This window comes from Apteryx mantelli, chromosome 16 (genome assembly GCF_036417845.1).
Source record: "Apteryx mantelli isolate bAptMan1 chromosome 16, bAptMan1.hap1, whole genome shotgun sequence".
In the NCBI taxonomy this organism is placed as follows: domain Eukaryota; kingdom Metazoa; phylum Chordata; class Aves; order Apterygiformes; family Apterygidae; genus Apteryx; species Apteryx mantelli.
In genome coordinates this window covers 21,167,549-21,239,637 of record NC_089993.1, presented here as the reverse complement: position 1 = coordinate 21,239,637, position 72,089 = coordinate 21,167,549, and the positions used below count along the sequence as shown (strand labels likewise).

The 72,089-nt window shown below is 43.7% G+C and overlaps 1 protein-coding gene across 6 annotated transcripts; it reads right to left on the bottom strand.

The window, feature by feature from the left end:
* Positions 1-26,080: 26,080 nt before the first annotated feature.
* RBBP6 (RB binding protein 6, ubiquitin ligase) lies at positions 26,081-60,438 on the bottom strand. 6 transcript variants are annotated; one of them, XM_067306381.1, is made up of 18 exons: positions 59,799-60,438; positions 50,340-50,439; positions 48,361-48,399; positions 47,660-47,696; positions 42,736-42,780; positions 40,264-40,352; positions 40,045-40,141; positions 38,682-38,821; positions 37,603-37,775; positions 36,758-36,861; positions 35,967-36,328; positions 34,738-34,834; positions 34,579-34,657; positions 34,424-34,481; positions 32,902-33,267; positions 32,437-32,538; positions 29,258-31,006; positions 26,081-28,070 (listed from the first exon to the last, which is right to left on the bottom strand). In XM_067306381.1, the coding sequence occupies exons 1-18, from the start codon at positions 59,962-59,964 to the stop codon at positions 26,504-26,506; spliced, it is 5,370 nt and encodes a 1,789-aa protein (XP_067162482.1). In that variant the 5' UTR covers positions 59,965-60,438; the 3' UTR covers positions 26,081-26,503. The 6 variants fall into 6 exon arrangements, with proteins under 6 accessions (XP_067162482.1, XP_067162484.1, XP_067162483.1 ...); XM_067306383.1 differs by lacking the exon at positions 42,736-42,780; XM_067306382.1 differs by lacking the exon at positions 48,361-48,399.
* Between the last annotated feature and the right edge of the window lie 11,651 nt (positions 60,439-72,089).

Sequence of the window (72,089 nt, the reverse complement as noted above, 5' to 3'; positions counted from 1 at the left end):
TTTCTTTCCTCTTAACAGAGACGAAGGAGTGCCCCAGCTTCATCTGTCACTACAGCGCCTACTGCAACGATTCGTAGGCGTTGTGTTATGTCCTTGAGACACAGACCGATGCCATCTGGGCAAAATGCCACGAGATCCCTGGAGACCGGGAAGTATCACACTGCATCCAAGAGCTGCACAGAGAGCAAAGCACGGTGCCGCGATCAACAAATATTAACCACTTTGTCGCTGAGGCGAAGAGCAGAACCAGGGGGCGCGCAGCGAGCACAGCTTCAGCAGGAGCAGTGCGCTGGCAGGAGCTCCGGGCTGGCACGCTGTTAACCCCTCTCAGTGCTGGTGCTCAGCGGCAGCACCACGCCGGGCTCGCTCCAGCAAAGCGAGCTCATACGCTCATTTGCTAGCGGCTGCAGGTCACGGGCAAGCCCTGGTGTGGCCGACGGCGGGACACAGGTCAGGCTGGAGACCAGAGCGCTCGCAAGCCTCGAGGCTATAAGATACGGATGCTTGGAAGTGCTCCATCATCTCTTCCTGTCCTGCAATGCTCGTGGATTGCTCTGCCTTGTGGGATTTGACAGCTATTGTAGGAGGCCTTTAGGGCAAACGGGGCTTGCCAGGCATCCCATCCCCACTATCTTCTCCTGGCCAAGCCCAAAAGCAGTGATTGTCATGGTGGCAATGGGACCACCATGGAAGTGAGATTGTCCACCGGTCTTGTCACGGGGGAATAAAACACCCCAATCTGCCTGATGAGAGCAGACTGAGCAACCAGAGGGTTTGTCGCAGGCCATTCAGCATCTGGAGGTGCCAGAGCTTTGGGGGCAGCAACTGAAGCTGCAGGTTTTGCTCACCAAGCATCTCTCCCACCGCCTGTGAGTGGCAGATGTCCAACACGCCGCACCAGCAATAAACCCCTGCCACAAACAGCCAAGGCCGCAGGTAACGAGCAAGCTACTGACATAAGCAAACAGCTCAGCAACACGGGTCCCCATCAGTGTCCCCAGCAATACAGAGATTATAAAGGAGGCAAAATAAGCACCAAAACTGAGGGAGGAACAAAGCCATTTCAGAACAGATGGATTAACAATGGTTTTCTTTGGGGGGGCTGTCAATAGTTCTTTACATTTCTCTAGCCTTAACCGTGACATGCACTGATGTAAGACATAATGCAGCAGAGGCTAGGTAGCCGCATGCTGCAGCTTGCCCAGAAGGGACATCCCATGATGTATAGCAAATCTGCATGGATAGCTTATTCTGTTCCTTCCACAAAGACATCCAGGAAGAAAAATCTTCACTAATTTATTCAGTGTAACATCCCTACTTTTGTGCAGCCAGCCTTTGTCTGTGTTTCAAAGGTGCGTGTTGAACCGCACCTTTACAGAGACAGCGCAAGTCTTCAGACGATGGCTAGCTATGGACAGTTGCTTTGGTCTGAACTGGTGATTGCAGCAGGGAGCTGAAAGCCAGGACTCCTGGATTCAGTCTCCAGACCAGCCACCGATTATGTCAGCAGCTGCTCAGGCCTGCATTTTCAGAACTGCCTATTAATTACAGAGATCTCTATTTTTTGTTGCCTGGCACTGATACTTCAGTACTAGACTTTTACAACATCCTCCCCACTCTTTGGATTTCACATGCTCAGCACCTCTGAAAATCGGGCCCCCAAAGCCCTTGACTTGAGTCAGGAATGGAAACATATCTAAGTAGTTACCTCTTAAAAGTTCACAGCTTAACTCCTGTGTTTCAAAAAATGGAGATAATTCCACTGCAAAATACTCTAAGACCAAATTAATTAATGCTCACAAGGTGTTTTAAGATCTGTAGGTCTTTTCTTATAACTGCTTAGCGGTATACTCAGAGTTATTCACCTGAGTGGATTCACCATCAGTCTCTGCACAGCACATGAAAGAAAAAGGCCAAAGTTTCTTTTTTAAGCATATGTGTCTTGAGTCAACTAACTGGTATCAGTGTCAGCCCCCCAACAGCTCAGAAACTTCAGAGAGCAAATACCATGTGGACAGCCCCTTAGGGAAGCCCACTCAGGTGGTTTGCAATTCTGGTGTTCAAATACTGACTGAGCGGACAGACCCCAAATCCACATCACCAGACTGGAGGGTGTCTGGAAAAGGAGGTGGAATCAGCCCTGGTGAGAAAGAAGAATGACCAGGAACATCTGTGACTGCACCTCCTCGCGCGGCCAGCCTGGTGAGCCTGCAGCAGCAGCAGGTCGCCTCCGTCAGCACGACCCAGGGCAGAGCACACCAGGGCACAAAAATGCACAGGAACCGTGTGCAATGTTACCAAACCACCCCAAATAATGCTATTTCACAACACATTGCATATTCAGCCTCTTCGTGGCTGACCCTCATTCACCATTCGCATCTACCAGGCGAACACAGTCCACTAATTGGGAAGTCAGAAAAGAAAAAGACGTCAGTCAGTAGACCGTAAGGGCATACTCTGCCTGATCCACTTGGTAGCTGAAGGGCCTTATGCTACTCCAAGCACTCGTTCAGCATCACTGCAGGTGCCTTTTACCTCCCTACAACCTGAAGCAGTCTGCAACTGTCAATGGAGTATGATCCTAGAAATACCTGCTTGTACTTAACAGGTAACCCAGCAGAACACTGTTATTAAACACAGCTGCAAGGAAGACCGGTGCAGTATGAGGCAAATTACAGCCATATTTTAAAAAGGAGAAAATTCAATATTTGGGGGAAAAAAAGTAATATAAAATAAGTAATAGTCATGGCAACCCTAAAGCGACTTCAAGCTCCAGAGGTGTCATTATTCAGAGCAAGCTGTTTTAATGTCTGCAGTACTGAGTTATCGCTGAAATAGAGTCAGCTTGTCCTTTTAGCATATTCATTCATTTTTATGGGTTGATTCATATCAATTTCTCTTTTTTTGTTTACAAAATCAGGTTCTCACTCAGAGCAGGGAGCAGATGACTTCTTCCACATATAGCCTACCTGAGGCAGCAGGTCTGATTTGATTCACGAAAGCACCTCAAGGCAAAACACAAAATCAAGCCCACCCTCCCTACACTGCACAGCTCTTGGAAGTGCCGCCACTCACCCCTGCCTTTTCGGAGCAGTTTTGGGCCATTCTTCCCAGCGCTTCTATTTAAGCCAGAGATTTGGCACTATATGGCTTAGGCAGATCTCAGTCCTCAGGAAAAGGGGCGCAGTAGGAGTAACACTCTGCGCAGGCTGGAGAGTGGCAGGCAGACCCTTCCCAGAGTCCTCACCAGTGGTGACACAGATCAAAGCTCTACTCCATGGACTGCCTCCCTTCTCCCAAGCCAAAGGCTAGAAAAAGAACTTCCTCGCAAGAAGGACACGCCAGCCTGTTAGGGGCTGTTTCAGATTGTAGAGACCACCAGCGTGGTGGCAGCAGATGACCATCAGTCCAGCATGACCACACAGGCCCACCACGTAGAGAGGAGCGATTTCCTCCCAGGCACCACATGAGCTCGTTGCACTGAACCAACTGCCACCACGAGTCCCCTAATTTAGAGCTTCATGTTGTTCCTGTCACTGTCCCAAGGTGGCTCTGAGGCTGATGTCACCCCTGCTTTTATTCACACCCACCCGACTTTCCCCGGCTCCTTTGGGAGAGGGACCCCGGTGGGAGGAGGTGGCCAGGGCTTTGCTCCTGGTGTGTGCAGCCTTGCAGGTGCTTTGGAGTCCGAGTGCCTACGCAGTGTCGTTACCAAAGCCGATGCAGTGGCAGCACCTGCGGGAGGTACAGCATCATGGCTCTCCCCATCCTAGAGATGGGCCTGAAGCACAGACCTCGGCTCGCCCTGGCTTCGGTGACAGCCAGGACTCACACCCGAAGCTGTTGAGCCTCTCCCCAGTGCAACAACCATGGACTCAAACGCTCATGACCTGGGAAGAGCTTATTAAATAGGACACTCTGCACTGGCAGCGTGCACACACCTGTGCAAGAGAAACAGCTTTGGATAAAATGGTTTGCATGCACAAGCCTGTAGCAGTGCCAAGGCCTTAGATAATGTTCTTTCCATTCGCAGGGAGGCCCCCAGGGACAGTGCAGGGAGGCTGGCTCCAACAGCGTGGCTAGATATTGAAAGGACTAGACCTGGGCACCTGTCAAACCGGCACTTACATCTTGTGTGTGCGATGGAGTGGAGCAGAACCTGCACCTTCCCACGTATGCAACTTGACAGAAACAGAGGCCAGCTCTGGCCAAGCTCCAAACCTACTTTTTCCAGTATTTTCTCTGAAGCTTCAACAGCCACAAATGAGGTGACTGCCCAAAGAGACAAACGGATCAGCACAAACACGCTGCACACTGCTGGCACTTTCGGCCCCCAAACGTGAAGCTAATTTGCCACTCACATAACAACAAAAACTATTATGAGGAAAATAAAGCATGTGAAAGAAAAAAACAAAGCATGTGAAAGATGGGCTAAGTGTGTTGAGTGTTGGCTGACTCAAAATAACCTGCTCCTTTACAGGTAAATAGTGTTAAGCCTCACTGTAGGAGTGGTGGGAGCTGTACAGGGGTGGGATGATCTTTGCCTATTGCCAGGTCCACATAAAGCAGCTCCAGAGCCTCCTGCAAGTACAGCAGGGACCTTCTCAGGACAAGGGGAGTGTGAAAAGTTCCTTCTTCCTTGCCATGCACAAACTCAGTGCCACTAGGAAGTTGGGTCTTTATCTCTAATGTGAGAAATAATCACGGAAGAGTGAAGGACCATCTCCACCCTGCCCAGGTTTTATGAAAAAGGCCCTTTTATTCTTTGCAGTGAAAACGAGCTGGAATTGGAGAATTTCATAAAAAGCAAAGGTTAAATGAATAAAGGGAATCGTGTTCTTCTCATTTCTCTAATTCTTTCTGCTGCATTTTTCTTAACAGCCACAGTTATAATCGAAAGGTTCAGTAAATACAATGGTTTAGGTCACAGAGAACTGTTTCGTTCATCTCCCGTTTCCCTTAATGATAGTCTTTCCTCTGTCCTGGGCCTGGTTTTCTTCTTCAACCTGAGTCTTTTGGTGGAGGCAGAACTGTAGATCTGCATCTCTTACCTGTTTTTCTTCACTCCTGAGATCCCCGGTTACATTGTCCTGGCCATGATTTGACAATTCTTCCATTACCTACATTGAAACACAATACAATCTTATTTTACCGTGAGCGAGGTGGGTTCCTCGCCTCACCTGAGAGCTGCTTAGGGAAAGCTCAGACACTCTCGGCACCCGCCTGCGCCCAGCCGATGGAAGCAGCAGCGCGGCTGGAGGGTGCCGAGCGCTGCCAGGGAGGGCCATGCGGGAGAGGTAGCGGCGAACAGAAGTTCCCCCCTCCCACCGGTGCTGCCGGCGCAGGCAGAGCAGGAATCGGTTCCAGGGACAGCTGTGATATGGCTACAGGACAGGAGCAAATTCCCCTGCCAGCAGAGGATCGAGCTGCTCCCCTAGCAAAACCCTTGGTGTGTCATGGCCTGAGCAGGGCCTTCCTCTTGAATATGTGAATGACAAAGCGTGCAGGAGCAAGTTCTGGCCACAGCTTTGAGCCCCTCTGATTTTTGGAGCCCCAAGCACCAGGTGCCCGTAGAGAAGGTAGAAGGTGCCCATGCAATGCCTGTGGCTGTCCAGGGCCTTCCCCGCTCTGTCTGCTTTCGGGACAGCAAAGCAGGCAGCACAAGGGTTTCACACCAAGTCTGTCTCATAGATGTGAAGCAACCAAAACACTCCAGTGCTGCCACCCTCACACTCAGCCTTGCTTAGCTTTGCACACAGCAACACCCGCACAAACCTCTGGGCTGGGTCTTTTAACCTTTCTTGGCTTGTAGCCCCTTATAAATGTTCTGCAGTTGAAGGGAATAAGCCTGAGGACAGCAGGCTCGCTGTGCCTATTTATCTTTCGTAGAGCTTTAGGAATGGCCCACAGGCACCCCTTCCCCAGGGTCTGAGGACCACTGGCTGAAGCCACTATGCCTAATGCAAACCTCCTTTTCAGAGCTGAGAGATGGCGAAGAAGCAACAACAGTGAAACAAACATCCCAAGGCCTCAGCTCGGTATTTCACCGGCCAACGACTAGACAAGCTTTTACCTGCCCAAAATCTGGTAACGTTAGAAAAATATTTGCTCTAAAACTCTCAGCATTTACAGAGTTATGTAAGGTGCTTTGGGTTGCTGGCAGCCACATGTGCCCTGAGCAGCTCAAACTTAAGACAGATTTAGATCACTTCTCAGGCTGTGGCCAAAATATGACATTCAGCCAAACCTCTGTATTTTCTGCCTATCTAGGCCCTAAAAGAAATGATGAAGCTGATGACAGGAATTTCACTGAATCTACCTAAACAAGAAGCGTTTAGAAGCCAAATAGTTTCACACTTACTCTCAAGAACGGCACTTGGGGTGGGAGGTTTCCTTTCACTTGCTTGGCACTTTAAATCCCGACGTTATATGCTAAGACAGAAAAAGTAAAATGTTATGAGCACACATGGGGAAAAAAGGGGCAACATTCACTCGCTGCACAGACTCCAGGAGCTGCTGGAGGACAAGGACAGCGCCAGCACGGAGAGCTCGGGCGCAGGAGCAGGGGTGGGAGCAGTCGGTGCATCCTGGCACCTGTGCGCTCTCAAAGACCGCCTGCCCCAGGACTGCATCCTTGCGGAAACACCTGCCTGCCTGCACCGGAGGAGCAGTCAGGCCAGGGACCAACGCCCAGAACAAAGCAAGGGACCATTTTTGAAAAGGTTCCACCCAGACTGGCTGAAATGTCTCCCTTTTCCTCCGCACCACTCCCAACAAGGCTCGCCACGTTGCAGAGGAGGCCTCGGCTCGGCTCGGCTCAGCAAGGGGGACGTGGGGAGGCTGCTCGGCGGGCGCGGTCTCTGCAGTGCTCTGCGGATTCAGCAATTCCCTGCACGGCTCTGGATGCTGCAGGGAGGTTTCTCGGGCCCCGGTCACCCAGGCAGAGGGCAGCGCGGTGCAAAGGCCCTGCACGCCCAGCTCCTCCGCTCCTTGCATCACCCTGCATGGGCCTCTGCCTCGGCTCCCCTGGATTTCAACACTGAAATGGGGAACGACGCTGCATGGAAGAAAGGAGGGATGGAGAAGCGCCAGAGGCTGCACCACGCCTCTGTTCTTCTTTCCTGGGCATCAGAAAGGGAGGAGACCAGGAGAACGAAGTATTGCCCACTGTGGCCAGGTACTGCCCCAGGAACGTTACGTCTGGAGCTGAAGGATGCCTGCTGCTTTCAAACCTAGGCTCCTGCCACAGAGCCCTGCCTTGGGGCGTAACTCTATCCCCAACAGAAGCAAAACCAGAGGCAAGTCTGCAGGTGAGCAACCAAATCTGACGATGCAGACACACACGTGCGCAAGTGCAACGGTGAGCAAAGGTTTGCCAGCGACCCCGTGGCAGGGGAGGCCACCATGCGAACACCACAAATAGCAGCTTTGGAGAAAAAGAGTTTAAGGAGTTTTCCTACGGCTCAGCTTGAGACTGAATCCATATCAGAAGAACTTCCCAGGGAAATTCACTGGGAGAAGACTTTCAAACTGGTCTGAAAAACACGCTGTGTGGTGCACTTTAAAGCAAAACCTAGAGGTGATGGAGGATCTGAAGAGCTTTCCCAGCTCCACCATCTTCGCAACCCCAGAATTCACTCCTCCAAGTCCTGCCTGCATCTTTCACTTGGTTAGTTGCTACACCTGTGCATTTGGCACATGGAGGATTTGCTGACACCCAGGAAAGCACCGCTGCATATAACCAAAATGCACATCCAGTTAATTACTGATAATAATATGTTTCCCTCTCTGATATAGGCCTCTAGCAAAGCTTTTGCTGAGGAAAGCAAAGCAAAACGCTTTGTTTCTATTAGTTTTTTAAAAGGAAAAAGCCTAATTTATCTTAACATGACACCAAAAGCCAGCAAAACATTCTTTGGATCCAGCATGCATTCACTAACAATATCTTTGCAGTCGCATACCAAGGAGATTCAATTATCTGGCAGAACATGTCCCAAAGGCATTTAGATAATTGCAAACATAAGTACAAAATCTGCCACTAATTATTAAAGAAATACCAAATAAGGAGACCAAATGATAGAAAAGTAGCGTTACTGAGCATAAAAATCATTCACACATGCTGGAAGCGACAGTATTTTCACAGGGGTGCTTTTCATTATGATTCTGGGGAAAAAGCATACATTGCAGAACTAAGGGAAAAGTGTTGCTGCTGTAGGACTCCATGATCCTGCTCAAAACGCAGACCTAACCGACTGAGGCACTCTGCAGGAGGAAAGGGAGCTGCACAGGAGGCTGGGCAAGGAGAGACGAGAAAGAGGAACAGCAGCTCTTACTGTCGGAAAACAAGTCAGGCCACCATCTTTCTGAGCAAAACCATCCGATCTGAGCAAAGAGGGGAAAAAAATGGCCCAAAAGGCAAAGTGAGGGGTGAGGGATAGGCTCCTCTGCACCCACAGCACAGCTTGAAAAGCACCTTCAGGTGAACTCCGACCATCGGTCCCTGGTTTAGCCCTTGGCTTCACCGGGTAGCCGCAGGCAAGTCTCTTCCTGGCCCTGAGAAGGAGGAACCAAGGGAGGTCTCAGCCGAGCCAGTCCATAAAGCACCCAGTGGTCCCCGGATAAAAGGTACCCTACGCAGCGAGCGTCAGGGTGGGATTTAGCACCTCTTATCGTCATGTTTGCATTGTATTTTCTTTGGAATCGCGAACTCTTTAAATTAAGGTTTTGGGAAGCACTAGTTCCCTCAGGGGGGATTCTGAAGGCGGCAGAGACTTGCAGAGCAACTGAAGCCCGCTGAACCTTTGTTGCTTCTCTTTCCTTCCCAGCTACCTTTGAACAATGCAACGCAGAGACAAGAACCGAGTTTTGTGGTGCTTGCCCTGACATTTCTGTTACCTACCCTGCAATAATAGCAATTACACTGAATATAGGTCACAAATGATTTCCATTGAATATTCAGCAGCTTGAAACAGAAAATAGTCATGTACAAATGGATGTTTTTTTTTCTATTTCTGTTTAATAGCTACAGATTTCCTTCCAAAACACCAGGCAGCAGCAGCAGCGAGGCATACAAGACACTCGTTAGACAACATCAAAACATACAACAGAGCTTTAACATATCCCAGACTGAAGAACAATCCTGAACAGGGAGGAAAGGATTCATCCCAGGCTCTAATTTTCTCCCTAGCCTTTAAAATAAAGGCTGTTTCAATAATCTAAGATAGAGGGGCAGGGTGAATCCCATGTGATTCCCAGGATCTTCCTACCTGCTCCCTCCTTTCTGAATGGCATTGGACCTCGCAATTCTCGGAACAGTTTGGAATCTACCTCAGCGCCTGTATAATTCCTGAATTTCTGCTTCCAAGAGTCAGATGAAATTAAAGCTCCCAGTTCAACTGCATGTTTACACTTTAGAAATCAACAATATTCCTTCCTTTCCAGACTCTCCGGGAGGAAGGAAACCTTAGCTTGAAACTCTAAGATCTCACCCAAACTCCCCAGGAAAAGCAGAAGGTGCAAAAGAGTCTCTGAAGGTTGACAATAAAATAATCAGATGTCCCATGTGTACTGACCTAACTTCAGAGATGAATTCACGTTAATGCAAAATAATCATTCTGTTCTCATTGCAGTGACTTGCCACATTTCGAGTTCCAGTTTATTCGTGACTATCGAACATCACCTAATGGCAGAACCCAGCGTGGTACAGCAAAAAGCCAAGACAGCTGCGGAAATCTGGTCAGAGGAACAGATAAAATAAATAAGGGTTGAGAGCAGGAATGCGGCTCTTCATATATTCTTACCCACTGTTCAGTACCTTTTGTGATGATGTGGGGAAAAATATGAGTAAAACCTGCAAAGATGCAGTTAGTAACCAACAGGATTTATTTAGAGACACAAGTGTGTTTCCCTTTCCGAAGTGCAGGCTTCCTCCTCCCCATACACTCCACAACTGTGTCCAGCCCCAGGCACCTACAGCTTAGGCAGGTGACATGATTCCTATGTATATCTGGAGGAGTGAAAAGTCCCTGGAGATGACAGGAGCTGGGGGACTTCAGCCAGGCCTAAGTCGGCTCCGTGCTCCTGCCGTCAGGAGCTGCAGTTGTTTATTGCCCCCCTCCTCCCTTTGGCAGCGTCCCGGGATGCCGGCTTCCAAGGCTAGGAGGACCCGACGTGAGGCCTGTGCCACCGCGATGCCCTGCGGAGCTCCCCTCCGGCTGCTGAGCTTGCGCTCGGCAAACCACCCAAAAGCACCCGCTGCGGGTGGCACGGGTAAGGGCTAACGGGTGGGCACCGTCCCGTGCTGCTCCCTGTGCCAGCCCCAGCTGGCTGGCCGCACCACGCTGGCCATGCCGTGCCCACGTACCGCCTGCCCTGAGAAGGGCTTGTCCCAGTTTCAACGTGCGGCTCTCCAGATCAGACCATTTAAGTTCTTAATGGCTAAGACAGACCTTCATTAATCACATCACCAGATGCAACGCTCGTGATGCAGTTTTAAGCAGCGTAAGTGCAAGTAAATAAATCAGCCATGTCCGCTGGCTGTCCATCTTGCTCGTGCTGGGGCAAATTTCTGCTGTGGTTTATGTCCTGATGTGCTCTCAATATAACCCTCCCAGCAGGACAAGCCTCCATCATCCACAGTATTGACAGCAAGAGATAAGCTAGCCTACACTAAGAATATACATACATCACTCGTGGAGCACGCAAGATCTTTCTTAGATTTGAGTTGACATAATAAAAGGGCCCAGTTGTAACAGAGAGATCCCGAATGTAATCCTGGCCCCTCCGAAGTCAACACAAGTTTGGTCACTCAATTCAGTAGAGACAGAATTTCTTGTCATCTATCTCGGAACATACTGGTGTCTTTTACATGGCATAAAGGACAAATCCTGAAGAATAATGTTATACCCAGAAAATTTGCGGGGTTCTCAGTCCAGACATATTCACAGGGCAAGGAAAAAAAAACAAAAAACAAAAAAACCTCAACCCTGCTTGTCTAGCCCAGATTGCTCTTCTGGTGGGTCTGCAAGCTGAGTCTGAGGTTCCTGTGGAGCGTTTCCTGCCTGCCTGGTGCTGAACTGAGAGACATGGCAAAGCACAAACGGAGGTGGAAAGCTGCAGCTCTCGGGAGCTTGCATTTCCAGTTCCAAATGGAAATTGGATGCTGCTAAACAGAGATAAAAAAAAAAAAAAGAAAAAAGAAAAAGAAAGGAATGAAAATCAACCCAACACTGTGATTTGAAATAAGGATATGTCTGCTTGCAATTCAGTACAAATGCTGGTTACCGTTGCTATCTATAATTATGGACGGCTTTTATCCCTTGAGTTTCAGTTTTCTTCCCACCATTCTTCTGAGTTCAGTCATTTCTCTTTCCAATGTTTGTAGATATTCTTTGGATCTCTTTTCCCTTCCTGTCACAAACTTTTTGAAGACATACCAGGCTATTCCATATTGTAGGAACTTCACAGCTGAGACTGTCAACCCTGCTAAACTCTAACAAGAAAAACTAAAGGTTAATTTTGGAAGCAGTAAAAAACTTTTATTTTATCCTTTCTACTGTCTGCCTAGCTGCTCGGACCAGGAATCTCCATCCCTTTCACATCTCTACTAAAGCCCTGCAAGGACAGAGTTCATCTTCCCATTCAGTCAAAGCAAAGAACAAATTAAAAACGATGCAACATGCACAGTCTCCAGTACCATAAAGCTGAAGGGTTTGGAAGGAAGCCCATGTTTGAAGGTTCCTAAAGAGAAAGCAGCTTCTCTGTGACAGCATTTTGGCAAAAAGCGCTGTTATTTAAATACAACAGTTTCTTCAGTCTAAGTAAATAATAATTAAGTAAATCCAATTAAAATCAGGAACTCTCCAAAACATTCTCAGAAGCATTTGAATATTTGACTAAACTCCTCAGCACTAGCAGCACAGGTCCATCTACCAAGGTGGGGGATTAGACACGCAGAACACGCGGCCAGCGGTTACTAAACCCTGGGACCGAGTAGGATGGCGTTAGCCACGTTTGCACCCCCCAGCCAAGGCAGCGGTCTGGGGCGCCAGGCGGGCGCTTGACAAACAGGAGGGCGAGAAGCGGCCGCCGTCTCGCACAGCGCGGCAGCAGGCGAAATACGGTGTGAGAGCACGAGCTGGCCGAGGAGGGGGCCTGCCCGCCCCTGCCCGGCTCCCCCCTCCTGGGGCCTTTTTCTCACATTGCAGAAATTGCAGAATATCGTTATGCCACCGGTTTTAAAGTTAGGTTTGCTCCTGGTCCTCAAGGTCAAGAGCGCACGCTCCGGCTGTGCGGGAACGGAGCCCCCACTGCCCCCCGAGCTGCGGCGCTGCTGTCCCCGGGGTGGAGAGGGACGTCTCCCTGCCCCGCGCCCGGGACGGGTGCTCCCAGGACCCGCGTGCCGGCGGGGGCCGCCCAGAGGGGCCTGTGCTACCGGAGCTGCAGGAAGCTGGTCCCTTGCATCCCGGCTGCTAACACCCGCTGCCGCGTGCCAGGGGCTGGGACGGCATCGGCGCCGGCAGAACAGTTCAGGACCCTCCGCGAGGCACGAAGGGCGACTCCTTTCCCTTGGATTCCTGGGGAATATCTGCAAGGTTCGCCGCGGGAGTGGGACAAACGCGCTCCCTCCTTGCCTTATGCGAGGACTTGGCTCCTCGTCACTCTTAAAGCAAGTGGGACTCTAGGGACAATTCACAAAGCAGGCAGCAATCGTTTAACCTCAGCCCCAAAGGCACAATTTTCTCACCACAAATTCACAATACCACTTCATGACTCCAAAGTATAAAGAAAGCCAAATGCAAACCCTGGAGGCGCCGTGACAGGGAAGGAGCACACAAGAACGTGGTGAGCAACACCCCTGTGCGCTGGATGGAGTGGCCAGCGAGCAGAGAGGCTGCTGGCAAAGCGCCTCAGGAGGGACTGTGCAAGATGGAGGGTCCTGAGCCCACAGGCACCAGGAGCTGCTCTGCAGGAGATGGTCTGAAATATGCAGCAAGCAACACACCTACCATTTGCTCTGCTTGCACAGAGGGACGCAAAGGTGCCAGCAGGCTGCTGCATCCCCCAAATTTCTCTCTCTTCCTGCACATCTCAACAGTCAGGTACAGTCTGCTCCCTTGCTCCTGCCTCCTAACCTCAAACCCTTTCCCTTCTCAGTTGTGTCACTGTCACCTTTTCTTCTCCTGACTCTTGGCTTCCTTCAGTAAAGCCAACCCCCACTGTTACAGAGAGCTGTCCCTCCTGGGACTTACCTCCCATCCCTTCTCTCCCTTCCAGGTATCGCTGCCTCCTGCTGCAGCAGGTTCGAAAACCTCGCCTGTAGCCACTAATGTCAGCTGGCAAACACTGGATTTCAGACCGACGGTAATCTAAGAGCACTGGATGAACGACTGGCGGTGGTGGTGCAGTGCACTGCTGCTCCCTGCCGAAGCTATGGTAAAGTCTGCCCTTCTGCACCCTGTAACTTTGGCCCTGGACTGAAGCAGAGACGCCTACACAATATTTTGCAGGCAGCTGTGAAATCCCTCTGTCCATGCTCCAAGCCATTCACATTGGCATCAGAGCAGCGCTGCGTAATACATCCTTTTTGCATCCGGAGCTGGCTTATTAGTGCTCAGCTCTGCCCTAACCGCAGACAGCTGCTGTTCACAGTGCGTTTGGATCCTGCCAGCTCAGAACAAGGGCAGAGGTAGCTTGCATCTGCCTGCAAAATAACGCATAGAGTACCTCCAGAGAGATGAGCAGGACCATCAGCCGTGGGTCTGCCTGGCCCGTTCCTCTTCTCTAAGGGGGAAGACTGGCAAACGCCTCACCCTGCCCAGCAGGCTTGGCTTACCAGTGCCCTGTATTGCAATTGCTTTTAGTTGCAGAGTGACCTAAGTGACCACAGAGCGATTGCTGAGACCTAAGCACTGCTCACAAATAATTCTGCATTATTCAACACCCAAATCAGTCGTCACAGAAAATCCCTGGGACGCTTCTCTGTGGACTGCTACATCTGTTCAGCGACTGCTTTGCTGTTTATTTCATCCGCACAGCCTTGAGCTCTGCTATGAGCTCTGCACTTATCTTGCACCGCCTGCGGAGGAAACGGTCCACCTAAGAGCAGAGCAGGACCTCAGGAGCCATGGAGACAACGGACTCGGAAAACGCGGCTCCTAGCCTGCAACACTGGAGGGATGCAGTGCTGCCTGCTGGCGAAGCTCAGCGGCTTGGGGTAGCCTGGTTTCCTCCGCGTTAACAGGAATTGGAACAAGTTTGCCTACAGAGCAGCTGGAGGCGAGTTAAGGGAAGGGAAGCTGGACATTTACCTGCTGGCCACAAAGTCTTTGAGAAAATATAAGACACTGACCTCAGTCTCCAAATGCCCCACGGATGACATTAGCAGCAAAACAGCCTAGAGGTGTTCACTGCTCTTTCCTGGCACAGCAGTGGATGCCACCGCTGCACCCCGAGTCTCACGGAGGGCACCAGAAGCGTACTTCAACTATTCAAGTGCAAAAAGAAGAGAAAAACAGCTGCAATGGGCATATTCTTACAGCAGACACTCTTGTTGGACACACATTCAATAAATACAGGTCTGTTAGCTTTTGTGAAGCACTGAGGGCTATAAAACCCCAAATTAGTATAAGCAATAAACCTTTATATCCAGGTCTGTGTGTTGTGTGGAATTCCTTGATCCCACATCCACGAGATGTGGACAGGCACAGGCTGTAGCCAAGAGGTTATTTAGAAGACACATTTTCTAATTTTTCCTCCCAGAACACTTCCGTTTTCCTCAATTCTATTTTAAATTGCATCTGGATTGAAAACAGCTGAGAGAGACTTGCAGAAATCAGCCGAAACACCCAGGGAGATATTTCAAACGCGTCTAAAGACAGGCTTGTACTTTCCTGTCTCTGCCGAGACCAGCTCTGCTGCGGAGGCTCTGAGGCTACAAACAAAGGCAGAGGGAACATTTGTAGGAAAGTACACAATCATGAGGCACATATTAAAGAGCAGGATGTATGTCGAACAGAACATAATTATATCTCCATGATGACTATTTTTTCAATCTGTCCTCATTTCCATGCCATCTTTAAAACAATGCAGAGTTTCATTTGTTTTCATTTGCAACACAGAGTATTTCATTTTCTCAGACATTCTTTTGTCTAAAAGGCTCTCTCCTTTCATCAGCATAATAATAATAATAAAAAAAAAACCCAACAAGCTCTTTTTGAGAATGTCCTTAAAAAGCCCAGGCATTTTGGAGAGATGCCAAGGTGCTTCCTGAGATGCACTGGCTCTCTGTTGTGAAGCTAAAAGCTTTCAGCGCAGGACTCCAGGAAGAAAGCCTCCTGACTAATTTAGTCTCTGCTTTGGTTCTCAGTTTGCAGAAAATTGATGAAGGCTGCTGGCTTGAAAACTAAAAACGTCAGATACATTTTCAAACATCTTTATTTATTTTCCCGTGAAAATATCAAGATGTGCCTATTCTGATGGCAACGCTAAAAACAAAAAAAACCCCATATCCAACAGACCCCAACCAAAAGAGAGCTGCATAGCTAACACCAGACTCGGCTAACCGGGCACCTTTTGGACAGGTCTGACACGGCATCGCTATTTGTATAAAACACAAACCGTCAAGGGCATAGGCTGAATTCTGAGCAAAAAATCCAATCCCGGGAAAGGAAGAAGCCTCTTGCACACACATCCGCATCTGCCGGTACAAGCGGGAGCGCCGTGAATTCTCGCATGGCCTTCCCTTACCAATCAACAACCAGCAAGCATGACAAATAATTGTTTGCAGCTGTCATTAGCTGAAAACAAGGCAAATCTGCATATGCTTAATCTTAATTAGGCGGTCTTGGCAAGGAGCCCTCGCCCGTCGCTACCAAACAACCATTTCGCTCACAAAAGGGCGACAAAAGCCTCGGCACACACACGCACGCAAAATGTTGATGGAAAAAGCGAACTGCCTGCAAAAGACTAATCCTGCCCCAGCCCCACCTCCCCAAAGCGAGGGAAGTTATCCGGAGGGGGAGAGCCCATGCTGGAAAGATGCCCCCGTGTCCTCTGCAGCTCCCCGTTTTACCTGCTCCCTGCCTCTCTCTGACCCGCTACGTCTTTGTGCTGCGTCTCCCTGCTCGCCGGCAGAGCCTGGCCCAGATGCAATGCGCAATAGTGGAGTTGATATCAGTTAAAGCCGAGGAATTTTGCCACCGAGTGCAACATTGCTAATTATTCAACTCTCGTTTACCTCTCAAACGAGCAGGCATTGATCGGCTTCGCAGAGGCATTTCCATTCAAAGACGAAGAGAGGAAGTTTGGAGGGATAACGGGGAGTGCGGACCTGAGGCTGGGCTGGGTCTGCATCAGCAGCCCTGGCACGGGCGGCCGTGCTGGATTACGATTTAGGATTTACGAGAGGGCTCCTTGCCGCGCGAGGAAAGGAAACCAGGTCACGGGCTCCGCAGCTCCACGCTGCAAAATATACTCAGCCCGCCGTGGCTGGCGGTGACGTCAGCAGGCTCGCAGCGGAAATCTGCACCCAGCCAGGGCAGAATCTACCTGGCGTTTTTCCCACCGTTTAAGAAAAGGAGCCCGAAGCCCGTGAATTTTGCCGAGCGCCCCCTTTGCCAAGCGGCAGTCTTTCTCCTCCTCCAAAACTCTCCCGTCGTCTCCCTTGTCCAAACGCGCCTGGCGCGACCCAAGGAGACGTTATTTAGTCGATGCACGGGCTACGCATAAAGCCGTGATGGGTTTGGAAAGCTGCCACTTCCCTGCCTGCTGCGGACCGGGGCTGCCGGCAAGGGGTCCGCGGCGCAGGCAGCGTCCGCGCTCCTGGCACGCCGGCACCCTCCGTCGCCCGCACGCACCCACCTCCCTCCACGCGCCCGCCGCCAGTTCGCACATTTCACGCACCGAACAATTTCTGCACCTGCCGGGAAGAGAAAGGCTGCACGAGCACGCATGCAAAATCCAAGACCCGAACGAGCATAGCGTGCTTTACCTGGAAGCTCATGGAGCGAAGGGAAGCGTCTGAGAGCTGGATCACACCACACGCGCATCGCGCCCAAGGAGGGAGAAACTTGTCACGGCGGAAGGAAGCAAACAGTTGAGGCGGATTTAAAATGTTGGCGCGTAGCATCTGGGTGAAAAGAAAACGTAAAGTCAGGCTGGAAACATGAAAAATATTTTTCTTACAAAAAAAAATACTGCACTGATCTGAAACAAAAACGAAAAAATTCCACTGAGCAGCACTTAAGGAAAATCCATTTGAAACAAATACAAACAAAATCTGAAACCACGCGGAGTCGCCACAGCCAGCAAAGAGTTGGAAAGGTATTTTGAAGGTGCAGCCAAACAGAAATAACTAACGTTATTCGGAATGGCTGCAAGCCAGAGCGCGGACTCTCTGCGCTTGCAACGGCAGGATTAAAAATCTTTACCAGTTCAGGTTTTAAAGTCTGCTTTTCTAAACCTAAGCAGGTGAAAAGACAATGCCGATATTTAATTCGGGGAAAACAGTTGGGTTCGTTTCATTATGTTGTTTGCTAGTTTGTCTGTTTTTTTGTTTCCGTCACAGAGAGGAGCCAGCAGCCAGTATGACTGCACATTCTAGGGGAGAAGCTGTACAGCGCCCGGGGAGTAGCATGAATGTAAATGCTTAGATACTGGTGGGGTTTTAGTCAAATATTTAGCAAAAAAGGCCCAACAAGCTACATTTGGGGCAAAAACAAGCCTGTTATTTTGTAAACTTGTGCACAAACGGACAAATTAAGTGAAAAGTGACTGTGTTAGCTTTTGCAGTGCCTAATTTTCTGCTTTATCAATTTACAGCATATTCTACACAGAGGGGAATTAAAATAAGGATGGGAATCATCAAAACATTTCACTTTTAATTGAAATTGACTCCAAGATTATACATTAGGGAAGCTAAATGAAAGACATTATATCCAAGCAAACTACTATACCTGCTGTCTTTAAGAAAATACCAGCATGTCATCTTGACACACAAACCCCAGACTTTTTATTTGGATCTCTGTAGATAGGCTATATGCACGTGTTGCAGATAGATAGCTAGACAGACATAGAAAAAATTGTAATGAACAGCTTTAGTTCAGCAAAAAGCGTAGAGGTTTGAATGTTTAAAGCAGAAACCTCCCAGTGCTTTAAATAACTGTAATTAATGTATTCAACTTGAGCTGTGTCAAAAACTTAAAAGTGACAGATAACAAGAAGCCCACAGCTTTCCCTGTTTAGCATCCCCAGAAAGAGAAATTCATCTGCAGATATTTAAAACATTAAATGTATTTTGGAAGAGACAATGACTGCTTGTTATTTTATTCTGCCGTCATGTGTAATATATTTTTCAGATAGAGAGGAACAGATACAGATAAATACACATTTCAGGTGTAAGACCATATTGAACAAAATGCAGCTAGTCTGCAAAGACCAGAGATAAAATATAATGTAAACAGAGAGATAAGGAAGTGGTATTATCTTCATAAAGTATTTCCTATCAGATTATATTTACTAATAATTTGAGCACACTGATTGGGGCTGTGGGGAAGGATGGTCTGGACAATAGAAATAGATACAGAAAATAATATGTGAAATTCATAATCGGAAGTACAGACTGCATCCTTTCTGGAGTTATAGACTAACACCCATTAAATTCCTCTCCCTTTGAGGGTGGTATGAAAATACCTCTGAGCTGTTCCTGTTTTTTACTTACTTGATTCTCTGACATTATTAAAAAAAAAAAAAAGTAGTTGCTGAAAATCGTATTACAAAAGAAAAAAATTAAAACCCTCACTGAGCAACATTTTGTCCAGATCCATAAAAACAATTTAAAGTACTGGCTTAGATTCCAGTTGAAATGTAAATTGCAACAAAAATCCTAACTGAATCACTTGCAAAGACTTACAAAAAATAGGGATCTTATGTAGTCATTTTATAAGCATAAGCATTTTATAGGGCTGACTGTTCAGGCAGATTAGAACAGAAGCCAACAAAGCTGTATAAATTTCTGTTGTTACATCCACAGAGAAATTCTACAAAAATATGAATTGCTCACACAATACGATTACTGGGTATAAATAGAGCTGACTAAATAACTTACAGAAAATAAACTATGAATGAGAGGAAAAAAACCAACACTAAAATCTGCTGAACATGAAACTGTTGGCAATTTTTATCTTCAGTTTAAAATCACTAACATGTCCCAGTGAACCGTTCTTGGCTCTAGGGACCGTTTGAAAGCAATTTCATTAGAATATTTTATTTTTGAGCACGGAGAGGCGAAGCGTTCGGCAGCCGCGACGGCACGGAAGGGTCGGATGATGCCGCTCGTTGTTCCCTTGCTGGATGAGCAAAATAGGAATTCCGATACGGTTTGCTGAAATTCTCGGTTTCGGGGATCACCGGTGTGCCGGGTCGCTCCGCAGCCGGGCTCTCCCTGCCGCGGGAGCCGCTCGCAGAGCCCCATCGCGCTGCGGTCGCAGGCCAAACCCCGGCTCCCCCCCGGGGCAGGACTTCCCCAGCCCCCCACCGACGGGCTGATTCCCTGTGAGGAACCAGGTCCTGCGCTTTCGGGGAGAAGTTAAAAATGGCGAATTGGTGCCGGTTGACGGGGCCCTGGGCCGGGGGGTGACCGCAGCTCGGCCTCGTCGCCGGGCAGCGAAGGGCCGAGGCGGCGGCTCACGCCGAGGGCTGGGGCCCGTCGCCCCTTTTAGCGGTGCCGCGATTGCGAGGGGGCAGCGCGGCCCTGCGGCACCGGCACGGCCTCGGCCTCATCCCCGGGAACAGCCAGGGGACCCGCCACAGCAATCCCTCGTGGGGCGGCCACCAGGACAACGGCAGGGCCGCGGCAAGGCCGCCGCCACCACAGCAGGGCAGCGGCCGCCATCCCTCCCCGCACCGCGGAATCAGCAGTGGTGGCGGCGCTTCGTGTTTCCCGAGGCCAGGCCCCGGGGGGCTGGCGGCGGTGTCGCTGCTCAGCCGGGGCGCAGGATGAGGGGGACAGGCCCTGCCTCGCCCGGCCAGGCTGCCACACGCCCGCCGCCATCCAGGCCCGGCCGCCGCAGGCCCTGCCAGCAGCCTCTCGGCTGCCCCTCTCCAGCTGCGATGGACGCTAACGCCCCTCGCGTGGTTCACTCGCCAGCCCCGGGCGTTTCCCAGGCTGGCTGTCCATCGCCCCGGCCTTAGGTCACAGCGGACGCACGCCAGCGCCTTGCTGAGCAAGCACCAGGCGCCAGCGCTGAGCTTTACGGCACTGCTCCGTTGCAGCAGCCCTGCGAGCTCCTGGCGGGACCTCTGGTGCCGGCCCAGGCTGGGGAGGGCCGAGGGCAGAGCACAAGTCCCAGCGCTGGCGGAGCGCTAACAGCTTCCTCCAGCCCCCACCCCGGAGCCCAGCTCTCCCTGTTTAATTAGGGAGCCTCCCGTCCCTGCAAAGGTGCGCTCCTCCGCCAGCTCGCCCCGCATCCCCCTCCTCAGCCCAGCGGGACTCCTGGCAGCGCCAGGCCTTGATTAGCTCTTCCTTTTAATTAGTCTCACTCAGAGGTGTTGCTTCCTTCAACCTTGGGCTGCCTTTGCTTTCTCTTTCGGGCCTGTTAACTCCATCTAGACAATCCCCACTCCCCTCTGCCCCCTGCAGCCGCTTCAGCCGCCCTTCCCCGTGCTTCAGGCAAACCGCAACTTCCTACATGCCCGGTGGGGAAAAACAAGGCCTGGGGTCCCACCAAGAGCAGCAGGCCCTGTAAAGGCCATTACCAAGCGTCTTTTTGGGGGTCAGGGGGATGGTTACTGCCTCTCTGCCTGCAGAAGGGCTGATGTCCTGTAAGTGGCAAGCTTCCCTTCAGGCCTCTCTTCTTCATCCAGCCACTGATTTCACAGGAACGGGTAAGACTGCAATTATTCCAGAGACCTCTGGCCCCATCGTATCTGGCTGCAGCCGGCCAACAGGTTCCAAAGTTATTAGGGAGACAGTTTCAGAGAGCACAGAAGTCAGGTCATATTTCAAAAGCTGTTGCACAGCTGGGACACTACCAACAGTTAGCTTCTTCAGCCAAAACCACGCATCAAAGGTTGTGACCCGAGGAGAAAGAGGATGATGTAACAACAGCTCTGCATTTCTGCTCACTGGCACGCACACCAGGGTCGAGCGAGTGCTATGATCTCCAGTGGCAGCCAAGTGGATGGCTGGATCTTTAGAAGGTACTAAGCATTTCCCTAAAGCAGTAGTTTGCGCCTACAGTCTGCAACCCCTCAAGTGTCCGTAAGGCATTTCTGAGGGTCCCTGGGGAAGACAAGCCTCTTGCACAGATAAACAGCTGGTATGATCGCCATAAAATTATCCAGGATTCCCCATTACAGTGGAAACTTCTGCATAGGCTAAACACTGGGGTCCAAGCAACCAGCTCACTATCTTCTCACCTCATGGATCTTCCCATGTGAATCCCTGCCCAAGTGGCAAATACCACAAAACCCACTGAACCACCTTCCACCAGCTATGTAAGTGTGATGAAGAGACCACAGCCAGGCCTCTCCCAGCTGCACTGCACCTGCCCAAGGACTTTCTCTAAAGAGAAGCAACATGCCCTGTACTGGAGGGGATCACCTGGAGCCTGACCAATACTGGTGGGCAGCAACTGAGACACCAGCACAACTTGTGGGCCTCCAGCACTCTGGGACCCGCACTTGATGCCCGCTTGCCTTTAGGGGCACAGCAGAGCACATCCTGCAACCCATCAGGCCCACATGCCAAGGCCATTTTACCAGAGGGGCTGCCTCTTCCCCATCATGTTCTAACCTTGTCTGCAGATATAACTGCATGAAGACTACTGTATTCATATAGGACTCCTATCATTGAACAGATGGCTAAGCTCACAACATGATTATTTTATACTAAAATTCTTCCTATAGGACCAAATTCTGGGGCGATGATGCAAAAAACAGACCTCAATTGATCCCATTTCAATATAAACCCCAACCTCTGAATAACTACCCCTCTCAGCTTGCTGGGCAAGATACAAGAAACCATTTGGCAACTATTTTTTTAAATGCTGTGCTTTGTTTGGCATTTAGTTTCCATCAGGAGCTAAAAAAAATTCAGTAACAAATACTCCAGTCTTGGCAGCCATCAGGTTGCAGACAGAAGTTAGTAACTATTTTCCTCCTTCCACAAATATCAGTACTTGATCTAAGATGAGCTGGATGAGCTGCATGCCAAATCCCCTTTAAGGGTGAAGATCATTACAAAGACTTGAAGGGTAAATGCTGCTTTTCTTGTGAAAGAAAAACTAAAAGATACTATAAAATATACAGCAGTGCCTTTAACTATGGTGACATACCTGTATGGTGACATACAACACAGGACTGTAAAGTACATCAAATCCCTGATTAGCCAAATGACTCTTCCCCAGAGCAAATTTCAAGGTTTATTTTGTGGACCCAAACTCCTTTTTGTAATTTATTCTCAGTGTCAGTCTCTGTTTGCCTTTATAGCTTACACAGAACTGTACACCGGACAGGAAAGAAAGACTTTTCTTGCAGTTTCTTGCAGCTTTCTAATCTTTTGATTATTCAAATGGCATTACAAATATCATGAAGTCACCAATAGGGCTTCTATACATACTTTAGTTCTTGTTGCTAATTGGAGTAACTTTGGATTTTGCACATTACCATTTCTGTGTCAGTGATACTTTAACTTGTAGTATTCAAATTACCTGTTTCATTCTTTGCTCTGGGCAGATCAGATATATCCAACGTATTTGTCTAACCAGTTCATCACCTGTAAAGAAGGAAACCTACCGCTTCCTATGGCATCTCCACCAATATGCTGTTTACTTTTGCCATTTCCCAGCAGACAAAACAACTGTTCATCACCCTCTTCATAACAATTACATATACAAAAATCATTTTGAATCAGAGAATACAACTGGCAGAAGCTGTCAAGAATTCAACTAACATAACACCTCTATTCCAGTGCCAAGTTTAGCTACCAGTAACTTCTGACAGATGCATGCCTAGCTTGTTAGAGATGCAAGAGATTCTGCAACCTCCTACAGAATTCTAGTTCAGCCCTTTACTATCCTTACTCAAAGTTTTTATTAAAGTCAAACCTAAGTTTTCCACCCTACACCTTAGGCTTACTACTTCTATGTACCAAAACCCAGAATTCATTCCTTCCCCAAAGTATCCTAGCCACTTGGCTACAGTGACAAAGTCCCACTTGTGCTTTCTTCTTGCCCTGCAAGTCTTGCATACGTTTCTAGAAGTGCAGGAAGTTGTCTTAAGAGGAAATACGTATGTGAAAGCTTCAGACCAAGGCCATGAGCTCTGGATCTCCAATTGGCTGGGCAAGTTCAACAATTATGAGGCTATTATATAAATCATGGGCACAAACACAGCCTTTTTTCCCCCATAACATAACGCTGCTCCAAATGCATTACACAAAGAGCCTGTGCGTCCTTAACTGTGCTGGAGTATTCACAGATAATGAAACATGAGCACGTAAGCAAGGCACAGAGCCCAAGCACGTAAACCTTTCTAGATCCGCGGCAGAGCTATAATTTCCACATCATGCTCTCACAGACTTTGAGGAGGCAGGACCCACTAGCAGGTTCAACTTCTGTTCTTCAGGGTTTGATAATGGCTGTTCTTCATCCTATTATGTGTGTTTATACACTAAAAAATATTCAGTCCCATTTGGATTGATCTTACAACAAATTACCTTTTCCCCTTTAAAGGGAGGTACAAGGTTTGCTCTTCTCCAGTCATTTGAGACAGAACGCCATCACCTCAGGGTTTACAAAAAAAATGCTTTGCTAGTACCTTTAATAGGCAAGAATAATTTTTTTATGAATGTTATTTAACATCCTCTTTCCTTTAGCCCATGCGCCTCCTTATTAAATTTTACAAAAACTAGTTATGACCAACATTTTCTGCTAAAAACTAAGTGAAAGCATATTCACCACTATTGCTTCATCCATTATTTATTCTATGTTATTAAACAATGAACATAAACTTTCCCTTCTTTCCCTTAAGTTTTAATATGCAGAACAATTTATTAGGGATTCTAACTAAAATTCTTTTTGTGTCCTAGGTTTCCTGATTTCATCTCTATCAATGCATGACATGAATGCATCCTAAGCCTTATACCCTTGTCATCTTTTCCACACGTTTCCTTAATTTTAAAGTTCTGGATGACAGCATTCTAGTCTTTTATTATCTTCTACACTGGGGTAGTTTTCTGCTTGGCCATTTACATTTAGATTTTTAATCTGCCTTCTTTCCTGAATTTTTTCAGCTTAAGATTTGCCATCTATCAGTATGTTCAAACAACATTCTGACACATTTAGTCTAAATCGAAGATGGGAGATAAGAGATTCCCAAGGACTCCCTGAAGACACTGACATAAGGATTTGTGATCACTTTCACTGAACAGACCACACTTACCTTTAGTAGATGATCAAATAATATTTTATCATAAGGAATATATTGTTATTTAGTCACTGAGTCAGCATTTGTTTCTTATACCTGAACAAGATAGCAAAACTTATTTTGCTCTGTACATATGTTTTTCTTTACTGTGGTTAAAACCATCCTAACTATTTTTCTTTACCTGAAGCCAAATGAGTTCCAAGAGTATTTCTCCTCAAATCTAGAGAACACTGTTTGACTCACTGACAGTGAACAGTGCTAAATAAACCTTCTATTTCCAATGGCTTTAAAATCATGAACACAGAATATACAACGGGACAATCTAAGGGTGCCTTAAATTCCAATACATTTGCCGTTTGATTTGGTGTGATAGGGATTTACTGGACTACACATAGGAAACTTCAGATAAGCACACTTAGCAACTATTATGGACGTGTACTTTTTTGTTCTGGAAAGTAAAAATTTAAGTGGCTTACTCTGAAAGTCTGCTTTACCTTGTGCAGAAAGCATTTGAAACCTGTCCTGAATGCCTTGACATGAAGAGATACAAAATACTGGAAGTGAATTCCGATACTAATTCTAGTTGGTTATTTCTTAGCTATCAGAAGTACAGTATGCCCAATCTTTAACCCAACATTTAGAATGTGATAGTCACCCCACTGAAAACCAAGATGAAAAACTACTTTGCTATTTCTATACTGCCAAATATCCAAGTGACAGTTCCTAGAAACAATGCCACTTTTTGAACAAAATAGTCTCCACAAACAGGAAGCCCTGAAATGCTGCTTTAATTTAAATTATTTCTAAACAGAACTCTTTTGGGGCAAATCCCACAGCCCAGTAAAGTCAAGGGGCTTTTACTACCAAATTCAATTGGCACTGGGATCTTACACCCTTAATATACAATGAGAAATATTTCTCACCATGCTGGCTTTCTGGCAGTTGGACACTACTGCCACTTTTTTTTAAATCGTCCTTTGTAAAATTATCAAAGCAATTAAATTTACATTTTCTATACTTCCTGTCATTGTTCAAAGAACTATTAAGCATAAGTCTGCCTTTCTAATGGGCTTTCTTCTCTTGCCAAACTCATTCACTTAACCCCACATTTAATGCAAATGATTGTTCTATATCATGTGGCACCACAGTATGAAAATGCTAATTATAAAACAAAGCTATTTCAAAAAAACACAAACATTTTTGTGATCAATATTGTTATGAAAAGAAATACAGATCATAGGACAGCTCTCTTAAAATGTATGTGTAAATGTTTGCCAACACATGGCAACAGCTTTCTAAACAAACTGGAACAATGTTGAAATGTGACAGCTTCATATATAACATTCGTTTTAAAATAGTCAGTACCAGCTACTAATAGTGGCTATATTTTTCAGGCAATATACCTTTTCAATTATAAAAACAAGTCCACTTGGCATAACCTGGCACATGTAAAAAGTGCTCTTCTTGGCAGTACCTCCCCACATTGCATCAGTTCAGAAGTTTTCAAGTTCTACCAGTCTCTTCAAAATTAAACCCGTTAATATATTACATATAATACATTTTAGCTGCCTGCAAGCTTTACTGGTAACTTTTTTCTGTCGCTATTCTTTCTCTGCTCATGTTCACCTACCATTGGAAATCTCATCACATTGAATAAAGTTTACTGAAAACTTTTTATTGTAATCAAAAAGTGACATAACAGGGCTGTAATGTATTCTGCAAATCATTCTGCTGATATTTTATAACTGATACCAGCTTTTTCTGCCAGGCAATTAAAAAAAATTCAAATGTGAAAATTTTCACAGTACAGTAAACTCCACCCAAACTAATTAATGGTGGTTAAAAATAAGATGCCCCAGCAAAACCTTTCATGTTACATGGTCACAACTCACAATTCTGTACAAAATGTTCACTTTATAAAGCTCTGATGTAAAAATCAAATAATCAAGCAGCAATATTTTAAGTGCAGCACAGGGTCTTTCATGTCATTATTTACAAAGCTTGAATTCGTTTACATTTTAACAAAATTTTAATACAGATGACTTAGGAATTAAGTCAGTTTTTCTTATCTGTCATTCTATATAGTGACAGATTTAACTTTTTGGTCATCTTTCTCTTTATCTTTGCTCTTCTTAGATTTCTTCTTCTTGTGTTTGTGTTTTTGGCTCTTCTCCAATTCCGATTCATTTCCAGCGTGTTTCTTATGCTTCTTGTGTTTTTTATGTTTCTTGTGCTTCTTTTTATCTTTTTTCTTTTTCTTCTTCTTGCTGTCTTGACTCTCTCCTGAGCTGGCGCTGCTGCTGTGGCTTCGGGTCTGGCTCTCAGAAGGGCTTTGACTACGACTGCGGCTAACACTAGGGCTGCTTTGACTTTGACTTCTGCTTGCATCAGGCTGGTCAGCAGTAGGTGCTGCTGTCTCCTCTTTAACTTTATCAACAGGCTTTTCTTTTGGTTCTTTAGAATTTTTTCCTGCAGTTTCTTCATCTTTTGCAGATACATTACTCTCACTGTCACTTTCATTGTAGTCTGGTACAAATGCAGCCTCATCAGTTTCTCGAGTTAAATCGGAAGAGAGCCGTGAGGAGTTGCTTACCTGAGGCTTAGGCTTGATGATGCTTTTATCATTTTGCCCAGTCACATTTTCTTTCTCATTTTTTGCATCTGGTGATTCAAGTCTCAAAGATGGCTTATTACCACCTGGCTCTTTTTCTTTATTGCTCTTTACCTCTGATACATGTTTCTCTTTCTCTTTCCCTGAATTTTTATCTGGAGGTTTGTGTTCTTCCAATGAACGCTTGGAATCATGAGCAGCTTTGTGATCAGACTGCCTTCGGTCACGTGGAGGACTGTAGCTGCTCCTTTTGGAATCTCCAGTGCTCTTTTTGGACGGCTCTGCTCGTTCGTCTCTTGGTTTACTTTTCTGTCCTGATGTAGATTCTCTGTTTCGAGAAGGTGAGTCTTTTCTCCTTGCTAACTCACTCTTTTCATCTCTGCGCTTGGAACTAGAATGATCTCTGTTGCTATCATGGTCAGATTTTTTGTCTCGGTTAGGAGTAAAGTCTTTAGCAGTGGATCCACGCCCAGTATCATGTTTCTCTGAAGATCTGCTCTCTTTGGAAGATTGAGAAATATTTTTTCCATTTCCTTGTTCAGTCCCACGTTCTGAGTGGTCTTTTTCTGGCTGAACACTGCTCTTTCTCTTCTCAGAAGTGTCCTTGTCTGACAAAGAATGATCCCGGTCTTTGGTTTTCCCCTTTTCATTTGACATTGAGCTTTTTGAACCTTTTGCATCATGCTGAGAACTTTCATAACTTGCTTCTTTTGTAGTTTTTTGTGTTTTTTCCAAAGGCTCAGCCTCTTTTTCATTGTGTTTCACAGGGTTTGGGGGCTTAGCACTTACATTTTTTACAACACTAGCAGGTTTTCCTACATTTGAGGGTACCTGGGTAGATTTAATGTCTTCCTCTTCGGACTCAAAGTCATCTTTATCCCACTTTGATTGAGGGACCTGGATCATAATAATGACGTCTTCAGCAGGGGCAGTTATATCATTATTATACTCTTCCATGGTCTTAATAACAGTTCGTTTTGTATCTGGCTTTTCTTCAGACTTTCTAACAGGGCTTCCTCCAGTAGAACTAGTGCTAAGAAGAAGAAAAAAAAGCATACATCAATAAGGAGTAAGATGCAAGCACAGCCATCTTTTCTTAACTGTATGATACATTTTATAAAATGCCCTTCGTTTAAATTCTAAGTCTTCAGCATTTTTTCAAAACATGTTCAATTAAAGCAAGAGACAAGAGAAAGGATGAGTCCACTGGCTAAGATTATGAGCAATCAATTCATTTAGTATCTTCCTACTACATATTTAATTAACAGAGACACAAGATTATCAGATTGGGGACTGTCTGATCTGGTAATTCCTTGATGTCCTATTTCTACCAATGGTAGATAGATTAGATATACATTCTTGTTTCACCACAGAAGCAAGCATCAGTGGAATGAGAAATTTGTCCAGCCAAACTGTTTTACCCTCATGTCCCCAAGTTCTCCTTCAGAAAAATGTGTTTTTAAAACTTCTTAGAATACCCAAACAGTATCTTACGTCCCCAACAATATCTTACATGTTTTGAATTTGCTTTGTCCTGCTTCTTTAGCCACTGAAATGTAAGTAATAACTTCACACTAGATCACTTTGGTTTCACATGCCACACAATGGAATATAGTAGAGCTCTCTCCAAGGTAAATGCCAGAAAAGCTGGTATTGGGCTGGACACAGTGCTGCTGTGTCAACATGGTACTGCCCTCAAAGTTAAAAATCAATACACAGTACTGGCAACTGAGCTGGTTTTTCTGCAAGGTATAATTCGGTGTCATACCAACCGAAGTATATCACTATAATACCTTGGAAATTCTAAAAATTAACGTATTGCATGATATAGATGTGGATTGTTATCCTTGTCTTTAGAGTAAGCTGGATTTGAGGGAAGACAAAGAGGGGACATCAATCCATCCTCTTCACCTCAAAGAGTCAAATAACTTCATCCAACAGGGTAACAAATAAGAGAAAAAAGTCCCAGAAACAAGGGTCAAACCCATCACCTATGAATTAACCTTATCAGTTTTCTATGTAGTACAAACAGACTGCTTTTCTTCAACAAAATTAGATTTGACCCAATTACAGTTTGATGAAACAGCTCACAGGTTATTCAAACACTCATTTAGAATGGATTTAGCTGCTCCTTTCATTAGTCACCATAAAGATTTAACATTTTTGTAGTGGGCGGGGGGGGGGGGGATGAGAAAAGAAACAGGAAAAATAGTAAGGTACCTGGTATAATCTACGAGAGTTGAACTAGATCCATCAGCTGCTGTTACTTTTCTTCTCACTTTTCCTTTCACTTTTTCTTGTTTAACTTTGCTGCTGCTTGGCTCAGGTTTCTCAGCAGGTTCTTTTGCAGGTGGTACATTTTCTCCACTCACAATCTTTTTGCCGGTTTCTCGGTTAAGTTTAATCTTTTTTGCAGGGGTGGTCAGAAAAGCAGATTTATCCTTTTCCGGAGTTCTCTCTGTTTTTTCACCATCAGGCTCAGTCTTCCCCTTTGGTGACGTTTTTGATTCAGCAGTTTCTGGTTTAGAGGCCTTTATGGAAGTGGCTTCGTGTTCTTTATCAACCTTTTCATCTGCCTTTCTTTTTCTTTTTTCAGGTTTTGCATCAGAAGGCTTGCTTTTTTCAACTGTTTTTTTTGACTTTTCATCTTTGTTGGAGGGCTTCTCTGACTTGATTTCTTTTGGATGATCTTTCTTGGTCTTTTCTTCCTTGGCTGGTCTGGTTTCTGGGTGATCTTTTGTCACTTTTGGATGAACTTTCCGTGGTGTACCAAGAGTCTTCTCGTCCTTTTGAGATGAGGATGTTTTAACACTGTCTGTCTTTGGCAACTCCTCCTTCGCTTTTTTCGCAGGAGGTTCTGTTCGAGGAGATTTTTCACGATCAGTGTCTACCTTCTCCTGGGAAGCTTTAGTTGGTTTTATTATACTGTCTTTCTTAGGAGGAACAGCTACTTCTGCTTTCCGTTTTGTCTTGTCAACTTTTGCTTTTGGCTTATCTTTCTCTTTTTTCTCCTTTTCAGACACTGGTTTAAAAGCAATAGAATCTGCTTCCATAGGTTCATCTCTCACAGGGGTAGCATCATCTCTACTGGGGAGCATGAACAGAGAGTCTGCTTTGATGTCTTCTGCTGTAACTGGTTCTCTTGGTTTTCTTGCACCTTCTAACAACTCAGCATTGGGAAATCCTTCGTTTTCATCGCCTTTTCTTCTCTTTCGGTGTTTTTTATGTTTATTTCCCTTGCCATCTCCCAGTGGATTTTCCACCTCCTTTTCTTTTGATTTTGTAGGATCTTTGATGCCATGGCTCTCTCTTCCAGAAGGTTTTTCAGGGTAATTTCCACCTATATTTCGATTTCTATGGCTTTGCCCACCAGCATAATCCTCCCTACGTCCCCGAGTGTATGGTGAATTCTCTCGTCTGGCTCCAGGTGGACCAAACCTCTCTGGAGAAAAGTTCTCTCTATTTACTGGAGGTCGAGGTTGAGCTCCAACAGCATAGCCCTTGTAAAACTTCTCATACCATTCTCTATAATTCCTTTCCCATTCTCTGTATCTTTCTTTTTCAAATGGATCTCTAAAATCAACAGATCGGCCATAGTAAGCTTTCATATCATACGGTGGAACTTCTCTGTACCTGTTAAAATACTCCCTTTCTCCTTCCCCTTGTGGTATAGTCCTTTTGGTGGGAGACTGGCCTCTAAATATTGGAGACCTTGATCGTGAATGGTATCTTCTATACGGTGGTGATCTTGACCTCGAGCGGTGATAACCATGTGACCTTGACCTAGAACGATAGTTACGACTTTTTCCTTTGCCTCTTCTTGGATACGGAGGTGATCGTGAGTAGGAACGTGAATGGGAACGACTAAACGACCGAGAGTAGGAGCGGGAGCGGGAAGAACCTGATCTTGACTTGGAGTAGGTATATGAACTTCTAGAGTAAGATGAAGCACTATAGGGAGACTTGGACCTTAAAAAAAACACAATACAAAAAAAATAAATGAAGTTAATTCAAAACAGTTGCTCACCCCAACTTTTTTTCCTCTCAAATTTGGTTTTTGTTTTTTTTCTCTCTCTCCATATGCTTATGTCAAAGCTTCTTTCAGCTGCTGACATAATGCTACTGCAAATTGAAGAACTTGATAATATGTAAAAGTTTCTGCTTACAAGACAGAACAGCTGCTGCTTTGTTAGTGTAAAAACATACAGGAAGAGTACGTCTAATTCCACTCACTTCTATCATATTAACTACCATATCTACTGATTGATTTAAGGTGGTGTATACTGGCCTCTACTGGTACAAGAATGCACAAATTTTTCACTAGTCAGCAACCACATGCTGTGCAAATCATTTTTGTTGCAGTAAGATGCAAAAAGAGCAAGTCTTAATGGCTACAGTGCAGTACCAAGCATCAACAGAACATGATTTAGTCTGAAGGCAGTAAAGCTAAGTTTTAAAATGCTAGCTCAGTCAATTTAACTTTACTGCTTATTTGGCAATTTATGGAAAGATGTGTAATACTTTGTACTGCAATGTTACATACAGTACTACTGGATCAACACTTCTAGCTAGATGTCCTAGCAAAGTTCTGCACATATCTCTAGCTCAAACCAAGGACAGCGACCTCAATGCAAGTAAAATCATATCTAAAAGTTTTCAAACTCAGCCTCTAGTAATACTATGATTCAACACTTACTCTTAGAATGATATTAATGACATTTAGTAATGGAGAACTATTCAGACTGATGCCCAAGTGATTTTTTTGGATATAAAATGTTGACTACCCTGAGTATTTTCCTTGACAAGAACCATTTCACATTATTCCACACATGCTCATTAGCATCGTTCTTCCTCTCACAAGTCCTTCAACAATTTAACAATTTAAGATTTCATAAAAAAAGAAGTCAGATCTTTTAATTCCTACAAAAAATTTAACAATGTCAACAAAACACTAGTGAAAGCCACCAGTTTGCAGTCCAGGATAAAAATCTTTCCATGTGTCTACATCAGATAAACAAAGAGAAAACGGAAGACAATTTCTCTCGTATCTCCTCCGAAGTGCTTTGGTTGGTTACAATCAGAATTAGGGAGACGAAGAAAATCCAGCAACAACATCTATCCAGTTTTTAGCCTCCTCAAGATTGTCAGGAGGTGAAGGATGTCATTATAGAGATGCTTTACTAATAAAGACACCTGTTCCTTAACAACTGCTGCCAAATTATAGCTATCAGTCAATTGTAATCTCTGCCGTACTTGAGCTAGTAACCTACATATGAAACTCCTGTCACTGCTTATCCCTCGAATCATCCAATCCATCTAAAGATAGAGAGGTGGAGTGGAACTCCTTCTCATTCTTCTAGACAATCTGCTTCTCCATTACGGACATGTAAAGCAGTTACCTGGAAAACGAACGCCTACGCTCCTTTTGAATCTTTTTATATTCCATCAATTCCTTAGCAAAATCATTTGTAAACTCATCAAGTTTGGACTTTTTCTTTTCCCTGTTAAAATAAGTTTGACCTTTATTACAATTATAGTTTGACCTTTATTACAAAAAGACATCAAGAAACAAAACATGGCCAATATGAGAAAATGTATATTGCATGCAAATGCAAAAGGTGAACATCCTATTTAAGCAAAAACAGTTTAGAATTCCTATGAGTTTTTAGGGAAAGTTTTAGAATTACATTTGTCTTGCTTTAGCTTTGCATGTTTACCATCTGCAATGAAAAAGTATACTGGAAAAAAATGCTTTATATGTCATTTTTGCTTATGCCAGATGCACTTTAGTGTAACTGCAGTCCGATATGCTATTGAAATACAAAAATGAAAAATAACGCAACTTCATTGAGCCAAATACTTACTCCTCTTTAAGTCTCCGTTGTTCTCTGTAAAACTCCTCCCTAGATAAAGGAGGTGCTTGTGTCGTTGGGATGGTATTTGAATGAGCCGTTGGTACTGCTGTTGGTACCCAAGCTGATGACATGTTTGCAGGAGCTGGGGGATATCCTGGAGGGGGGACAGTGTACCCAGCAGATGGAGGCTGACCAGGTGGAAACTGAGGAGGAAACTGTGGTGGTGGTACCCCCGGTGGAAGAGGAAGTGCATGGGGAGGTGGAGGATACAAGGGAGGTGGAGGCACAGGCACAAAGACTGGTGTTGATGCTGGTAGTGTTGGGGCCTGAGTCCTTTGTGTACGTTCACTATGCGGGCGTCCTCGATTTGAACTTCTAAAGAAACCCAAAAACATGTGTCACTGTTTGTTACACTCTGCCCTGATCTTAAATAGGAAAGCGAACGAAGTGGGAGCATGGTGGTAAGCACTTCTTGTTTTCAAAATAAGCATTTTTCTCCCTGCTTTCTGTTCATTTGAGACTATACTCATTTCTTGTTCCTCATACTTGGCTTTCAACATCCTCACCCCCAACAGTTCCCTCAGTCTTCTCTCCTCATACTCAGCTTTGCAACTGTGGATGGAGGCTGCCTATGCTTAAAATAGACTCCCATTTCCCATGTGCCAAGCGCCCACCGCTCCTCTGCCACTCCTTGATATACTTAATACTTCACACTTCTGATCTTCAAAGTACTGCACAAATATTAACTATTCTTCTCTTGAACTTCTTCTAACTTCTTCCATAAAGACTTCCTATGTTGTTGTCCTCATGATGATGCATTTGGCCTGTTCTTGTCCCCAAATTGCTACTTTCTTGCTTACTGAATTTGATATTTTAGATTATCTGTGGGATGGATCCTGTTTTGTTTTGCTTTATCTTTAAGAGCTTATAAAACATAATACATCCTTATAACCTATCTATAACAAATATATCCCAGAAAGACGGACAAACTTGACACTGTAGTAATAGGTAAAACTGACTCTCACTCCAACTGAGAGAAAGCAGCTTGGCTGTTCAAGAAGACTAAGCTGAAGAAATTTCAAATTGTTGCAAGATAACAGGCGGACTTTTCAATAATTTGCTCAATCAGTATTAACTACATTGTTAAACACAGTGTTGGAGGCTTATTTCTAATGGGAAATCAATTTCTTCAGCCCTATTCAGCTGGTAATCAAAAGGGTGGCTCTCCACCTAATGTTTTAATTATATTTAATTTTTAAATCTATGGGTTCCTTGAAATTTTCTAATTTTTCAGAGTAACTTTTCAATTATACACTGGAGCTTTCTTTTAAATAGTCTTACTGAGAGCACAGATCCCCCTTTGTTAGGGCTAATTCAGACTAAAGCATTTAAAAATTAATTACCACTTGTTTTTTTCCATAACTACATGTGCATACTTATTGCATTACAAATCATCTGTTATGTTGTGTGTAACTGTCTAATCAACAGGTTATGAGTACTAATATATTGAATTTCTGTAGAATGTACTTACGGTTCCCAGCCTGGCCTGCTGCCTGCTGAGCGTACTGTACTGGCTCTCATTGGCTGACCTTTTGGAGGGATGAGGGGGAAAGAGTTAAAAAAAATCCTATTCAGTTTCTATGAAGATAATTTTTTAAAAGAAATTCTCAAGTGGCAGATACTTACCAGTTGTGGGTATTGATTGTCCTTGTGAGCCTAGAAGACTTTGTAATGCTGGTTGTCTTAGTACAGGAACCTGATAGCCCTTGTGAATAAATGCAAACAGTTAGAAACTAAGCTCTACTAAAATACAGGAATCACTATATATGCTGAAATAAAATTTACCTTCTCTTCCATCAAACTGCTGATTGACAGAACAGAAGATGATTTAACAAGTTCAGAGGCAGTCACAAGAGCAGCAGGAGGTATAACATCAGCATCACTAGGAAAAAAGTTTTATTAGTCAAATCTAGTGTTTTAAAATGCTACTGAAAAATATAAAATGCAAGGTAAGAGAAGACTATTGTAAATGAAAGTATACATTAAAAATAATCTTAGAACAGATTTACATATGTAAAGTTAGCTGATTACAAATGAAGCACTGAAAAAGTCCATTTGGATTACTAACATTTAAAGAGAAAGGTCACGAGAAAAGTATTTTATTAAGCTAGTTGCAAATGCAAGGCTTAGAGCATGTATAACCTACACACTGAACCTCAGTTCTGGAAGATGTAAGAACTGAAATTCTATTTGGAAATGTTTATAAGCTAGCTTAGAGATTGCCTTAGAGGTTCTTTTGAATTGTGGCCCTTTCTATTCCACAGTAAAACTGAGCCTGACAGTCTTCTGGACAGAGGAGCTATTAGCATTCAGTCCACAAAACTGAAAGGTTATAAACCTTAAACAATAGTTCAAATAGTTCCTTACAATATATTTTCACATGACTTCGCTGGGTTGCAGTCAGAGTTTTATGTTTGTAAATACTGGAAATTCACATGGTTTTTAAAGAATGATTTAAATAATGATTACATCCAAATCTGTATGGGTCATGGCTAGACTATGTATATTACTGAGGATGATTCTGACTTACAATACTGATGATAGAACTGTTTTAGAAAAAGGTAATGTGAATACATCTGGTCAATTTTACCTACAAATGTGCTTTTACACTTTCCATGAAAACACAATTTCTTCGCTAATAAAGAGAAATTAATAGAATCAAGAACACTTAACAATTGGATGGTAACTAAATGGTTACTTTAGGAATTAAAAAATATATATATATCAAAGGACTACTGGAAAAAAAAGTTCCTATTACAGGATAAGCCGGTACTGAATGTCTGATAGGGAATCAAATAAGAAACTTTTGAGAATGTTCTTATGTGAGGCACACTTCCAACTTATCAAGTGTCCTCATTCAAAGCAATAAAAGATGAGAAAAAACAGAACTTCCACAACTACTGGGAACTGTCACTAATGATTTATAAATAGCTACATGAGAAGCTCAAGAGGGAGAATATAACTTAAGTGTTTTGATGTGTTTTCTATTTGTGTTGACCTACAGATTTACTTACTGAAAAGGTCCATCTGGCTTTTCAGAGCGGAGAGATAGGGACACTGCTGGAGGGAGATCAGAGACAGCGGCAGAAGACGGATTTACTGGCAGAGCAGCTGCCAAAGATGACTGCCCAGGAGCCAATGACAAAGCAGCAGCAGAATGAGAAGACAGAGCAGCTAATGGAATCATTAGTGGATCCTGCTGTCTGGAAATTGTTGGCCTGAGTAGAGGCTGCAGGTTGCGTGTTATTGTTTGTCTCATTAGGGGGGGTGGGGGTGGTGGTGGTGGTGGTGGAGGTGGCTGCTGCTGCTGTTGCTGCTGAATCTGCTTACGGAGCCTCTTTGTGTACCCAGTTTCATTTTTGAAGTTGTTCACGGCCTAGAGGCAGAAAAAAATTTATGAAAGACTCATGTAAAACTTCAGCCTTCACAGAATAAGATTACTTGTGTACTCCTTTAAATGCTATCAATCCTAAAATAAATCAACATACAGATATATGAATGCATCACATTAAAAACAAGTACCTTTCATAGAGTTACTGATCACTAATATCAGTGTTTAAACTGCTTGATTTCAAGCCTAGTGCTACCACTCAATGTGAAAGTGAGGCAATCATTATTAAACAAAAACGCGACCAAAAGTTTCCAGGTCTGCGTGTAAAGGTCATAAGCCTCTTTAAATTTACTTTTCAGATACTTTACCTATTATTAGCCTTACTCAAGAAGACAAATTATTATTTTATTTTCCCTCAGCTATTTACAAATAGACTTTTCTTACAAACAGTTCACATAAAAGAGATCTTGTTACCTGGCGTAGAAACTTGTTGGCAATTAAAGCATCAGGAGAAACATCTGTTTGATGACAAGTCGGACAGGTATGTTCCTCAGATTCCAATAGTGCTGTTCTGATACCTGTGAATAATTAGAATCAAATATATTTTTTGCCAAACTAATAGATTTTGGGGGGTTATAACTATAAAAACACGTGCACAATCAATAGGTGAACATGGTCTTGAATTGAGAGCATAAAGCTGTAAATGTTTAAAAGTGTAAAAAAGGTATAGTATAGAGCAAATAAGTACACATTTTTGACATTTTACAATCCTAACATTTGAAGATGTAGAACAGGCTGTGTTCTTGCTGTTTTGACTAGTCTTTTTCCCACTATCTGGTATAGTAAAAGTTACCAACCTCAAAATTAATGATAAAATACATTTTTAAAAAGCATCAGTAAGTTTGGGTCCTAAAGGTTTAAAACAACTGTCCCTTTAAGAAGAATTTGGATTAAATGCCTAACTATCCTCTTTCAGTCCACAGTAAATCATCAGGGTTGAATACATAATAGTAATATTTTATACAGCAAGAGAGAAGGGCTGGAGACAAACTACACGTTAAATATTTAGTACTGTAATGAGCTGCAGAATTGTGTACTCTTCTCATACTCATTCTTTTCCATGTAAAAAGCATTCAACTAATTTTTCAAGAAGGCAAAGAAGCCGCCCTTTCTTCTTCTTTATATCAAGGGAGTCCTTTCCCAATACGGTATACTTAAGTATTAAATAGAGCTGGTAACAAAAAAATTAGCTCCTATTTCTGCTTTCACAAGATCAGATTTGATGTTCTGAATAAACAAACGTTGGAGTAAATACTTACATTCGTCACAATAACTGTTTCCACAGCAGGGAATAACAACCGCATCGTTCATTATATCTTTGCAAATCAGACATAACAACTCATCCGGAATAGGATCATCTTCTTCTGAGGAGGAGGATGGTTCCTCTGGTAAGAAAGGAGGCTTTTCCTTCTTTCCTATAGCATAAGCTTCCCTGAGGGGGAGGGGAAGGGAAGAAAAAAGTTAGAGGTGGATAAAAGAAAACTTTTCCAAGTTTTTGCTTTTATCAAGAAAAGATGGAATTCTTTTCACTCCACATTACCTACATTTTAGAAGGCTATTTAGTTTAAGCTAGTTCTCTATAGCCACTACACTAAAAGAGGGAAGAGAGAGACTGTTTCTCTGGAGAATTCACCCCTCTCCACTGACTCAACTGAGACACAAGAGATTAGCTTTGACTAGAAAAATAATGTTTGACAGCTAGAAGTTAAGTTAAGACTCCACCTTTCCTATGTCAGAGGGTAAAATTAAACTGTATACTCAGGATAAAGTTAATCTCTGAGTAATTAAATTTTAATAAATGAAAAAGTCTATGTTACAGTTTCTACAAAAGGATATCCTTGACAGAAAAAAAAGAAGTGCTGCTAAACACTTTTAGAGCTGAAATTAAACCAGGCATTTTAAAACAGCCTCTGTTAATATACACTAGTATTTTCTCAGTTTATAGCAACAGAAAACCTTTTGTCTGTCTCAGTCATGAGATTTGATACAAGTCAAAGGGGGAGGAAATCTCAGGCCAATAGCTATTTGTTCAGTTTTGCAAGAAACCTTTGAAAGATAAAACAGAAATACAAAAACAACATTACTGAAAGCCCTTTTGCAGAAATATAGATCCTTCACACAAGACAAGTTTAACTTACTTCCAGGTGTTTAAACAGCAAGACCATACCATTTTATTATTAGAAAATATCAGATGACTGATTTTAAGGCCAAGACACAACAACAATACTTCCTTTGCTGCCATTACAGATGCTGGTCAACTATGTTGTATTTTCACTCAGGCATTTACACGTGCTCTCTTTCATTCACTTTTTGGTCAATCAGATAATTCCATACTTACGCATCAATGGTTGGTATTGCATATTTTCCAGTGTTTGTAAGCATAGCACCCTTTGTATTGGGATCTTTCACTTCCATCATGAAACTCCTGGGAATTCCTGTGCTCTTTTTAATCCTGGGAACAGACTCAAAATTTTTGTCCTGTTAAGAAAAGAAATCCAGATATCTCTCATCTAAAGAGCCACACGCAAAACGACATTTAAATAATTATTTCAAGTAAGCAGAAAAAACCTTCGATACTCTCCTCTTCCCACACATCAGGGTTCCATAATTAAAATATCTGTTTTCCTAAATATATATAGCCAGGATGTTTTGAAGGTTTGAGCAGTATTTTGAATTTAATAGATTATTCATACAGTTTAACTTTGGGCACATTACTTAAGAGTCAAATCTCCCTTAGCTCACCACTCAGAAGAGACACAAACAGGCTCCTTCGAAGCACAACTGAACAAGAGCTTAATTCAATGCCCTGAATCAGGCACTGGAGGAAGTTACATTCACTGTCTACACTGGAAGGTTAAATTCATACCTCAGACATTTAAGTTCAGTCACTGATGTTAAATGTCATGAATACTCAGCCAGAGATATGTGTAATTAAGATGTCAAAAACATGCAAATCTTCCCAAGATGAGGGCCAAATACAACTCCTCAACCTCAAGTGCAAAGTATTTATGCTATATACAGATATGAAATTTAATGGTTGACAGATATCCTCTTCAATTATATGAAGTACTAGCAAATGTGAATGTTCACTAATAAAAAAAACATGCTGAAACATTCAGAAGAATTTTCACTAAAATTGAAATACTATTAAAATATACATGAAGAAACATGAGAGTACACAGAGAAAAATCTATGGACATGATATTTAATGACATGTCCTAGAAACAAGAGGAAATTTACATTTATAATTCCAGACTTCCCTTGAATTTTGAAGGGCTTTGCAATATTGTTTTATAACTTCTATAGTTCACTTCTCAAGAGGATAAAACAAGGATCACTACTATATTTGTAATTAATATCTTCACTTAAACATCAAATGCTGATTTCATACATTCTAGGGCAGATCAGGGTATTTGTAAAAGCCCCCTATACCCTCCAACTTAAGCTTTAATGAACTCAAAAAGCATTCACAATAGAATATCATACTTTGAAGTGAATCCCTATTGAAGGGGAAAAGATTTTAACCCAGAGAGAAACTCTGTTGGGTAACAAATCTCTCCAACTGTATTAATGTGCCTGCCTTCACAGTGTACAGCTGTAAGACAATACTTAGTTTATGAATGTTCATCTAATTTTTAAATAATTGCTAACTTAAAAAAATTCAAAATCTAAGTAATATCAGAAGTCCACCACAATCTTACCCCATTTGTTGGGCAGTTCTTTATATAATGGCCAGGTTTTCCACAACGAAAGCAAGTATATGATGGTGGAGGTGGACCCAAGGGTTTCTTCATGTAGCTAAAAAAGTTTAGGGGAGAAAAAAAAAAAAAAAGTACGCATGTGTGTCTCTTTTCAAAGCAAGTATCTCTACAAGTTTTCCATAATCTTCAAAGAACAGGTTTGACATTATGAACACTTACTTGATCGGATCATATTCATGGCCAGACTGTGACATCATAGCTTTTATTTTATCTTCTTCGGAAGCATTGGCTTCAGCCAGATTGGCAGTCTGTTTAACAGGTAATTATTTGACACACACATTAGAAACACATTTAAGTCCACACAGCCAAAGACAACACCACTCATCCAATCCTGTAAAGAGCAGCACAACTCTAGCTGAGGTTGCATCAAAACAGCTGCTTATATAAAATATATTTGTCCTGAAGATGTTCTGGGGAGTCCTTATGCCATTACATGATGTTTATGTGCCTGTTAACCTACTCGAAAAGAACTTTCTTGGGCACTCAAAACCTTAGGCTCTGTTTGTACCTTACATAAAGACTTGTGTAATCAATCCAATTTTCTTTAATACAAAGTGGACTGAAGCTATGTGTAAAAAATATACTATCCAGTATTTTTAGACTGAATTTTAAGCTCCAGGCTATTTGAAAGATAGTCACTGTGTATTTAATTCAGAAATACGGATACAAGAAGCATTATTTACATTTTGCAGGATTAAAAGGACACAACTTACAGTTGGGAAAGTTGTTTCTACTTGCTGAAATTCAGCTTCTGACAAAGCAGCATTAAAAAGAATAGAGTTTCTTTAAGACAACAAAAAGACTCTTCTCAGTAGAAAACTGAGAACAACATGCTGTAGACAGTCCAAACTGCATGTTTTTTCTCCTGACTTCTCAACATTAAGTGCTGTAACTAGTAAGTAAAACTTGCAGGTTTTCCAGTTGACCGTGTCCCTTTAATATACAAATTGTAAATATAAACCTTATGCAGAACTAGATCTTCAAATTATTGAAGCCATCTAATTTTTTAAAGCAGTATTTGTTGTATTTGTTAAAATGTTTTATTATACACTAGTCCAGATACAAGCAGGGTCTAAGGGAGTGACTGCAAATTATTTGGATCTTCAAGCACCTACCATTCAGGTCAACCACTCATGTTTCTGTTTTTGTATGCATTCATTCACAAAAGCAACCAACTAGTTTCAACATTTTATTAAATGGTCGTTTCATATACACAGTTTTTCTCAACAGTAACATAATCCAGATTGACATCTATGAAATCATTTCCATTAACATTTACAGAAAACTTGATTTACAGATACTTGACTAATTTGTTTGAACCCAAACAGTTTACAAAACACTTTCAAAACCACAAAACATTAGTAGGAATAGACCAAAATTCAAATATGGCATTTAATACATAGTAATAATAAAATAGAAAACTGTTAACACATTGCCTCCATGCTAAGCCAGTCTGCACTGAAGAGGTTAGAGTAAGTAACAGTTTTGAGCTATGTTATGCTCCTGTATTTTTCAGAAATACTTAAATTTTCTCGAAAGTTTAAATGCGTACACCGCTTGGACAGTTTATCACATTTTAGAAAATAACTTGACATGAGTTTACAAAACCAAGGACATTTTTAGGGACAGCACTAATGGAGACCAATTTCTTTAGGTGGCTACATTTCAAACTGAAGTTTCTTTTTTGCCAAATGTACACAATTTTTGATTTCTACAGTGGTGAGGGAAGAAGTTACCAGTGGGAAGAAGAGTTCTGGAAATTAACTCCAGACTTTATTTTCAGAAGAGAAGTCTAGCTACTCTGCATTAGGCCCTGCCTTCTCTAGTCTTTGTAATTTTGAAGACTAGTAATTTAATTGGCTAGTACTATGCCTTTTCAAAAAGTGCAGTCACTAGTGCTTTCCCAGACAAAGTTACACATTATTGAGCAAAAAATGCAAGCAGTTTCATAGCAAAACATGGCATTACAACAATTTCAGAAGGTCACATCTTCTAATATGCCACACATACACATTGGTATATTCCTATAAACAATTAGGTACATTTACACAATTTACACGGTCTGCGTTCAAACAAATTAGATTGTATAAAAGGTTGTCCGCTGTATATATACTACAGGTCTACAATTTATAAAATTGTGCAGCATTCAAAAAAATGGATCTATAAAGACTAGAAATTCAAAAATAGCCATGCAATTGTCCATGTTACGGAAACGCTTCTATTTTGGCTGTTGCAACCCCCCCCCGAAATGTCCATAACTTACAGCCAATTAAATTCTTCTGTAAAAATTGTATTAGTTTCCAACGCAAAATTAACGAAACGTATGAAAAACGGTAAACAGCTTCTGAAGTGCTTCTTCTTTGTGTCTTGAAGATGAGTAATACTGCAACATTATGTTGAGGCTGATAAGGTACTCCCCTTCTATCTTCCCAAACTGGGAACTACTCTTTACAGGATAGTATCAATATTTACACACATTTTAAAGTTAAATAATTTAAATTATTAAAATTAAGTTAAAATTTTGTTCAAGTTACAACAGTAAGCCAGATATAGATCGCAGCATAAGATTTAAAAATATGAAGTAAACACTTTTCTTTGTTTAGTATTTAACAAGAATATATATATATATACCTTAGTAAGCTGGGCCAGAGAAATAGATGCAGAAGAGTCATCAATCTGTTCACAAAAAATTAAACACATATTCAAGTTCCACAATGAAAACATAGCAACAGTTAGCCTCTACTGCAGTTTGAAAGTCTGCACTTTATCTTCTGTGTGTCACTGGAAGAGGCATTTCCAGCCTAGTGTAATTTGTATTTGTTCAAAACAGTTCAAACCAATAACAACTTAAGAGTGCCTATGTGATTAATGAGAAGAAACCAAAATAACCAAATCCATTTGAAATCAACTTATTACTCCAGAGTATTTCAGAGAGGGACCCTTGTCAAATGCTCACAAATGCTTAAAATCAAAGGAGTAAGGAAACTATCAATTTCAGCTAAAATGCATTAAAAAAATTTTTTAAGTTTATTTGGGAAGGGAGCATCACTGTAGGAAACTTAAATTTTCAGTGTAATTTGCAAGTTATTCACTCAGTGGGTCATCATTTATAAATACTCATGGTTATGGTTTCGTAAACACAGTAGCTGCCTGTCAAAATAAAGGCACAGGCATATGAGCCCTGAAACAGAAACTCTGCCCCTCTTCTCAATAAGTTAAAAAATGTAAAACAAACTCACCACACCCCATAAAAAAAACTAATAAAAACATCAACCCACACCATCAGTCATAAAGGTAACCCATCACTTAGTCTAGAAAAATTTTTTTAAAATGTTTGGATTAAACTATTGAAATAATGGTGTTTACTATGACATGACAGAATAGCCCATAAAAACTGAGATGGCTGTAATTTCTAATATTTTAGACAGTAGGCCATTCTATAAGAATTAGTTTGGAAAATGTGAGAATTCATTATTTTGCTTCCTACAAGATCAAAGAAATTTTTAAATAGCAGCCCAGGGCTAAAAGAACAAGAAAACGAAAGAATATTTTTGATGAAGAAAATATGGATTCAGAGTGCAAGCCTGTAATTTTTTTTTTCCACTGTGACCACTCTTCCTCCCTCCCCAGCTACCTAATGGAACAGCTTGCAGGAATGAAGTCTTCAAGTCACTAGTTAATAAAAGACTGCAGATTACAGTGTTTATTGAGAACCAATATCAAATTGCATTTTTTCCACATGTAAAAAGGGTAATTCCTAACTTTTTCCTTTCCCAGTATACTGAATTATATTATGTTGCAAGCAGCAATAAGTTTACACAAAACATTATCAGAAAGACATTCAAGTCACTGTTTATTGTGTCTTAAATTGTTCAAAAAAGTGGAATAAAGTTTCACAATGTATACTAAACACCTCTTCTTGAGAGGTCACCAAATTGTCCAGAAAAAAAAAGATTAAATCCCTTCCTTGGAAAAGGCTGTTGTCCTATATTACCTAATATAGGGAAAGAATTCAAGAAAGTAGTTTAATTATTCAGACTTCGGGGGTGGCAGGGGCAGAATCTATCTGTAGTAGATGATTCCTCACTCCAGCAAAAGAATTAATCACTTTCCACACAGAAGCATTCATGGTTGGGAAAGCATACACAACATTACTATAGTGCTAACTAAAAAAATTAAATTTTTGAAAATGTCCCATTGAGGGGAAGACTCAGACCTGGAATAAGAACTTCTTTCCCTTGCGAACGCTATCAGAAGATCTAAGTTTCCTCCTTTTCTGAGCATTTAGTTCCTAGCCATGTTAAAAAGATAGTCCAATTAAATATCTTGAAACCTCATGCTCCCTATGCCACTCCTTTTTACATGTGGAAATAAGAAAGCCTATGTTTATCATGACAAGTAGAACTTAACTGCTATCCATCTGTGTTTTTTCAGAGGCAAAGATTAGGAAAGCTATCAACTGGAGCCCAGCAATTTAATGACACATTAAACAGTCTAGGGTTGATCAATAACTGAAACATAACAGTTAATGAACTATATTAATGAACCTGGCCATATAATACTGTTGCCTAATAAAATACAACAGGCAACAACCTAGTTTCTTAGGAGGCGATAACACTCCTGGCTACTCAACAGTTACCAAAAGCAGCAAACAGCTACTTAATCCTATTTAGTGCGTTTGCCCAACAGCCACCCTTTCTTCTTAATTTCTAAAGTATTTCCTGCTAGTCTCTCAAATCAGACAAGTGGAAACAATGTCTCCAGGACTCTCATGCACAGACCTAGGACAATACTGCAGAAGAATCAGGGGGGGAAAAAAACAAAACAAAAACAAAACAAAAAAAACATAACCAAACAACAAAAAAAACCAGAATTGACATTCAACATATTAGCTCTTTCATACAGAAGACTACGTGGAAACTAAGATAAAGCAAGTGGGAAAGGGGAAAGAAATGGGTAAGAAAATGCTAATGTCACTGCTACAGTGCTACATCTAAATTGTGTTACCTAAAACCTGGCTTAATTGAGGATTAAGCCAGGAAGGCCTGCAGTTGTGTTTGACAGTGCTGAAGCAAGGGACATGACTTTTGTGTTTCTACAGCCTCTAAGGACAAATACCAAACAGGGATTCTTGCAGCTACTGAAATACTAAAACAGAGGAATTGCTTTCTTGATTTGGCTGTAATAATAACCGGACAACAGCACAGATTTAGAAGTGTAGAATGACAGCTAACATGAAGGAGCAAGACAATGAAGAAATACAAGTCATAAGCTTTTGTGAACCTGATATCCTAACTCATTTTAATTTTGCTGTTAATGCTTTACTGTTTTTTAACAGTAAAAACAGCTCAGCTTTCCAGTAACTTGTTCCTACCACAATAATATCCAAGTTCTGCTTTGAAATACACACAGAAATTGTATATATGTAACTTTTTTAAACCTTTAGACCAAGATCTGAATTAGCTTTAAGAATAAAGCTAACTGTGTTTCCAATAATGGAAGTGCCTGAGACTGCAATGCCTTTAAAGAGTCACGGATAATGAGTTACATATATGGAGGACTGGTAAGGAGAGATCCAAGGAGGTTTCCCCCTGCTACATCTACCCACAGCCCAAATCAGGTACAGCCAGAGCAAACAAAAAGGCAATGTTTTTGCTTTGCTTTCCATTTACTTTAATTAGTTCCAACTAACACTAAGACTTCCCATCCCCTTCTTTTTTAGTTTTTTTTTTGATAAATCTATATTAGCTCATGGTAAGATGCTACTTAGAAATGTAATACAGACATGCCAGGGAACACACGAGGCTAAAAGAATGTTAACTTTATTTATGAACATGTGATTTGTGCTCATACACATGCTAGTAAACAAAAAGAAAAATAACTGTTTTCAAGAAATAAAAACCCATCTGAATTAGATCAAATACTATAAACGTGATTTACATAAATGCATTACATTAACTACTAGGTTCACTGGGCCAGTTAAACTAACTCGAACTCACAATGAGAGGCATTTATGTCCAAAAAGGAATTTGAACCAATCAGTGATAGAATTATGGATGTCAGATTTAGACAATGTTTTTAAACCTACATACAAGAAGTTTTGGATTTTAGGTTGATTGCATACCATTCCATCAGAACCAGAGGCTGTATTCTTCATAGAACACAGACCCAGAGTTCATGCATTTCTAGATTAAGTTATCCTAACAGCTTATCAAGTGATCAGATCCAATGATCCAGGGTTAGTGTAATGCCTCACACCATTCTAGTGAAGAAAAAGCAGTTATACTTAAAATAAAGATGGAAAATAAAAAACACCAAGTAGTAATTTTTATACTAATAAGGACTACTTTGAAATGTGTCATTATACATAATATTCAACCCAAGTGGCAAATCAAGATCTAGACCATTACCAGTGAAGTATTTCCTTGTTTTACTTAACTATATTTTTAGCAGTAGAATGACAATGCATTTTCAAACCTGAAGAAAAATGCTGCCCCTTTTCCAAATGTAAATTCACTGTGGTGGTATACTAAAGAAAGGCTTAACCTTTGATAACTTAAAGCAGCATCCAACCCTGAAGTCACCCAGATAAGAAAATGTACTGCAGGCAGAAGTTGAGAGATGACAGTGGTTTCATCCACAAATGCACCAGGTTCTAACCTTGTGCTAGAATTTGTACACCATGTTTTAGATATTTTCATCTGCAGACATACTATTAAACTAAGCTGTTTCGTCAGATAAAGTGGAAAGATCAAATGCAGAACTTTAGAATACCACTTTGTATTGCAATGATATTTAAATCCATGGCAATCTTTTCAACACATTTACGTACTCAAGAGGGGCCCAAACAATATCACTTCAATTACAGTTTTAGGAACAAATACTCGAGTATTTAAGGACATCAAAAGGAATCATTTAGCTGCACAGAACTGTCCTCAGAAAATGTATGGGATATGTTCCTTTTGGTATTTGTTTGAACCCCCAAGTCAAAAGTAAGAAACAATACCAAGTTTAACAATAATGGTTTCTCAGTGGTTTTTGATAACATTTTCAAAAACCATTTGGCAAAAAAAGTATTTAAAAACAAAAGCTAAAGTGATACAATGTGAAAATGGCAAAAAATACACTCCAAACATTTTTATTGCAAGAAACAAAAAGCACACAACAACCTATACAAACATACATATTACTAGCTATAGACAGACAGATGTAGAACATGGCACCATGTTCGATTGTGCAAACCTTGAACCTACATGATCTAAAAATGATCATACATTATCTGTACAACACAAAGTCATACAGGAAATATTCTAGCATATTCAATATGAAATACAATGCATTACTAGGCATAAATACCAATATTCACATTAGAACTGTGCAAATGATAGCATTACTCAGTTTTTACTATGCTGAATCAAATACATTGTATTTACAACATATACTATGTTTTGCTGGAAAATATGTTGTTAATGTTTGGAAAATTAAATGTAAGGCTACATTGTTTATAATTAAGTGCAGTGTGTAGAAAAAAGTGTGAGATTGTGTTTTTACATACTGCTTTTGATGTTCCACTCACTGGTTCAGTTCGACTTCTAGAAGAAGAAATAAAGGCGATCAGAATTTAAAAGAAAGCACTTGTATCCAATATAAAGCAGTGAAAACAGATGATAAAGCCTGAACATCAAAATACTATGTTCTGATAATCTAGTGAATGTGGAAGTTTATTCATATATACAAACTGTTCTCCCTTGGTACATTCATAGAGACTAAAAAACAAAAAAAAACCCAAAAAACACATTTCTACTTTGTCAAAAATTATTTTAAAACTTACATATATAGAACACAACAGGGCAAATTAAAGTCCTCTGATATTTTGACTCTGCTACGTAAGTATCAAAAACATGAAGTCTGTGCTACAGCTTTGTGTTCTCAAATAATCACCCATCTAAATACAAAGCTAGCTTTAGCCAATCTGCATATTTCCAGTATAAATAGGGATCAGATACAATATTTTAATTTCTGAGAAAGAACAGTGATAGTCTAGACACTTTGAAGTGTGAATTTTTACTTAAGCGAAAATCGGTCATCTGACAAAGGAATAACAAAAATGTCAGCAGCATACTCTTTATAACAGTGTTTCTTTGTGGAAGCCCAAGCACTGTGTTCAGTTATCTACTATATTTAGCCATGAAAGTGCCAAAATATTAAATGTGTTACATATGCTACATTGACTAAAAATAGTAGTAGAAATGTCACCTGAAAGCAGTTTCTAGGATTTTGTGCGATTTAGGAGTCCTGTGACAGAAAAAAAGGTCTTAATTGCCAGAATCTTGAAAATGCTACAATATTTTAGGAACTATTTCTTATTACATTTGAAAACTTGCTGAGATTCCACATACTGATTGATCTGTATCTGCATGCTACTTATCATGAATCAGACATGCAACTATTGACATAGTTAACAAACAATTCATACAGTCATCCAAAGTGTCCCATGAGCAGAGGCAATTCAAAGTCTGCTGCGGAATTTGTGTGTACATGGAAAGGCTCATGCTTCCTTCCAATGCTAGGAAACCTCCAGGCTCACAGCTATAGCCATGTACTTTCTGAAGATGAGGACATGTAAGGAAATACTTCAGATTACCACACAATCATTTCTTAATATTTCTACCTTGAAGAATGTAGAAGAGGAACAATGCATTTTCAAAGGCCTCTACACTATTATATCATATACTTGTATTTTCCAAGTGTTAACTACTCTACCAATTGTTTCTGTAGTATTACTAGTTAAAGGAACAGAAAGCTAATCTGCCTGGTTAATTTTCAGGGTTAGAGCAGCAGTGCCATTTTTTCCCCATCCCCACATACAGATACTTATTTGATCTTTGATGCTGCTAGCATCTATCCTCTCATGTTAGAGCAGGATTACTATACCAGGAGAGGGTGCCATCCAACCAGAGATGGAGGATGCACTGACATAAGACAGCACCAAGCATATATTTTTAAGTTAGCCTCCAAACAAGGCAATGTTTAGAAGCACAATACTGCATGGTCCAGTATTATTAGGTAGAGCCTGAAAGCACTACAACTGCAGTAATATGCCTAAAGCCTACATGCAGAGCCACACAAAATCAACTATTTTGCTTGTAAATGCTTCATGGGTACCAGGATGCTGCTGTACTGTTTGTTAGAGACATACCATAACTCATCAGTATACTTTTTTTTTTCTTGAGAACCAACATTAAAAATAAGGCATGGCAAAACCACAAGCTAATAACATCTGCTAACTGTGATGCTGAGGCATTTCTTTAAGACAACTGGAAAAACATGACCATTCAAACAATGCTAGTCACTGTTACAGAAGTGGACCATATGAACAAATGAAGGATAGCAATAATCCTGTAGTCAGGATTTCATTTGAATTCTTGTAATTTTAATCAATACATCTGATTCTGTTTTCCACGAGTCCTAAGAATTTAGAATGAACACCTGGAGCTCAGATACCAGCTCAGGCCAAAAAAGAATTAGAAAGATAACTAATTACTCTTGCTGGCATGCTGAACTGCTTACTGAGTTTCAAGTTCAGAAAATATTAACTATTCTTTCATCACACGCAAAAAGCAATACACTTAAGGACGTTTTTCTTTTTGCATCGCCTGAAACAGCCATTGTCTTTTAGAAACTAATACAAATCAGGAATAAGACTTGTTTGCACGGCTCATCAACTGGCAACCCTCGGTCTTTCCTCTGTTGTTTACTAGGCAAAAATTTGGGGCATTAGAATACCTGCCATATCCCAATACAAAAATGCAAGAAATAGTCACACATTGAGAAACAGATTTTTCTGAGATAAGAACAAATAAAATTTACACTGCGTTGCATATCCATGGCAACTATAAAAGCAATATGAGTAACACATATAATAAGGAATCTTTCCATGTACAGGAAACAGTATCTACACCTAACGTCTCACAAGATCAACCCTAAGAACAAAGCCAATAGAACCATCTTAAAAGTTATCATTGCTAGAGATTAAACTGATGTCCCAGTAAGCCTAAAAATTTAAGTTCACTTTGGGACAAACACACGAATATCTATCCCACTGCAACAAAAACTAGTAACAGCTCTGCCAAGAAAGATACAACATGAATGCTTCTGGCAGACTAAGATCAGTCTAAAAAATAAGTTAAACATTGAAACCCTCACAAAGAATACAATATTTTATGGATACTTACATAACATATGTTTTGCTCGTAGCTTTAACTCCTCCAATAGGGATTCTTCTAACAATTACTGATGAATTCTTAGGAATCAGGGCATTATCATCTGTGTATTCTGAAAGCAACAAAAAAAACCATAGCAAAAACCATCAGTCTCAATTCATAATAATGTATATTAATATATAGTTAGATAGCACTTCAGAGACTCCCTTTAAGGATATAAAAAGGGAATTTTATATGTAATGGTGCGCTTTTATTGCCCACACAAACTAACAGTAAACTTAAAAAAAAAATCTTGTTGCTTGTGTCTGATTATCAAATCTAAAGATTTCTTTAAGTTGAATTCCAACAGCAAATAATTTCAAATATCAGTAAAGGAGAGTCTTACTAATGCAAAAGGTTCTTTCCTATTGTAGCTTAAGTTGCTTTTGCTTCTGTTAGACTACAAAGCCAATATATCTTTGGAGAAAGCCCACAGCAAAGTTCTATAGGGAAGAAACAAGCACTTCCATAAATCGCATTGGCTTGCTCCACAAGACAGGTACTTAACTGAAGCATGAAAACTTACTAGTATTGTTTTCATAGTTGACAACTAAGAACAACTTGCCTACACTGCTAGTGTTTCCACACAGAACACAGGAGAAGAGAACCCACCAACTGTTTGTTTAAGTTTATAAATCAAGAACAATGGCATTTTTCAGCTACTTAGTACTTCACATTTAAATGGAGACTAGACTGACATTGTTGGAATTCTGACCACAGAAGTTACTTATTGTCCCCCCTGCCCCTCCCCAATAGGCCAGAAGTGGCTTAAACAAAAGTGGTCTCTCTCCTCTTAAGCTAAGTGACTAGTTTGAATTAACCAAAACAGGGGTGGAGGGATTTTTTTAGATTCATTTTGCGCAGAACAGAATGACTGAGATAAAATTAGTTACAAAAACAGATCTTAAAAAGACCTTAGAAAACAGCGTGTGCCTGAAGCTACCCATACTTCACCTTAGCTCACATTATGTTAGTTTTTTTGAAAAGAAGAAAGCCTTTTGACCTTTTACATAACACAACAACAAACTACCTGAGAGACCTTCAGACTGAGTAAGCTTAAAACGCAAAGATCTCTCCATGAAAATGGCTTGTATATTGTATTTACACAAGCTGGATATGACTAAACATTTTAAAGCAAACTCATCAGGCATTCCCTATAACCTACCTATAGTTTTAAATATTAAAAGCCTGTACCTTTGCAGGCTGAACTGGAAGAATGGTCTGAAAACCCAAGGCACCATACATCTCCATCTGCTGTCTGTGCAGTTTTGCCCAGTGATCATATGTGAAATAAGAGTATTTCATTATTTACGCTTCATTTTTCAGTATGTTATTCTTAGAGACAGAAACCTCCCCTAAACCAAAACATACATACGGAGACTACTGTTTTAACAATGAAACAGAAGTGTTACTTCTTTTTCCAGTGACAGAATGCTTCTTCAGAAAAAAAAATGAAAATAATTCCTGATCTTTCCCTAAGGAACTGAACAGGGAGCAGCAAGTTTCTTCTGGACTTTGCAGTAGTTTTAAACTGTGGAAGAAAGGGCTACACAAAAATAGAAGCCTTTATAGAAGCCATATTCGGAAACCAACCCCCAGAGCCTTTCTCAAAAGGGAAACCTAACAATCACATAACCAGCTATCAATAAAGGTTTTCATTAGGACTTTTTGATAGAGGGAAAAAAGGGAGCTCTAACAGTACTAAGACCTAGATAAACAACTGAGAGATCATGTCAGTCAATCCCGAAAGCAGCTGTTTCTACCTGCTGAATAAAGTCATATAGAACATTCTTTTTGGTCCAGATCAGAAAAAATGGATTAAAACGTCAAAGAACTAGAATAAGCAACAGTGGCTCCATAACAAGATAGAAGTTTGCTACGCCTATGCCAAACCAAGGATTTGGCAGTTCAGCATAAGATTAAAATTGACACCACCTCTCCTAAAAAGAAACCGTAAATACCATGACAGCAGGCTACCTCAGCTGCATGGTCTAGACATCAGTTGAAAAACAAACAGAAGACAGACACTATTTTTCATTTGCATTACATGTAAAGACAAAGTATCCAGGAAAACTGCAGGTTCAAAAACAGCAGGCCAAAGAACTGCACGAGTGAATTGGCAGAGGCCAATTCAAACATGCAAAAAAGGTGCAGGATGCATGATGACGACAAATTAATCATTTTTTAGTCGTTTGTGACAATTCAGGGACCATTAGAAGCAATGCATTAACAGCTGCCTTCCAAATAAGCTGTGTGTGCGCGCACACATATAAAATATTTTCATTCTGCAAATTAAGTGTACTGTGAAGAGAGCTCCAGCCTTTCAGCCACCTATATAGTCTGATACAGAAACAAATTCATGCGAAATATCAATCTGTGCTTTCAGTACACATTTAATGAGATCAACTGAAGAGTGCTACTAGCTTGAAGTAAAAGCTTTATTTGTATAGGACATTTATCATGGCACTTTTTTGTATTTGGTATTTAATTATCCCACAAGCTTGATCAGGGTGTTAGAGAATTTGTGAAAGAGCGATCTCATGCAGGAGACTGCATACCTGACAGTTACTTCTATGAGGAGACTTGATACCAGTTAGCTTCAATACATTTATTTTTCCTTTGCCTTAAATATTTTAATTCATTTTGGTAATGACATTTCAATAAAAGCACAGTCAAACAATGCAAAGTAAGTTGTTAATTTTTTTGTAAATAGGAAGACAACTAAAGATGAAGTGCTATTCTGAAGTCCCCTGAAATTTTTGTTTGTTCAATTTGAATTTAACAGATGCCATCTCAGACTAACATCTCAGCCTAACTGGCATCTCCCAGCAGCAACCTGTTCAACATGGGGAACAATAATCCCTAGCAGGGACTTGGCAACTACCAGGATCTGCAAAGCAGTGTCATTCTGCAGACCCTGCCTCACCACATGACTCAACATCTGCAAAGTGAGCAGTGACGCCATGCTCAACAAGGACACTTTTCACACTTGCCCAAGCAGAGCTCTAACAGGACTGTTTGACAAAGCAGGAGGTAGCCGTATTGCTGATTACTATTCCCTTATAGAATATAGAAATTGTTCTATTGTCAGTGATTGTCAGTAATTGGCTACTGGGGTTTTGTCTACATGAGCTGTGATTAAAAATAAGGATTCAATTAACAAAGAAAGCTTGGGGGGAAAAAAAAAAAAAAGGAAGATTCAGATGTTACATTAAGGTCAAAAGTACAAGAGACATACCAGTCTAAAACATGCTGTCAATTTCAGAAAAAAATAGCTTTCTTGAAAGGGTCAAAGGAAAGGAGAATTTCAGGGAATGGATGGAGGCACACTGATTAACAAACACACACACAACTATTTGACTACTGCTTCATACCAACTAAAAACCTTAAATGAGCACTATGTTAGCATGGGCAATGTTTTTCCTGCAAACAAAACCAAGAAAAGTATCAATAGCTCAGGTTGCATTCTGAGGTTTATACTGCTTTGCATTTAACATGCGATTTAAAAATCCCATTTTTAAACTCACCTATAGTAATTCTCAAAAGCTGCTACAATTTTAATGTGTCATATGCATGTTATACTAATATACTGTTGACCACAGAAAAGTTACTACTTTTTTTATTACTTGACCTGCTTTAATCCACCATTTTGAGTCTGACAGCATTGCAAAAGCATCTTTTTGAGCACTGCCTAGAAAAGTACTTTCATCCAGATAAAGTACAGAAGCTCATCACAACAGCAGGCATTGGAAGGCAAGCCTACGTGGGAAACTATAGGCAAAAGCCTTTCTTAGGCTTGGATGCCTTCCTAATCAGCTATTACACTGCTGGCAGAAGGATTTGCAGAGGTAGAGATGAAAATGACTACTGACATGCAAGACTAGCAGCCCTACCAGAAAACAGGAAAATTTCTAAGAATGTACTCCTTCTCCTTAGCCACTTAAAACTATGCTCCCTCATTACCTCCAAGCTTTTCTTCTGTTCTAATCAACGCTCATTTATATACTTCGTGGCAAACAAATAATCTGCGTAGCTAGCATTTAAAGCATTGCCTTGAAACATTCTGATTAATTGCCTGGACTATCATTTCTGGATTTTCATTCTCCACCAGAATAGATATCAATGATGTAAATTTAACCCTGGAATACTCCCATTTCTTGAGTTCGCTTGTTCAGTGATCCAAATGGTCCATGGGACTTTCACCTACACCACTGCTATACAGTAGTGTGCTACTTAAGAGCACCTGTATGATTTTGAAACAGTGAGTCAGTAAAGTCTAACATACTTTCAGCCATTAATCTGATTATGCAGACTGTTTGAAGCCTTAATGTCTTATTGGCTTATTGACACTGCTTAACACTTTTGTCTATGACTGGGGGAAAGCAAAAGCAATGTACTAAGAGACCACACTGAGCTAACCCTTAGCACCTGCAAAGCAACATTAACTTGGCTGTCACCACACTGACAAGAGGGACACAGCTCCCAAACACCTTGGTGATGGAGTTAAAACGGCTGACTCCCAGACAGACAACACATTTGAGCTCCACTGTAACATAATGGTTATTGAACAGGTATGTGGCTTAACTTAACCTGAATACTGTGAACTACATATCCTTTCTAAAAGCTCTGCATAACAGTGCTGCATGGCAGCCCAAGATTCAGTTGCACTCTGGGATGCTGTTACAACAATCCCTTAAACTAGCACTGCAATACAGAATGGCACAGTGATAGACAAGATTTAGAAGTTGCCTAAATATCTTATCTAAATGGTAAATTTGCATTTTGTTGAAGACATCCTAGTACATGGACAAGCATTAGCTGTGAGACCAAATGACTCAAAGTTAGTATGAGTTTGCTTTGGAGACATCACATAGTGGCATTACTACAGCTGTCAACTGTAAGCTGCAACTCTGAACTCAAGCAAGTCTCGAGTTCAAGAGACAGTCTTAAAAGAACATTATTTTTCCTTATAACTACTCATCTCACTATAATCAGCCAGGAGTTTGATAGTTGCATTTTTGGTTCTTTTAGTTTTCTGTTTTGCCAGATAAGTAGAACAGCACATTCTCTGATTTTTTCAACCCAGAATGTTACAGTGCAGGAAAGAGTGCTCAAGAAACATGAATTCTGAAACTTGCAGTTCCTTCTTAAAGTCATGAGAGTATCTATTACAACAGAGATGGACCAAAACATTCAGATTTAAAAAAAAAAAAAGTGCCAAGTTTAAATATATCATTCTTGAGTACATTAGTTTTTAAAAGGGAGTTTTGCCTTGGCAGAACACGCAGAGTAAGCATAAAAGCTCTCCTCCCTCTCCCCTCTCCCTTTTTTTAAAATGGGTCCTGCCATCGCTCTGCCTCTTTCCGGCATCTAAAGAACAGTCCATCTTGTCTGTTTTTTCACTGACATTTAAGTTTCTATTTACTTTTAGCTTATATTAGCATTGCTTCTATTACCGGACTTCTATTATGAAAAGTAACAGTTAATGAATTTTAAAAGGTTAAGTATTTTGAAAAATCTGAACAAATAGGCCATCTTCACTGATATTTCACCTTGTTCTTTCCAAAATCATTTAACATTCAGTCAGAACTGCAGCATAAACAAAATTAAAAAAAAAACCACAACACTTTTGTCCACATTTAAGTGTGAAAGAAGGACACATCACCATCTGGACAAATATCGCAGTTCTTCAGGATTATATAACATCTAATCCTCCGTCAGCTCTAGCATGCATGCTCTCTATAGCATACAAAAAGCCTTTAAAAAAACTTCATCGCAAAATTATTTCTCCCAAGTCAGCACCATAACTAACTCTCAGAAAAACATGCTGACAACACTTACCAGAATGCTTGCGCTCTGCTTTTGCCTCATACTAATGCTTTAAAACAATTGCAATAAAATGCAGCATGAATACTATTTAGTACAATCCAGCTTTCTTGTTTAAACCAGTGCTGAAAAAAAGTGGAAGTACTTCTGTATTTTTACAATGACCTATCAGAAATCTATGTATTGACAAACAATGCAAAATGGTAGCAACTGCTTCACTCATGCAGCCTCAGCTTATTCAAACCAGTTCAGGTATTGAAGCTTATATGAACAATATACGGAGAAATTTGAGCAAATTCTTTTGGACAGTTTCTTTGGCAAATCTCTCAAATACAAGACTACCTATGCAGAAACACAGAAGGTCCACCAACTGCACGTTAAGATTTTGTTTAAAAATTCTTGAGTTCATTAAAACAGGAGAGTAACATTTAAGGCTTTATAACCAACTCTACATTAAATTACACACTGGGTACACAGCAAGCTTATCAAAGAAATACTACCATTAAACAATTTGTTAAAGGAATACAGCTTCAGGGAACTGCACTGCCTTTTAAGGATCCCCAAATACTCGGGTTTGCTAGAGTCATTACCAGTTTGAACCAATACCACTGTTTGGTTATCTACTACACCACAAAATAGCCACAAAACCTGGGGTAACTGCACAATTTGCTAAACTGCAGAGCTGTTAAGCCTGCTAGTGAAAACTGTATTAGCTGAACACTGGTAAGGATGTTAGAAGTTCTGCATGTAAGCAGAAGTGTGTTTGTCTTGTTAGATCATTGAGCGATATCACAGAACCTCAAATTTAACCTAAACTGATATTATGGACATATATATTCCCTAAATGAAGTGGATATAAAAAGCAAGAGGGACTGAAACCTATCCATTTCTATTAGATTATTTTGAAAATCAACAACAGAAAGAAGACAGACTACATCACATCCTGCTTATTGCATTGTCCTCCCTTCCCAAACAAAAAAATTAAAGTTCCATGCTCCTCCCTCATCATTTCACTGCTTTTATTCTGTAATACCCAGGCCTCATTTCTTCCAAAAGTGTGCCCCCCCCCCCCACTGCAAAAGTTAAAAACCAAATTTCTCCAGAATTCCCCAATGAAACACTCCTTGCAGGTGAGTGCTACAGCAACTATTTTCATTTGTCTTCAAAAACGTTATTAGTTTTCTGGCATTTTAAATTACTCATCAAGAGAAGAATTTTAAACATCCCATTTAGGCAGAATATCCTGTTCTAATTTTTCTTTATGTTCTTAAAGGGATTTTAAATGTCTAATGTGTTCAATAAAAACTGAAATTCAAATTTATATATACAATTTGGTGTATATAAATATTATATTCAAATGCATCATCTAGCTTTGCTCTGAAAAACACTTTTTGTATTTTTTACATGGAAACCACCATTATGAAACTCCTATAAGCATCCATATCACCAGTACTATGTTCAGAATTTTATACTCACTTTACAAATATCAAAGTGCGACATAAACTTCCTAAAGAGGATCTTGTCAACTTTAAGTGAGTGATGCTCATTAAAATAAGAAAGATGGACAAAGCAGCTGAATATTCCTTCTTTAACTCTACCTTTAGGCAACAACACATTGAACAACCTAAGCTAGTGAAGCAGATACTTTATTCAGAGAATTCTGTGCTGCCTTCTTACATAATTACTTTATAAGCTTGATAGTAAGTATATAAGACTAACATTCTGTGAGGTTAATACATTTATGAGCATAAATAAGGAGTAGCCTAAAAAAAAAAAAGTTATATGTACTCTGTAACTTTGGTTTCTGTTCATCACCTGCTACTAAAGTATCTCTGCACCTGATTTATTTCAAAAAAAAAGTATTTCAGTTTTTTGGGTTTTTTTTTAACTTCTGGTAATAATAATTGGGCTCCATCACAGTTTGTTAGCATTCAACGTTCTGTTTTTAAGGCTCTCACTGTTTTAGACAGACTAGACTATTGTAACAGTGACATCAGCCAGCTGGTCATTCAGTCTGCTAGCATTTGTGAAGCTGAAAGAACATTAGTAACTGCAGACAAAATTCAAAGACCTTCTGTAACAAAGCCCTTAAAGCAAATTAAACATCTGTACCATTTACCTTAACACCAACTGGATCGAGCACTTCTCAAAAGCCTTTGTCAATTTTGTTCAATACTACTATAAGAATTCTTAGACTTCTGAAATGCAACTACCTACTTACATATGTTGGGTGATACAACAGCATCGCTAAGCAGGCCCTCAACCATAAACTATTAAACCTCTTTACAGACATTTCCCGAATATAACTGTAATATCTCTAAATAACAAAAAAGTGTTTATATTTTGATAAACTTATTCTATTAAATCATATTCTAATATATACTGATAAACAGTGAGCCTTAGGTCCAACCATTATAAAGGTTAGAGATGAAGTTGCAGTTACTGCAGTGTAACTATTAACTGCTGAAGTTTTAAAGTATTAAACAGGAAAAGGAAAAATCCACCTAGAACGCATTTTAAAGAAAAGACTGTTGAAGAGTGTCACAGAATCACTGGGCAAACAGAGAACAATTTTTTTAGTTATTTAAGAAACGAAAACACTTCTAAGAAATCTTTTTTTCCTGAAAAGTCACATCCCAGATCGCCCCCAAAAACAAACAATCACATTCAAAAACTTATCAAGAAGGTAGATCACCAACACAACCCGAAATATTACACTAAGTAATATTAAACAATACTCTTACCACTGAGAATCCAGCACCATTTATTAGAATCAGAAGACTTTCTCACATCTCAAAGAACATTTCTTATGTATTTGTTTTTATAAATACTCTACCGTAAACTTCAATACTGCCCTGACGTGGTTAATATGTAGCACGAGAAAAAAAAAAAAAAGGTTAAAAAATGATGAAATGACACTCAGAAGCTTCTGAATGATAATGTCATCGGTGAAAAAAAATTACATTAAAAGGAAACTCCAAAGTATAGTTTAGATACAGAGGACACTCTTGTGCAAGATGCTTTTTAAGAGTCTGCAAAGATTATAGCTTACAGATACACTCGTGATCCAAGACATTGCTAGAGAGTACTATTTCTGCAACAGCCACAAAGTCGGTTTTCCAATGTAATAGAGAAAAAACAGGTGAAGACAAATCAGCAAAAAAAAATTTTTTTTCAAATAATTAGCCATTTATACATGTATACAAAAATACATGATATTTGTATCACTTTCAACTTTCTCTTCCAGATTTCAAAGGAATCTGGCAAGTTTGTTATTAAAAGATAGCCTCCCACATTTCCTTATCATTTTTACTAGCAGAGCTAGACGAATTCCAGGAAACCAGAACTTCTGTAAGCAACGTACGTCCCATATCAACCGCCGACTCTTTACACCTAGGTCCGAGTCTCAGGCACACGTCTAGAGGCAGTTGTTTCTCTCAGAGGAGCAACGACAAAAGAACAGCTCCGTCAGGCCCCGAGCACGGGTCACACCTACCGATGGCGGCCGGGTCCCCTCACGGCTCCCCACTCCGCTCCGGGCCCCGAGGGCGGCCGCGGCCCCCCCGTACGCGGCCGCCCCGCCACGCGCCCGCCGCCCCCACGCACCTTCTTTGGTCTGGGCGTTGGTGATCTGCAGGTCGCAGTCAGCCGCCTTCAGCTTCTCGCGGCCCATGATCTGGCGCTTGAGGTCGCACAGAGAGATGTGGAGGCCGTCGAAGGTGACCGTATCATAGTTCAGCTTGGAGGAGAACTTGTAGTGGACGCACGACATGGTGGGCGCCGCGCGGGGCCTGCCGCGGCACGGCGCCGCCCGGGGCGGCCGGCGTCGCGGGCTCCGCTCGGGGAAGGGCCCGCGGCAGCGCGGGCAAGGGCCGGCCGGGGGCAGGGGGCGAGGAGAAGCGAGCGGAGGCTGCGCTCGAGCGGGCCCGGCGGGCGCTCAGAGGCCGCGGCGCTGCGCCATGGCCAGGCCCCGCGGCCTCAGGCAGACTCGGCTCGCGGCGGCCTCACGAATCCATCGCGGCGGCGGCGCCGCGAGGCCCCCGCCCCCGCGACGGCTCCGGCCCTCGGCGATCGAGCTGGGCCGCGGCGACGCCGACCCGGCTCCTCCTCGCAGCCCGCCCGGGCGGACGACGCGGAGAGGCCTCCGCGGCCCCGGCTCGGCCTCCGCTGCCTCCCCCGCACGCAGCCGCTCCTAGGCCCAACCTCTCGCTATGGCGGCTCCGCCGGCCCCTGCCTCCGCGCTCCGCCGAGGGGTTTCCCGACCAGGAACCGCACGGGCCAACGACGGCGCCGTACTGCGCAGGCGCCGCGCCGCGCCACACCCACCCCCTCCGCCTCACGTGACGCAGCGCATTATGACAAAGGGGGCCGCCTGCCCTCGTCACGTGCCCGGCGGCGGCCCCGCCCTCTTTGTCATAATGCGGGGCGCCCCCTAGGGCCGCCGCGGCCGGCCGCCATCTCGTGTCGCCCGTGTACCCCCACCCCCGACGGGCCGGCCGCCGCCCCTGGTCCACAATGTCCCACCCCGAGAGGCCGGCCGCCGCCCCGTGTCACCAGTGTCACCCCCCGACAGGCCTGCCGCTGCCCCGGGTCCACAATGTCCCCCCCCGACAGGCCGGCCGCTGCCCCGTGTCACCAGTGTCCCCCCCCCCGACAGGCCTGCCGCCGCCCCGGGTCCACAGTATCACCCCCGATGGGCCTGCTGCCATCCCATGTCCCCAGTGCCCCCCCCCCCCGAGCCTGCTGCTGCCCCATGTCCACAATGTCACCCCCCAACAGGCCTGCTGCCGTCCCATGTCCCCAGTGTCACCCTCCTGGAATGGCTGCCATCTTGTGTCACCAGTGTCACCTCCTGATGGGCCTGCTGCCGTCCCATGTCCCCAGTGTCACCCTCCCGGACTGGCCGCCATCTTGTGTCACCAATGTCACCCCCTGATGGGCCTGCTGCCGTCCCATGTCCCCAGTGTCACCCTCCTGGACTGGCCGCCATCTTGTGTCACCAATGTCACCCCCTGATGGGCCTGCTGCTGTCCCATGTCCCCAGTGTCACCCTCCTGGACTGGCCACCATCTCGTGTCACCAGTGTCACCTCCTGATGGGCCTGCTGCACCCCGTGTCCACAGTTTCACCAGCTCCAAGCCTGCCACCACTCAGTGTCCCTCCTGTCACGAGCTCTGGGCCTGCAAGTGTCTGGTGCCCCCAGTGTCACCTCCCTGGAGGGTCTGCTGCTGTGCTGGGTCCCTTCTTTCACAAGCTCCAGGCCTGCCACCACCTGGTGTCCCTAATGCCCCCCTGGGCCTGCCACCACCTAGTGTCCTCAGTGTCACCCCCCCCCCGGCCCCGTGGGCATGCTACTGCCTAGTGTCCCTGATGTCACTCTCCTGGGCCTGCCACTACCCGGAGTCCCTCCTGTCACCCCCCCCACTGGGTCTGCCAACACCTAGTGTCCCCCTTGTCACCAGCTCCAGGCCTGCCACCACCCAGTGTCTGCAATGTCACCTCCCGCAGGTCTGTCACTGCCCAGTGTCCCTCCTGTCTCCCCCCCAGGCCCATCACCGCTGGGTGTCCCCCCGTTACCCCCCCGGGCCGAGGCCCGCCCTGCGACTGAGGGGACGCGGTCGGGGGCCGAGGCCGGTGCTGGGCTGAAGCCACTCGTGTCCCCGAGGGCTGTGCCCTGTTAGCTCGGGCAGGTGCAGGCAGTCCACCGGTGACATCACCTTTTTTCCAAGGCGCGGTGACAACCCTGGCTCTAGCCCGGTCTAGGACAGCATTCCCTGATTCCCTCCAGCGCTGGCTGCCCAGGGCTCCGGGACCACTTCCCACTGGGAAGCCCCCGGCCGAGCCCTTTGGAGAGGCGGGAGGAACAGAGCTCCAGGACGGAGCAGGCTCTGGCCCTGCTGCCAGACCAGGTGCCACCAGCGCCGTGACTCCAGCTGTGGCTTCAGAGGTGCTTTGAGCCGGTCCCAGTTTGGCCCAACAACCGGAGCAGGGTGCCGCCAGCTCCCTCCCGCAGCGCCCAGCACCGGCCGGGCGCTCAGGGCACGGCAGCCTGCCCGAAACGAGGTAGATTTGGCGGTATTAGCACTCACCTGACCGCAGGGCCGTGCCAGCGCCGGCCTCGCGGCTCGGTGCGCGGCCGGAGAGGGGACAACCCTGCCTGGCACGGCGCAGGCTTCGAGTGCCTTTAGCTGCTCGTGATCCCCCGGTTCTCTCCGCAGGAAAACCAACAGCGAGTCGTTTGCTCTAATTATGAGTGGTGGAGCTGGACAGGTGGCAGCGGCAGAAAACAGTCCAGAATCCCTGGGAGACGTTATTCGGAAAGCTCATGATTCAGGCTTTTCCTAATACCTACACTGAATCCCTGCAGACTCGGAGGCAAACGGATGAGATTTGAGCAATGATTCCTATCCATTTCTATAGCTACTGGCTAAATGTTTCAGCTATTTTCTACGTCAGTGAACAAATGAAATAGTAGGTTATTAGATTTCCATTTCTGCTTAGAAGGGGCGACACCAAAGCAATAGTTTGGTAAAAGCCATGAACAAATCTAATTACTGACTGTTAATGACCAGATCTGAAAAGTAATCCCTTCCACAGCACAAGTCCCATTCCTGCAGACGTAACGAGATATCTGAGCTGGGAGAAGGGCTCAGTTACGCAGAGCAGATGCTGGAGTATGTAAGCACTCACAAACTGGACACAAATGACCAAAGCCAGAGGAAATTAATATTATTTTATCTCTGCATCTCTGAATGTTTCATGAAAACATAAATGACTGAATTTACAAATCTACTGACAAGAAGTTGATCATCATCCAGGTATCAAAGACGTGTCTGATAGAGTGACTGATAAAACAAATGAAAGCAAATTTCAGATAGACTGGATATGTTCTCTTTTTCTCAAAGAAACGGATCATCAAAAGTACTGTTGGACTGGATTAAGAAATGAGAAAGAAAATAATTAGAACAGGGAGCAGAACTTGAGGAACAGGAATAAGGACATTAAATGTGGTGGGGCAAAATAAAGTATGCAAGAGGACAGAAAAATCATTTTCATATTATAGTTTTCATTATGGAGGCAGTGACTGCAACTTAAAATATCTACTAATGTTTCATTATGCAGATTATTGCTTTTTAGTAAAGGACCTATTTGTTATTTTCACAGATGTATAATGCATATTTTAAATTCTTTTCAGGCATGTAAGTTTTTTACAAAATGAACTAATTTATACTATGCACATTTGTGTACGAATCCTCATTTTTCCTTTACCAGTTATTTGCCCACTAATATACTGCAGAAAATTAAAATTTGCAATTAATATTTGTCACATTATTGTGGGTGTCATATTTTTATTAGTCCTGATTAAAAAAAACCCAGCTGTTCAAAGTTATGGACTGGCTGCATGTCCGATCCCTTTATCAGTCTACAGTTTCAAATTTACAAAGTAGAGTCTTTTGCTTAAGTATTTGAAAGAAGCCTTTTGAATATCAGCTGATGTAACACTATTGCAAACAAATCAATCTGAGGACAAATACATTCTTTTAAACAACAGTGAAGACTAATGGGCTCAGAGGGGGAAAAAAAACCTTTTCTCATTTAAAGTATTAGGCGAAAAAACTCCCAATACCTGAACCCTGAAAGTACCATTTAGGGATTTCATGAAGTCTAGGGGAAAAAGGAAAAAGCCCCAGACCCACGCGCCCCGCATCCCTGTTGTGAACGGGACGTGCGCGCGGTGACGTTGCTGTCGGATCAGGCACACGCACCACGCTGGTTACGCCGGCCCGTGGCTTTTGGCCAGCCGCCGGGAGACAGGCGACACCCGATCCGGATAAGGTCTGCTGGGGCAAATGTACCTCTCCCATAAACTGCAGAACAAATTGGAATCAGCAGAGTTTGCGCCCGGTCAGCACATTGCATCGTGCAGCCCCAGCCCTTTTGATCTGGTGTTAGGTGTCCGAAAACGCATGTCGTGTCTCCTGAAACCCGGCCTTGGGGCTGCCCACGCTGCCAGAGCTAATGTGTCGGCGGTGGCATGGTTTTCAGGGGGAGCCTGTTTAGCTTCTGAAAGTCATTCAAACACCAGGGCAGCAGTACGGCTTGGTGTTCTCCCAACACCTGTTGGCACCAAGACTATTTTTGTGGCTTTCAGTTATTCTGCAACCTTTAACCCTTTTGCTTTCTGATGCACTCAGCTGTAAATTGTCCTCTAGGTTCTACAAAACAGCCTAAAATGTAAATTATCCAGGTTTTATTGTCACTGTTCTATCTCAGACAGGTTAGTTAAAAAAAGAGGAATAACGAGAAAGGGTTTGGTTTGGAATGTCGTTTCAGTGTTTTACCATTACAGGTTATTAGGAGCTGCATAGGAAACTCCATCTCGTTTACTGCTCTTTATTGATTTAGGAACAGCTGATCTGTGTACATTGCTGCTACGCTGTACCGAGCATCTTCTCCTGAGCACAGTTGTCCACGCTGCTTTGAATATGAAACAGCACACAAAGCACGGTACACTTGGACGGACCGCTGTCGGAGAGAGGACTGCTCCCGCGTGCCTGGGAAGTACCTATAGTACAACTGAACTATAAAAAAAACCCATACCAGAAAGGACAAACAGTATTACTGATAATTTTAGAGTTGCTATAGCAAGTGTGTTGGAAAAGGACATGCACGGAAGCAAGACGGCATCGTGGGAAGGTATAGATTTGCATTTCCTTCTCCAGTTTGTTTTGTTGGGACAAAGAGCTGCTTTTTTTAGCTTCAGCTGTGAGTTCAATGCGGAGAAGGGGAACTTGTGTTGCCCTGAGCACTCGGGTTTGCCGTGATCTGGCAGCCCGAAGCACCGCTGGGAGAGCCAGCGGCCCCTTGGGCCAGTTTGGCTGGAATAGCCACATAGTTCCATGGGTGACATCACAGCTCCACGGCACGGTGTCATCAGCGCAGCTTCCGAGGCAGCAGGGCTACTCTGAACAGGGCATTGGTTAAGGTTAAGCCTTAATTAAGAATGACAATGTAATTAATGCACTTAAAAAAAAAAAAAGAAAGAAAAAAGAAACCCATATTCTCATCTGCTGCTCTCTTCCATTCAACTCCTCTTTGCTCCATGCATGTACCAAGATACACCAAACCACCACATCACAGCAACCTCTTACAACTGGTGACTTACTACATTTCGAGTATCATGATCAAAACTGGGAGCCCAAAGGGTGGTAAACGAAGCCGCCTGCTCAGACAAGAGGAGTGTCATGCAACTGTCCCGGCACTTTTGCGTTGCTGACTGAAGTGAGAAAGCAGGTCCCAGAACCAGCATGTCAACACCTGCGCACACTCACTAAGCACCTTGGGAATGGCAACACGTCACATTCATGAAGTCCCTGTCTTAATCTTTATATCCACAAACCATTTATGCTTAATGCCATAAACCAGTGTACTTCCCAAGTGTGGTACATCCCTGGTTGCCTGACTTCTGCCTCCTTTTACTCACATGTTCACAAACTTTGAAACAAGGAGAAAATTGTCATCATTTAGTAAAATCTTCTGCATACTGCACTAAAACCCAGAGCAGTGGCTAAACTGAGCTTTTAGAGAAAAAAAAATCTAACTTTGATTAAACAGCAAGCACAACCTAAGATAAGTTATTCCAGTGGTTATTCTCCTTCATTAACTAGAAGGAACATGCACCTTATTTCTACTTCGAATTTGCCAAGCTTCAGCTTCCAGCCCTTGGTTGTTTGATCTCTGCCAGGCCCTATTCCCAGCTTTCCGAGTTTTATATTGCTGCTTAGTGTCTATAATCAACTCATTCCTCATTTAGAGACATCTTCCAAGCTCTTAGTCTAAAGTCTTTTTTCTGGTCGTTTGATCAGCCTTGTGGCTTTTCTCTGAACCTTCTCTGTGTTCACTTTGACAAAGTGAAGCAGCGGAACTGGATCCGGTCTTGCAGCAGTAGCTGCTCCGGAGTCAAACACAAAGGCAATATAACCCTCTCGCTCCTCCTTTTTCTGCCTCTGGTGCACACACAAGAACGGCTCTGGCCCTTCCCAGAGCTTTGCACTGTACGGTCACATTCGGTCCATGCTGATGGAGGAGGAAGGAATGATGAAAAGGTTTCTACCGCAGCTTTCATTACCTCCCTAATTAACAGTGTTAGACATGATCTTGACCATATTCCTCCTGCTCTGAGTCTGGTCCCTTGCGCATGATGAGGATTCTTCAAAGTCTCCAAAAGGTTTTGATGCTATTCCCTTCTGACACCAAAGCCAGCACTAGAATATGGCATTGGGGCCCTTTGTGAGGAGCTCTTCCCTTGCACTACAGCTATAGCCGCTCTTTGCTGGTCCCGGTTCCAAGTTGTACCTGTGGGATTTGACTTCTGTACAATTCTATTGATTTTCCCTCTCCCCTCGAGCTTTAAACTGTGATGACTCCAGATTTAAGCCAGCATCACGCAGCCAGGATGTTCCTGCCGCAATGGGAATCCCCAGCTGTCTGCTCAGCACACCTTCCCAGCTGCAAAGCACGAAAGCAGGCAGAGTTGGAGCTTTCTGGTTTCATACAGGCTTTTGTAAAATAACTTTTGGAAGGGAGAAAGGAGGGGGGTTGTCAAATACAAGACAAAGGACCGTTAGTGCTCGGTCACATTCTGCCAGCGCAACCAGGAGGAGTGATTCTGTGCTTGCAAGGGGGGGGAAGACCCCCTCGCCCTGAGCACCTCCTTCGTTCTGCTCAGGCACCTTTCTGGGTTAGAAAGGGCGCCGGGCTTCCCCCTGGGCATTTTTTAATTCCCCGAGATATTTCCCGGGAGGAGTCACTGCAGCTTTGGAGCTTCCGGCGTCACGATTCGCACAGCTTCCCGGAGGGAAGGCCTGTGCGAGGGCAGACGGCAGGAGGGGAGCCGCGAACGCAGCGCCGCGCGCGTGAAGGAGGGCTGCCCGGCTCACGAGAGCACGCCGAGGCCGCGCGCTCCTCCAGGTTTCTTTCCTTAGACAGCAGCGTCAGCTGAGAAAGAAATCCAGATTTTTCCTCCTTATCTTTGCTGCTGTAAATAGAAGGAACGTTGTCAGAAACAGACCAAAGCTAATCAGGACACATCCTCTTGTTTTTAATAAATATCCTGTTTGCTCGTTCTGAGCTGCAGCCTGACGAGGGTGTTTTGGACGCTGCCTGGCGAAAGCGTGTGAAATGCTCCGGAGTGACAGCCCAGCTGGGGAGCTCTGAATCCTCTGGCTATTCTCAGAACAATGCAGAATAATTGTGGGATGAAGCAGCAGGATTTTCTCAGTTTTTGCCCTGCCAAAATTATTAAATCACTGGCCTTTCTGCTAGGACAGCTAAGGAGGAGCCTTTGACATTTGCACCCATCCCTGGGAACTGGAGAAAGACCACAAACTCATTTTACCCCCAAAGTCGCAGCATCCCACGGCTGCCCAGGGGATCGCCCGGCTTGGCCGTTACCTCCTTGGCCGAGTTCAGACCAGTTACCCGGAGAGGAAAGCTGGTGCTGTTAAAGCTTCTGGGAGCCTTCTTAACTACTACTATCTGCCTGCCCTGCCAGAAACTGTCTAGTTACTTTTTCATGGAAAACCCCACTAGAGTTCCAGGATCATCCATTACGGATCAGGCTCCCTCTGACTTGCTGATGATGGTCAGGGCTGTGCCGCCAGCGGGCCGCCTGTCATCGGCACGATAGCCCTTTACGGAGCGCCGCTCCAGGGTGCCAGCGCGGGATGATGCATCACCATCGTATATCATCACACCACCGGTGCTCTGCTGATGCATGGCTCCGAGGATGGCACTGCCGGGGACAAATGGGCCCAGGTGACCAAGGAAGGTATTATTTATTATTTCAAATGCTAACAAAAATTATGAATATCTGAAGAACTGTTCTGCAGTTTATGAAGCGAAAGGAAGAAGAAATAATTAACAGGCAAAGGAGAAGGACCTAGAGATCCTAAGACGTTGAATAGCAGCTGGATTTCACAGAACCAGCTGTGGTCGTTTTGTCAATGCCACATTTATTTCCCAGGATTAATGAGGGATTTCACTCCCTCCCCCCCCCCCCCGATTTGGTGCTGTTCTCACCATGACACAGAATCAGAAAAATGCTGAGGTTTTGGGGTTGCAACAGATGTGCCACGTAGCGCATGAGCAAAAGCTCAACGACTGCTAAGATCTAGCGTCTCAGGCAGTGGGGAAGAAATTTGGGGTGGTTTTCATCCTGCCGCTGCACGGAGGCACTCGGGGACTGACTGGGGCAGACACTCGTTCCTGCCCCGCTGCGCTGGCTGCGTTGCTGCCGCAGGTGGTCGCTGCGTCTGCCCTGGCTCAGGAGCCCAGCGGGACAGAATCCGGTGTCCTAATGGGCGAACGCCATCGGAAAACACACAGCAGAGCGTCATTACGGGCCAGGCATCTTCCTGACCAACCTGTTTTGGGGAGTGATGCGCATTTGCGCTTCTCATCTGTAAACTGCTTCTCAAACATTAATTAACCCTTGAAGCACCCTAGAAGACAGGGAAGTCTGTAACTGGGGAACCGCGCAGAGGTGCAGGACTCTGGCCAGGCTGGCAGCCGGCTTCGGAGGGCTCCCGGGCTCCGGAGCCTGCCGCCCTCACCCGTGATGCAGGACTCCCTGCTTGCCCGGCTCTGCTGATCGGAAGCCGGGAGGTTTGGGGTCTCATGCAAGGAGCGTTGCACCGTGCCCCACGCAGCGAAGCAGGGCTGAGCCAGCCGTGACGGACACTTCCTCCCTCCTCCCGCGGCCCGTCATGCAGTGCCGGAGCCTCTTCCGCTGACCCGGGGAACGGCCGAGCCACCGCGCTTCCTCCTCAGGCGGGTACGACGACATCCCCCGGGCCAGGCTGTCCGAGAGCGAGACTCTCCTGGCTGAGCAGATCCCCTCCTCGTTATTCGGCCCACGTTGCAGACGCTTTAACTCGCACCTGGATGCCATCCTGCCGAAGCACAGCTAGGGACCCTGGCACGCGTCCTCCCTGGGCTGCTGCGGAGCGGCTGTGCCGGGAGCTCATCCCGGCCTCCCGCTGTTCGCACGTGCCGCGGGGCCCTGCATCCCACGCCGCGGGAGCATCCCGCGGGACGGGGCGCCAAGGGCACGGCTGCAAGACCAAGCCCCTGCTTTTGTCTCGGCGTTCACAGCTGAGAGACGCGGGGAGCCAGCAGCCCGCTCTCCGTCTCCAGCTGGTAATAGATTGCCATCTAGGGGTTTGGAAATGTCTGTGTCCCGGGGAAAATAAGCTGCTGTGGCGGGCGGAAAGCGATGTGGGGCCCCGGGGAGAAGGCTGCTATCCACCGACGCAGCCCACTGCAGTCGCACACATCTCGGGGCCGACCGCTTCCCGTTCCCTTCGGGACACCCTCCCCGTCCAGGTGTGCTGTTCCAAAAACAGCAATTTGGGTTTTCTTACTATAGTATTTTTTGCCTTGGTTGATGCCTTCCCCTGCCTGAAGATGCCCGTGGGCTCTCCTGTGTTGCATGAAGAGGTCTGGGCGTGGGGACAGACCCAGACACCCTGGTGGCCCTCTCTCACCAGGAACAACCCTCGGGGCATCAGGATCCGCTCGCGGGAGCAGGAGCCCTGGACCTGTGCCGCCGTCACAGCCAGCGGAGCCGGGCTGCCGCGGGGGTCCGGCCTCATGCCGGCCCCACAAACGGCCCATGGGGGAAACCGGGGCTCAGCCCACCAGCAGGATGCATTCAGCATAGCACTGTGCAGTGCTCGCATCTTTTTTGAATTGAAAAATGCATTATTTTATCATGTTTTAAGTTAATAATTTAACAATATCAGACCACGTAACAGCAGCAGATGGAGACAGGCTCTTTGCAGAAAAGCCAGCTAAACAGCACAGGGTCAAGAGGCACAAGAGGCAGAGCGGTGCTCAGCGGTGCAGGCGCGAGATGGAGCTGAAGCGAAGCCCCGCGGCGGGGCGGCGCTGGCGGCACCCGCATCGCCTCTTCCTACCGCCGCTCGTGAAGCCTCGGCCTCGCAGCAGACCCGCGTTTCACAAATCGTTTCTGCACACCAGCACTGCCAGGTACCGGGGAGGTGCCTGAACCCCAAATAGCCAGAAGCCAGGGAGCAACCGCCACGCTCCGCCAGCCGAGCCACCCTCGCGTCGCCGGGGGGCAGGCGCACTTTTCATGAGAAAAGTCTTAGAATCCAACTGAAACAAGGAAAAACTGACCAGCGGTGGAAGCCTGACCACACCACAGCCACCCCTTCGGGGGGAACGTCTCTGGGTGCCCGAGCACCCTAGAAAACTGGGGAAGTCTTTCAGAGCAGGTCTGGAAGCGCTGGCACAGCTCTTCTGTTTTGTTTCCCAAGTAGTTTTTTTGAAGTCCTTTCCCAGTCTGCCCCACGGCAAGCCCTGGGAACCGGCGTTTGGTGCCGAGATCAGCAATTTTCGTTCTGGACCTCTCATTATGAATTTACGTGGGTTTCTGCATTTATTACCCTTTATACTAAGGACAAGAAAATCGACCCTATCAGTTATTCAGAAAGAAGATCAAAGCTCCTTCCTCAGCAGGGCTGGCCTGCGTCAAAACATGCATCAGGAGAGGTATAGCAGGACAAGCGATTCCCCCCTACATGAGCACTACTTTTTGTATTAAAAAAAAAAACAAAACACTTGTTTATCCAGTATGCCATAATAGCCATATAAAGTATACTAATATAATGATACTACTGTAACTCCTAGTAGACACAAAATCTGCGTAAAATCATTCCCAAGGATCATCCTAGTCGAACTGTAGGGCAAGAACTCTATCCACACGTTTCCCCATAGCGAGCCTGTCCTTTGAACATTACTGCTTATGCCCGAGGACATGCAAGACAAGCAGTTCCTGTATGTGCTGCACCGGAGCTCTCCCTCCCGGCAGCGGCTCTCCCCGTGGGTTGCAAATCCACATTTGAAGTGAGATCTCCTCTGCAGAGTTATTTCTTTGATCATATCCAAAACGAAGCCATGAGGTGGGCCCACATCTGGGTTTGCCTTTAGAGCACAGGCCTCTTTGCTATCTGACCTTCAGATATACAGCAGCCAGCAGAGGCCTCGATCTAAACAGAATTGTTTGTGGACAAAAACAAGCAGCGCCAACATTTTTTCTGAGGCTGACCGGAAGCCCAGGAGGAATTCAGCCTTCCCGCTGACTAGTTACACGCTGAATCGTGGGCATAAGGACGGCTTGCACTGCTGACCGGGACATCTCCTCTTCCCGCGGGAACCCGTGGGTTCCCGGAGGATGCCGGCCGGTTGCTGCGCAGGCTCTGACGCTGCTCTGCGCCTCCTGCTCTCATCACCGCTTGCAGCCTGGAGAACGCCAAGGGTGACCTTGTGGCTTAATGAAGCTCAGGTCACTAGTTATTCTGCTCAGCGATGGAAAGACAACACTAACTCTCCGATACCACCCTGCGAGAGAGCCTGACCCGTCTCGGGCACATCAGCAGCATGGAAGGGCTCCTGGGGCGGCAGCCGCCAACGCGCGCTCGCGGGGCTGTGGCCCGGACCGGGGCAGGGAGGTGACCTTCACTCTGGGTCTGCCCCAGCTCCAGACATCATCAAGAGCAGGCGATCCCGTCCGGATCCTGCACGGGCTGGGCTTTGGCTTTCCCTTTAGGGTTTTACCTATGTCCCCGGCACGGGCTGGCGAGAGCCGCCGTGTTTCTCTCTGCAGCCGCGGGGACAACTCCAAATCCTCCATTGCCTTCTAACACTCGAGGCTCCTGCAAAGCCGGGCAGTAGCCAAGGGTTTTTCATTCAGCCTTGTTCCCATGCACATTGCCTTGCAAATTCACTCCCAGCAGGGTGCTCCCCTGCCTCCCCGAGGGAGCAGCTCCTCTTCGGGGCAGACCCAGCCCTCCTGCCCCGGGGTTCGGACCA

Coding starts and splice junctions, on each gene's coding strand:
- RBBP6 (XM_067306381.1), bottom strand. CDS start 59,964: ATGTCGTGCGTCCACTACAAGTTCTCCTCCAAGCTGAACTATGATACG. Junction 47,697..48,360: donor ATCCTAGAAACTGCTTTCAG/GTGACATTTCTA, acceptor TTCTTCTTCTAG/AAGTCGAACTGAACCAGTGA. Junction 32,539..32,901: donor CAACGGAGACTTAAAGAGGA/GTAAGTATTTGG, acceptor TTATTTTAACAG/GGAAAAGAAAAAGTCCAAAC.